The 72,089-nt window shown below is 42.0% G+C and overlaps 1 protein-coding gene across 1 annotated transcript; it reads right to left on the bottom strand.

Annotated features, from left to right (window-relative positions):
* Positions 1 to 33,421: 33,421 nt before the first annotated feature.
* Positions 33,422 to 43,907, bottom strand: LOC111959915 (inhibin beta B chain). Its single transcript, XM_023981764.2, has 2 exons — positions 42,812 to 43,907; positions 33,422 to 34,959 (listed from the first exon to the last, which is right to left on the bottom strand). Exons 1-2 carry the CDS (start codon positions 43,209 to 43,211, stop codon positions 34,124 to 34,126), a joined length of 1,236 nt encoding a protein of 411 aa, XP_023837532.1. The 5' UTR covers positions 43,212 to 43,907; the 3' UTR covers positions 33,422 to 34,123.
* Between the last annotated feature and the right edge of the window lie 28,182 nt (positions 43,908 to 72,089).

Raw genomic sequence — 72,089 nt, 5'->3', positions numbered from 1 at the left:
GAGTGCTTATTGTCCCGAAATTACACCCACCAGGAATGAAATGAGCATAGCGAAATGTAGCATGGATAATGTTCATAGAGGAACTGACAGCTGCTTAGCTTGAGACAATCGCTGCAGGATGGCTTTTGCTTGGCTCTTCTTCTCAGGGAAATCAACAGACGAACGAGTGAACAGACGCATGCACGCTCGCACACGCACATTTTGTTTGTTTGTACCCATATGCTTCATTCGATTTTGACTATATGGGGACTTGACTGGGGAGTGATGATAGTTGTGAAATTGGATTGACATGTTACTGGACTGACATGTTTTCTCTTAGACTCAATGTGTTTACACTCTTACAAAAAAAGATAAGTAGAACCATACAGGGTTCTTCGGTTTGTCCCCATAGGGGAACCCTTTTTGGTGCTGGATTGAACCCTTTGCAGAGATTTATATCTAGAACCCTCTATGAAGGGTTCTACCAATAACTATTTTATAATCTAAAGGTTCTTCCTAGAACTGTCTATGAATGGTTCTACCGAGAACCCTTTTGTCTTTGGTGGGTTCTAGAACCATCTATGAACTGTTCCATCAGCCTATTAGACTTTAACATTTTATTATTTATAACAATACATATGTCATAAGGCCTTTCTTTGAGGGCCTAGTTATGCCCTAACACAGTGGTGTTAGGAATCTCCTGATTTACAGGCCACATCAGGCCTGCAAGTCACATTATGCTGGCTTGCAATGTGATATGTTATTCCTATTTGAATCGAGCCAGAGTTAGGAGATTCAACAAATGGAATTGTTAATCACCCGCAACTTACATTCAGAATGACAGCCAGGGTTGGAAAGATTGATTACTAAGACTACCGCAACCATTTGAACTGGAACAACCATCTCAGTAACGAGCGCAAGAAATCCAACCGATTGGACTAGTTTAGAAAACGATGTTATTTATCTTTGTGTAGCATAAAATGTATTAACCAATCAATGCACATGCAAAATCACAGATATTCCAGTAAAACAAACAATTCTCAAAATCTCCCTGCATGATGGAAAATATTATACATGGTTCTAGTAGAACCCTTTTCCTTACAATGAACATATGTCTTCCAAAAATGGTTCTTCTGATCAATATGGTTCTTGGTAGAACCCTATCCATCCGTCAAGAACCCTTTTGGAATCAAATCAAATTGTATTTGTCACATACACGTGTTTTGCAATGTTATTGCGGGTGCAGCAAAATGCTTGTGTTTCTAGCTCCAACGGTGCAGTAATATCTAACAAGTAATATCTAACAATACACACAATCTAAAGTAAAGGAATGGAATTAAGAATATATAAATATTTGGACGAGCAATGTCAGAGTGGCATAGACTAAGATACAGTAGAATAGGATAGAATACAGCTTATACATATGAGATGAGTAAATCTACAATTTAAAAACATTAATGGCTAAATGATTAATTGAAAAGTCCAAACATGGATGTAACAATATACCATCTGAACAGGAACGAAATCTTTACATCAAATCAAATCAAATTGTATTGGTCACATACACATGGTAAGCAGATGTTAATGCGAGTGTAGCAAAATGCTTGTGCTTCTAGTTCCGACAGTGCAGTAATATCTAACAAGTAATCTAACAATTCCCCAACAAAGTCAGAAGTTTACATACACCTTAGCCAAGTACATTTAAACTCAGTTTTCCACAATTCCTGACATTTAATTCTAGTAAAAATTCCCTGTCTTAGGTCAGTTAGGATCACCACTTTATTTTAAGAATGTGAAATGTCAGAATAATAGCAGAGAGAATTATTTCTTTCAGCTTTTATTTCTTTCATCACATTCCCAGTGGGTCAGAAGTTTACACACACTCAATTAGTATTTGGTAGCATTGCCTTTAAATTGTTTAACTTAGGTCAAATGTTTCGGGTAGCCTTCCACAAGCTTCCCACAATAAGTTGGGTGAATTTTGGCACATTCCTCCTGACAGAGCTGGTGTAACTGAGTCAGGTTTGTAGGCCTCCTTGCTCGCACACGCTTTTTCCTTTCTGCCCACAAATTTACTATAGGATGGAGATCAGTGCTTTGTGATGGCCACTCCAATACCTTGACTTTGTTGTCCTTAAGCCATTACAACTTTTGAAAGTATGCTTGGGGTCATTGTCCATTTGGAAGACCCATTTGCGACCAAGTTTTAACTTCCTGACTGATGTCTTGAGATGTTGCTTACAATATATCCACATAATTTTCCCATCCTCATGATGCCATCTATTTTTTGAAGTGCACCAGTCCCTCCTGCAGCAAAGCACCCCCACAACATGATGCTGCCACCCCCATGCTTCACGGTTGGGATGGTGTTCTTCGGCTTGCAAGCCTCCCCCTTTTTCCTTCAAACATAATGATGGTCATTATGGCCAAACAGTTCTATTTTTGTTTCATCAGACCAGTGGACATTTCCCCAAAAAGTATTATATTTGTTCCCATGTGCAGTTGCAAACCGTAGTCTGGCTTTCTTTATGGCGGTTTTGGAGCAGTGGCTTCTTCCTTGCTGAGCGGCCTTTCAGGTTATGTCGATATAGGACTCGTTTTTCTGTGGATATAGATACTTTTGTACCTGTTTCCTCCAGTATCTTCACAAGGTCCTTTGCTGTTGTTCTGGGATTGATTTGCAATTTTCGCACCAAAGTATGTTCATCTCTAGGACACAGAATACGTCTCCTTCCTGAGCGGTATGACGGCTGTGTGGTCCCATGGTGTTTATACTTGCGTACTATTGTTTGTACAGATGAATGTTGTACCTTCAGGCATTTGAAAATTGCTCCCAAGGATGAACCAGACTTGTGGAGGTCTACAGTTTTCTTTCTGAGGCCTTGGCTGATTTATTTAAATTTTTCCCATGATGTCAAGCACAGAGGCACTGAGTTTGAAGGTCGGCCTTGAAATACATCCACAGGTACACCTCTAATTGACTCAAATGATGTCAATTAGCCTATCAGAAGCTTCTAAAGCCATGACATAATTTCCTGGAATTTTCCAGGCTGTTTAAAGGCACAGTCAACTTAGTGTATGTAAACTTCTGACCCACTGGAATTGTGATACATTGAATTATAAGTGAAATAATCTGTCTGTGAACAATTGTTTGGAAAAATGACTTGTGTCATGCACAAAGTAGATTTCCTAACCGACTTGCCAAAACCATAGATTGTAACAAGAAATTTGTGGAGTGGTTGAAAAACGAGTTTTAATGACTCCGACCTAAGTGTACGTAAACTTCCGACTTCAACTGTAGGTATTCCTATTGTCCAGATGGGATAGGGCAGTGTGCAGTGTGATGGCGATTGCATCGTCTGTGGACCTTTTGGGGCGGTATGCAACCTGAAGTGGGTCTAAGGTGGCCGGTAAGGTGAAGGTGATATGATCCTTGACTAGTCTCTCAAAGCACTTCATGATGACAGAAGTGAGTGCTACGGGGCGGTAGTCATTTAGTTCAGTTATCTTTGCCTTCACAAATTCCTCTAAGAAGGCTCAAACCACAAAGACTAATGGGGTCACGTATACAAAGAAAACAATAATCTGCTTTAACCCTAACCCTTGTCCTAACCCTTGCTTTTACCCTCACCCTAACCTTAACCCTTAACCCCACCTCCTAACCCTAACCCCTAACCCTCATTTTAACCCCTAAGGCAAAAAAAAAAAATTCAAGTGAGGACTTGCAAAATTTCATCACTTCTCTGAATTTTAGTTGGTTTACTATTCTTGAGGACTTCTGGTACTCACAAGTATAGTAAAACGTGTACACACACACACACACACCACAACACACCACACCACACCACACACCCACACACACACACACACACACACACACAACACACACACACACACACACACACACACAGAGCACAACCCACAAACACGCCTTGCTGTCAATGAGCCTTATTGTCAACATCCTAGGGGCCTGCTTTTTAAAATGTGTCAAGATCAAGCGGGTTGTCTTACAATACATGTTCTTCTCTTAATGCCGAGGAAACCATAAGCTTTTAATGTTGGGAAGCAATTACAGTAATTTAAGTACAAACCGTAGAAGTGGTTGAGTCTTTGAGGAGTTAACCACAAACAAAACAACAAAAATACATTACACATAGATGGAAATACCTGTTTAAACAACCGGCTCTTTGAAGTGAGATTTTGATGAGTCTCTGTGACCTGGTGTAGGCCTACGCAGATACACTGTGTAGGCCTACGCAGATACACTGTGTAGGCCTTCGTAGATACACTGTGTAGGCCTTCGTAGATACACTGTGTAGGCCTTCGTAAATACACTGTGTAGGCCTTCGTAGATACACTGTGTAGGCCTTTGTAGATACACTGTGTAGATCTACGTAATATGCACTGGGAAGTGAGGGCAGGTGACATTCTAATCAGCCTTCAGAACATAGGTCAGAGGCACAGAGATCCTGTATGTATGCATGAGATTCAGTGAGTGTCAAGTTTACTCACAAATACTTTGGTGCATGACAATATGACGGCCAAAATATAGTAATCAATCGTTTATAATTGGATAAAGTGATGAACCGGGCATAGGCTACTAGAGGATGCCAAGAAAAGCTATGATTTACTGACGAAATTCCCCTGAAACAGGAGGACAAATAGAGAAGAAGAACGTTTCCATCACAACAAGATGTGTCTCTTGTCTCACCAAGTTTCTCAGTCCATTAAGGTATTTGATCTTGATAGATTGTACTGCAAGCTGTCAACAAATGCAATAGTCATAACTTTTGCCATTACCATTATAACAACAACAACCTCAATAAAAAAATGTTTGACTGAAAAATAATTGGTTCTTTTCTACGTCAAGGCAAGGTCCTCCCTGCGGAAAAGCTGAGATATTTATTTAGTCTCAAATTAATTTATTTTCAACAGTTAACATTTCCTTTTCCATCAAATAATTTTCTTCAGGCTTTCCTCAATTGACATGACTGAGGAATTCAGGATTTGGCCTTTTAAACAGACCATGACAATATGACAGAGAGCCAACAGAGCAACTATCCCCTGCCTGTTGGTTGCCTTGTAGTGTGGAGGTTTTGGGCTTCTCTGCAAAGTGAACTCATGCCTACCGGTTGCCCTGACTTTGGGGTTGCTGTGCTGTGCTGTACAGACTCAGCTTTCCATGCCTGTTGGTTGCCTTTCAATGTGGGCTTCAGAGTGAACTCTCACTGTCGGTTGCCCTGGGCCTTAGTGTGGGGCTGCTGTGCTGTGCTTTGCTTCTGTGAAAGCCTGGTGGCCGTGCCATGCCGTGGCCGGGGTGACTCTGCCCTTTCCTCATTGTCCTCCGAGCTTGGTATTCCCCTCGCACCGCCACCCTGCTTTGGGCTCTGGAGGATGTGCTTTTAGGATTCCAGCTCGCCGCCTGTCTCTCTCAGTCTCTCAATCGCACTCTCTGTATCTCTCTCTCTCGCTTACCGCCTATCCTATACATTCCACCCCCGTCCTCTCCCAGTCCACCCCTTCTCCGACCCCCAACCCCTCCCTCCAACTTCATCTGTCCATCGGTCAGCTCTGAATGGAAGAAGCACTTATTCAGATAAATAATATAGGAGGGGGGGAGAGAACATTTCTAAAAACGAAACTGGCATTGGAATGAAATGAACCTACTTTTTTTCTTTGTTTGCTCTTCCTTGAGATTTAATCCACATTTGTCTCTCTTTTACTTGCTTGTTCTCTTTCTCTCTCTCTCTCCCGCTCTCTATTGCTCGCACTGTCTTGTTCTCTCTCTCTTATACTCTTGCTAATGCGCTCTCTCGCTCTTTACTTTGCTCTCTTGCTCTTTCTATCCTCTCTCCCTCTGTTCCTCTTGCTCTCTCTCTCTGTGCGTTGCTCTGCTGGCCAGCACCTTTTCACTCTGAGCCTGTGGAATTGTACCATGCATGTCAAGTGTACCCATTTGAATGAGCGTTTAGATGAGAGGTGCTTTTCAGGTTTCTGTCCCCCCCAAGGGTACAATAGAGCTGTTCTTCATTTCTAGATGCCTTACTTTAAGAAACCTTAGCCTGCCCATAAGCATCAACTCAGATCTCACTGGATGACTATACATTGGCATAGTAAGTATACATTGAATAGTAGGTTAACAATCTTCAGTCCTTTCTCTTTAGTGTGGATAGTTTTGCTACCTAGTTTTCTAGATTCTAGGGCTAGAAGTTTGACTGTTTCACCTAAGAGAACCGACACCGTAACATAATTAATTCCTTACCTCTTTGACCTTTCTGAACAAATGACACAACTGGTTAAGGAGGGATCATGTTATATTGTGCATGAATGGTGTTGGGGGGTGGGTTCTGGAAGTGAGACGATTAAATGTGTCTCCTCTAATCCGTCCTAGCTGGCGTTCTCGTTAGTGTGTGTGTTCTTGTTAGCGTGTGTGAATGTTTGTCTGTGTGTGTCTTAGTTCTTGTTAGGGGCATCGGAGGCAGCCCGGGCCGGATCAGACCCGGGGACAGCAGACATACAGCAGCTTGTGTTGACACACACCAGGCCCAACCTCAGCCCTCAGATCAGCCACAAATAAACAAACATTGGTCCGGGTTAGAGAGAGCTGAGAGATGCCTGATGGTGGACAAGACTCTTCCGCTACATTGCAGAATAAACCATTTTCAATACAAAAGGATCTTAGATTACATTTTTCTCTGTAAAGACAGGAGAATCCATGGAGCCTAGACAGACGATGTTTAGAAATCTTAAGCTTGTAAACTAGGATGAGTTCTGGAAGACCAGCTTATAGCGATTACACGTCAAGATAGAGGAGATATGGATAAGAGAAATAAACATGTGAATAAACATCCAGCACACCGTTACAACATGTTGTGTGTGACAGTCAAGTCCAATGTCTAATAAAGTGGAAGTACATTACACCTGATTTGTTAAACTCTCTGCACTGTAATTTCATGGACATCAGTGTCATCATGACCTATTGTGGTCATACTCACAGTCTCTGACATTCTTATCTGAAAGGTCTAAGCAGTCAGCTTTAGAGACTTACACCTTTAAACAAGCTGGGGGATCTGTGGTAAGCCTGCAAAGGCATTCACATTCCCACCATGGGTTAGGGTTTGTTGTAAGCCCTTTAATGATAATGCTGCTCAGTGTGTGTCCCAAATGGCACCCTCTTCCCTATATAGTGCACTACTTTGGCCGGAGCCCATAGGGCACTTTGGTAGGGAATGCCTTTTGGGACGTAGACATAGTCACTCATACAAGCAGATTAGGGATCTGCACAGGGGCCTTGACCTGGGAATGGCAGGGTTGTTCTGTAATGTGCCCGTTATAAACACGCAGTGGTATGTAGCCTAGTACACCTCCTCTCCTCCCCCCATCCCACCCCATGGCCTGCCCTCCGCCCCTGTCTGTATGTGTGTGTCTCCTCCGTCATACGCCTGCCACAGCCAGTCACCCAACAGGACAGGAATGCTGAATCTAATCTTCAGGAGCTCTTGGAGCATACCTCCCCACCGCCCCTCTCCCAGGCAGCAAGGCAGGCTGACTCCCTGACCTCAGCTCACTAATACACCCTGGGCTACACAAACACCAGGCAGGCTTCTATTCTGTACTTAGTCACTCTATTAGTATAATTACTTCCATACTAGAGAAAGTTATTTTTCTCTATATATGTTTATTGAGTGATATTTAATTTAATTCACAGGCTACTTACAAAATCTGGTGGACTTGTTGTTCAGCGGTGTCGTGGGACCCTCCTACCTTATCAGCAGAAGGCTGAGGCAGTATGTGGCCAGGCACCAGTTCCACATCAGGTTGGTCACATTTGATCTGGTCATAGGTCAAAATAATATCACTTGTCTGTCCTGTAGCTGAGGTCAGGGAGTCAGCCTGCCTGGTGTTTGTGTAGCCCAGGGTGTATTAGTGAGCTGAGGTCAGGGAGTCAGCCTGCCTGGTGTTTGTGTAGCCCAGGGTGTATTAATGAGCTGAGGTCAGGGAGTCAGCCTGTCTGGTGTTTGTGTAGCCCAGGGTGTATTAATGAGCTGAGGTCAGGGAGTCAGCCTGCCTGGTGTTTGTGTAGCCCAGGGTGTATTAGTGAGCTGAGGTCAGGGAGTCAGCCTGCCTGGTGTTTGGTGTAGCCCAGGGTGTATTAGTGAGATGAGGTCAGGGAGTCAGCCTGCCTGGTGTTTGTATATTAGTGACCTGAGGTCAGGGAGTCAGCCTGCCTGGTGTTTGTGTAGCCCAGGGTGTATTAGTGAGATGAGGTCAGGGAGTCAGCCTGCCTGGTGTTTGTATATTAGTGAGCTGAGGTCAGGGAGTCAGCCTGCCTGGTGTTTGTGTAGCCCAGGGTGTATTAGTGAGATGAGGTCAGGGAGTCAGCCTGCCTGGTGTTTGTGTAGCCCAGGGTGTATTAATGAGCTGAGGTCAGGACAGAATAGATTCAGGCCAGTGACGCTGACGCCATTACTGTGCAACCAGCTGTGTAACGTTGTGTTGCTGAATGCTTGCTGACGCGTATTTGTAGCATGTTAGCTAAAAAGACTGGTACTCAGGCTAGACAAGTTCCATCCTTTATTTATATTTTCCCAACAAAAATGCACAATAGACGTTTAGGAGTACAGGCATTTTGTCTTAACACTAGTAGTAGATGAAGCACCCAAATGCTAACTAGTTCTAACCTATCCCTTGATCATGACTCCCAGTTCCATTACAGTAAAGGCAAAATACTGCCAGGGCCTGAGTTGAGTTATCGAGAGTAAGTGCTAACCCAAACAACAGACCTGTTCTCATAAAAGTAGCTAGCTACCTTGCGGGTTAGTTATCAATATCTCTGTCCGAGTTTAAATAAATTGGCTAGCTAGCTAACGTTAGCTAGCAGGGATCTTCTTAGCTAGCCAGTTCGAGTTGAAATATACATGCCTTCGTTGGTGCAAGTAGAAACAACATGTTAACTCACCCTACTTGTAGAGAAATGCCAATACCACCCTCCTCTCTTTCATGTTGACGAAACGGTCTATGACTCTGACATAAAGTACACACTTTTATTTTTTGTTGTCCTAGGCTACCTAGCTAAAATGCTTGCTCATTAGCTTAACTTGCTTGAATGTGCAACGATGAGCCAGCTAGTTAACATTAGTCTTCCACATTTAGCTACATATTGAACTACATATTTAACTTCTCGGGCCAGGGGCACAATGTATGAATTTATAGTTGCGTCAAAATCGTCATTATAATCATTAGCCAGTATGGAGAATTAAGTAAAACCACAAGTCCATATCCCTATCTCCATCTATGGCTAATTTAGGAAAGCGCCAATGTTAGCTAGCTAGCTAACAACACAATGAGATGTAGCAATTAAATTTGTTAATTCAAGTTATTTCTGTCAATGACGTTTGGCTCTCGATGTGATTTGAATGGAGCGAAGCCAAATCCAAACTGGCTTCCCTTGACACTTTTTTTTGGTGCGCCAGGACCATTCACATCTGAGCTCACTAAGTTTAGTTCAAAGCTGATTGGCTATAATTTTATTCATTTTTTTATCAAGGGAGGCCAAATTCTCACTGGCTTCCTTTGCATTGACCAGACAGCATCAGCTAGATGGCCTACACATACAGAGACAGAGGGGCGCTGAGTGGCTCACTCGGACGCTTTCTCCATGAGATACATTCAGCCTCTTGCGAATTGAAAGGAAAATTAGGAAACACAGAGAGACGAAAGATGAATTACTATTATTATACTTTTTTTGTACATTTTTTGGCGAAGCCTCCGTTGGCATCCATATATACACGCCACTTCTTCATCTTCTTCTCTACTCCTTCTCCTCCCTCCTTTTTCACGAGTATGAAGTTGATCACCAGTCAGGGTACCAGTCGGACAGCTCATGTCCATACAGCCAATGCCAAAGGGGGCACACCTGGCTGTGCCCTGTCCTCTGTATGCTCTCCGCTCTGGGCTAGCCAGTGGTCACGTGGTTAGATGTTAAACGTACGTCTGTCTGTGGTTTAGCCAGCCAAGCCCTGCATGCAAGCATGAGATGTGACTGATACCTGTCTGTGTATATTTGAGTCATAGGGCTTTCAAATGCCTCTCTGCTTCAGTCTCCTTATCTGCCAGTGGTTTGAGCTCAGTAGTGGTTTTTGTGTGTGTGTGTGTGTGTGTCGTGTGTGTGTGTGTGTGTGTGTGTGTGTGTGTGTGGTGTGTGTGTGTGTGTGTGTGTGTGTGTGTGGTGCGTGCGTGGCCGTGCGTGCGTGCGGTGCGTGCGTGCGTGCGTGCGTGCGTGCGTGCGTGCGTGCGTGCGTGCGTGCGTGCGTGCGTGCGTGTGTGTGGTAAAACCACAGTGCAGCTGACAGACAGCAGAACATCTGACATGGCTTCAAATCCTTCTGCCCAGCACAGTCTGACACACACACACAGACTCACACACAGACCGACCTGCAGTCTGCTCCTGGGATTACTAGACAGAGCTGTCTGTCTAGCGATACTTTACAAGTCGAATCAGGCAACAATTTGCTATGTCTACTAACTCTCAATTATCAACCCTTGTGATTGATATCTAATAATATTGTCATTTGTAGGTCTACACAGACATTGTTTTATTGCCTGTCAGATAGTGTAGCCTAAGGTGTTGAGATTGGATGACGACTGTCGAATAACAACATAATAACAATAGGTTACAAGACAATATGGCAACCCATAGTGGGAATCAACTATCTGAACAATTCAAGACAATATGGCAACCCATATGGGAATCAACTAATCTGAACAATTCAAGACAATATGGCAACCCATAGTGGGAATCAACTAATCTGAACAATTCAAGACAATATGGCAACCCCATAGTGGCAATCAACTAATCTGAACAATTCAAGACAATATGGCAACCCCATAGTGGCAATCAACTAATCTGAACAATTCAACCCCATAGTGGGAATCAACTCATCTGAACAATTCAAGACAATATGGCAACCCCATAGTGGCAATCAACTAATCTGAACAATTCAAGACAATATGGCAACCCATAGTGGGAATCAACTAATCTGAACAATTCAACCCCAGTGGGAATCAACTAATCTGACAATTCAAGCACAATATGGCAACCCATAGTGGCAATCACTAATCTGAACAATTCAAGACAATATGGCAACTCCATAGTGGCAATCAACTATTGAACAATTCAAGACAATATGGCAACCCCATAGTGGGAATCAACTAATCTGAACAATTCAAGACAATATGGAACTCCATAGTGGGAATCAACTAATCTGAACAATTCAACCCCATAGTGGGAGTCAACTAATCTGAACAATTCAACGACAATATGGCAACCCCATAGTGGCAATCAACTAATCTGAACAATTCAAGACAATATGGAAACACTAGTGTGTCAATAAATTCATCACTACTGGAAATTAAATAGGTAAAAACTGCTAATTAAACATGTTGATGAAACATATTCCTTCCTGTTCCACTCCAAGATAAACTCAAATCACCCTGCTGTGACTGTCTGGAACTCCCCACTTACTCACCCCAACCACTATATGAACAAACGCATAATGATGTTGATTAATTATGTGTTGATTAATTACTGAAAGATTAACAATGGGCTACATTACAAAATTGAAATAATTAATCAATAAATCACTACTGCAATTTACGGTAAACATTTTGATGAAACCTGTAATTCTTCCAGAATAACCTAACCTACTTCTCTATTCATCCCGAACACCAGCCCGTTGTTATGTCTGGGACTCCCCAGTTACTCATCCATCCCAACCACTGTATTGCAGCAGGAACGATCCGCTGACTGATCCCTGCGGTGTTGAGAAAGCATCTGAAGCATCGCAATCTTTCCCTTTGAGAGCATTTATGACTCATCATGGATGATAATCCAGATCTAGCAGGTCCTAAAACACAAACACAATTCACATTAGGGAGCCGCCACCGTGGGTCTAGTAAACAGGGGCTGAACCTGATGAGGAGAGACAGGCACGTACTGCATCATCACTCCTGAGTGTTTATGCACTGACTTCTGGGCTAAACTGGTGAACCCTCCATGGCCCTCAGAAAGACCAGAGCTCGAATCTAATCTGGGCACTAGCCCGATACCAATAGATACCCTCGGCCCAGCCAGGGTCTGGCCACTCAGCCTGATACAGATGGATACTCCAGGGCCTTACAGGCAGCCTTACGTCAGCTGATACGCATGTGGTTAAGGGCCGGCAGGAAGTGAGTGAGTGTCTGAGATAATTGAGGCGTTACTTTGTGCAGCAGCAGCAAGCTTGATGAGGTAAGAGAAGAGGAATCTATAGATCATTAAAACCCCCACAGACTGTACAATGTTAGCAGTGTTATGCCATGATTTTGCCATCTCAGACAAAATGTCCACATTGTGGGCAAATTCTTAGGTCAGACATTTTATGCACCACTATGTGCGGTCGTAGTTCTGTCAGTGTCAGAAATATTTAGCCTTTATCGTGTAGTGTGGCTGGTTCAAAAAAAGATTTATGGTCAATCCTGCAAGTGGCCGTAGAGCATTTACGGTGATGATTGGCCTACACAAGTCAAGAGTATTCATAGTTCTTGCGCTTTGGGTCACGGAGCAGAGCTGAGTGTGTCATACACATCCACTACATTGGTCTTCACCACTTAAAACACACTACTGGTGTCACGACTTCCGCCGAAGTTGGTCCCTCTCCTTGTTCGGGCGGCGTTCGGCGGTCGTAGTCACCGAACTTCTAGCCATCACTGATCCCTTTTTCATTTTCCATTGGTTTTGTCTTGTCTTCCATCACACCTGGTTCCAATTCCATCAATTACATGTTGTGTATTTAACCCTCTGTTCCCCCTCATGTCCTTGTGCGTAATTGTTTCTTGTAGTGCTTATGCACGGTATGCTGGTATTTACCGGGTTTTGTTTGACCCATTTATTGTATTTTTCTGTTGACGGTGGTTTATGGATATTAAACGACACCGTTGTAAATCAGTTTTCGCTCTCCCGCGCCTGACTTCTCTGCCGGCAGTACGCACCTCACTACAACTGGTAGTGATTCAGAGCTAATCTCTACAGCCAGACAGCTATTTACAAGCAACTGAGCTCAGTCAAGATAGCATGCATTAAAAAGAAGCCACCGTGTCCCACCTGCATCCCCACTTCAACAGTTCATTATATTTTGCTTTACAAGCTTGTCCCGCAACTGCTTGATTTGGCCTCCACAAGCCTCCGGAGGCTCCGCAATTGCCCCACACATTCCATATGGAGCCTCTGCAAGCATAAATCACTATTTTACCAGTGACTGACCAATAGGAACATGGCCGAGTATACACACAATAACATGATTATTGTAAATAGTCTAATTAATATAATACACTGAACAAAAATATAAACAGAACATGTATAGTGTTAGTCCCATGTTTCGTGAGTTGAAATAAAATATCCCAGAAAATTTCAATACGCATAAAAAGGACACTAAAATGTGCAGTTTTGTCACACAACGCAACAGATGTCTCAAGTTTTGAGGGAACGTGCAAAGGGAAGCACAGCCGAGAGCAGCCCAGTGACACGAGCCTACCATACGAGCTAAATAACTTCTATGCTTGCTTCGAGGCAAGTAACACTGAAACTGCATGAGAACATAAGCTGTTCCGGACGACTGTGATCAAGCTCTCCGTAGCCGCTGTGAGTAAGACCTTTAAACAGCTCAACATTAACAAGGCCGCAGAGCCAGACGGATTACCAGGACGTGTACTCTGAGCATGCGCTGACCAACTGGCAAGTGTCTTCACTGACATTTTCAACCTCTCCCTGTCTGAGTGTGTAATACCAACATGTTTCAAGCAGACCACCATAGTCCCTGTGCCCAAGAACACTAAGGTAACCTGCCGAAATGACCACCGACCCGTAGCACTCACGTCTGTAGCCATGAAATGCTTTGAAAGGCTGGTCATGGCTCACATCAACACCATTATCCAAGAAACCCTAGACCCATTCCAATTTGCATACCACACCAACAGATCCACAGATGATGCAACCTCTATTGCACTCCACACTGCCCTTTCACACCTGGACAAAAGGAACACCTATGTGAGAATGCTATTCATTGCCTACAGCTCAGTGTTCAACACCATAGTGCCCTCATAGCTCATTACTAAGCTAAGGACTCTGGGACTAAACACATCCCTCTGCAACTGGATCCTGGACTTCCTGACAGGCCGCCCCCAGGTGGTGAGGGTAGGTAACAACACATCCGCCATGATGATCCTTAACACAGGGGCCCCTCATGGGTGCATGTTCAGTCCCCTCCTGTACTCCCTGTTCACTCATGACTGCACGGCCAGGCACGACTCCAACACCATCATTAAGTTTGGTGATGACAACAGTGGTAGGCCTGATCACCAACAATAATGAGACAACCTATAGGGAGGAGGTCAGAGACCTGACCATGTGGTGCCAGGACAACAACCTCTCCCTCAACCTGATCAAGACAAAGGAGATGATTGTGGACTACAGGAAAAGGAGGACCGAGCACGCCCCCATTCTCATGGACTGAGCTTTAGTGGAGCAGGTTGAGAGCTTCAAGTTCCTTGGCATCAACATCACCAACAAACTAATATGGTCCAAGCACAGCAAGACAGTTGTGAAGAGGACACGACAAAACCTATTCCCACTCAGGAGACTGAAAAGTTTTGGCATGGAACCTCAGATCCTCAAAAGGTTTTACAGCTGCACCATCAAGAGCATCCTGATTTGTTGCTGCCTGGTATGGCAACTGGTTACAAGGCACTACAGAGGGTAATGCGTACCGCCCAGTACATCACCGGGGCCAAGCTTTCTGCCATCCAGGACCTCTATACCAGGCAGTGTCAGAGGAAGGCCCTAAAAACTGTTATAGACTGTTCTCTCTGCTACTACACGGCAAGCGGTAACGGAGCGCCAAAGCTGGGTACCAAGAGGCTTCTAAACAGCTTCTAACCCCAAGCCTTAAGACTCCTGAACAGCTAATCAAATGGTTACCCAGACTATTTGCATTGCCCCCCCACGCCCCCACCTTCTACGTTGCTGCTACTCTCCGTTATTATCTATGTGTAGTCACTTTAGTAACTCTACCTACATGTACATATTACCTCAATTACCTCTACACCGATGCCCCCGCACATTGACTCAGTACTGAGTATAGCCCCGCTATTGTTATTTACTGCTGCTCTTTAATTATTTGTTATCTTATCGCTGACTTTTTTTTAGGTATTTTCTTATAACTGCATTGTTGGTTAAAGGCTTGTAAGTAAACATTTCACATACAATTCGATTTGATTTTGGTTTGAGATCCTGAGGCTCATTGACACACCATTCACCTGCCGCCATCAACTCATGTTTCAGATCTGTAATCGAAGATGGCGTAGCAGTGGGCGTGTGTTTGTCTTGTCCCGTCTTGTCCCATGTAAATAGTGGGTCTCATCTTTTTTTCGTATATATTTTTTATATTTTAATCTCACTTTCCACCTACAATCTAAATATACATTCCTGCAACCCTCCCCACCCAATGAGGTACAGATCTGCTATTTTTATACATTATAACTGGAACCTCCATCAGAAGCTAGCCAGCTAACTAGCTACTAGCTAGTAGTCATTATTAGCCACGGCTGGCATTCTTCACCTTTAGCTCGGTCACCAGCCAGCTTTAGCTCGGTCAATACCTGCCAGTCTGCACAGTGAGATATCGGACTGTTTTTCTCCACCACATCACCGGATGTTCTGGGCCATTATAGCGGATCATCGCAGCTAGCTAGCTGCAATTGAGTGGCTACCCCTGGCTAACGCCTCTGTCCCGAAGCAAGCACCAGTTAGCCTTGAGCTAGCCTCGAGCTAAGCCCATCTCCCGGCTAGCCGAATAGGTAGACCAGCTAATACGTGGGCTACAATACCTGTTTTGCCAATTGGCCTGGATCCTTTATTGCCGATACGGAGCCCCGCCAATCAATCATGACTGGTCTGCCGATGTAATCATCCGATGTGGTTTAAACAGGCTTTTCCGTTGCGTTGTCACCGAAGACCCATCTGCTAGCCCCAGCCCGCTAGCTTTCTGAACGCCGTGCCTCCCGCTCACCAACATAGTAGCGACTACCGAATGGCTCCCAGACTCACCTATTGCTGCTCATTGTACCCCACACACGGGGAGACCTCACCTGGCTTAGCTGGTGTCTCCAGAGATGCAAGCTCTATCATCGTCACTCAATGCCTAGGTTTACCCCCACCGTACTGTCATCCTACCATACCCTTGTCAGTACATTATGCCATGAATCTATTCTACCACGCCCAGAAATCTGCTCCTTTTATTCTCTGTTCCCAATTCACTAGACAACCAGTTCTTATAGCCTTTAGCCGTACCATTATCCTGCTCCTCCTCTGTTTCTCTGGTGATGTAGAGGTTAACCCTGGCCCTGTAGCCCCCAGCATCACACCTATACACAGGCGCTCTCATTTGTTGACTTCTGTAACCTCCCTAAATTTGTTATATTCACTGCTTTAGCACACTCTGCCAAACCTGATGTCCTAGTCGTGTGTGAATCCTGGCTTAAGAAGGCCACCAAAAATTCTGAAATTTCCATCCCCAACTACAAAATTGTCCATCAAGATAGAACTGCCAAAGGGGGCGGAGTTGCAATCTACTGCAGAGATAGCCTGCAAAGTTCTGTCATACTATCCAGGTCTGTGCCCAAACAGTTTGAGCTTCTACTTTTAAAAATCCACCTTTCCAGCAACAAGTGTTGCAACACTGTTGCCGCATGATATAAACCCCCCTCAGCCCCCAGATGTGCCCTGGACACCATATGTGAATTGATTGCCCCTCATCTATCTTCAGAGTTCGTACAGTTAGGTGACCTAAACTGGGATATGTTTAGTTTAGCACCCTGGCCGTCCTACAATCTAAGATATATGCCCACAATCTCACACAAATTATCAGGGAACCCTAAATCAGTAAACATGAGCACCCTCATAGATATCATCCTGACCAACTTGCCCTCTAAATACACCTCTGTTGTCTTCAACCAGGATCTCAGCGATCACTGCCTCATTGCCTGCATCTGTAATGGGTCTGCGGTCAAACGACCACCCCTCATCACTGTCAAACGCTCCCTAAAACACTTCAGCGAGCAGGCCTTTCTAACTGACCTGGCCCGGGCATCCTGGAAGGATATTGACCTCATCCCGTCAGTAGAGGATGCCTGGTTGTTCTTTAAAAGTGCCATCTTAAATAAGCATGCCCCATTCAAAAAATGTAAACAACTAAGAACAGTTATAGCCCTTGGTTAACTCCAGACTTGACTGCCCTTGACCAGCACAAAAACATCCTGTGGTGTCGTGGATTAGCATCGAATAGCCCCCGCGATACGCAACTTTTCAGGGAAGTCAGGAACCAATATACACAGTCAGTTAGGAAAGCTAAGACTTTAGCTTTAGCTTTTCCAAACAGAAATTTGCATCCTGTAGCACTAATTCAAACAAGTTTTGGGACACCGTAAAGTCCATGGAGAGTAAGAGCACCTCCTCCCAGCTGCCCACTGCACTAAGGCTAGGAAATACTGTCACCAACGATGAATCTACAATAATAGAGAATTTCAATATGCATTTTTCTACGGCTGGCCATGCTTTCCACCTGGCTACCCCTACCCCGGCCAATAGCTCTGCACCCCCCCGCAGCAACTTTCCCAAAACTCCCCCGCTTCTCCTTCACCCAGATCCAGATAGCTGATGTTCTGAAAGAGCTGCAAAATCTGGATCCCTACAAATCAGCTGGGATAGACAATTTGGACCCTCTCTTTCTAAAATTATCCGCCGTAATTGTTGCAATCCCTAATACTAGCCTGTTCAACCTCTCTTTCGTATCATCTGAGATCCCCAAAGATTGTAAAGCTGCCGCGGTCATCCCCCTCTTCAAAGGGGGAGACACTCTAGACCCAAACTGCTACAGACCTATATCCATCCTGCCCTGCCTTTCTAAAGTCTTCAAAAGCTATGCAATCTGGTTTCCGAACTGGCCATGGGTGCACCTCAGCCATGCTCAAGGTCCTGAACAATATCATAACCGCCGTAGATAAAAGACACTACTGTGCAGCCGTTTGTCGAACTGGCCAAGGCTTTCGACTCTGTCAATCACTGCATTCTTATTGGCAGACTCAATAGCCTTGGTTTCTCAAATGACTGCCTAGCCTGGTTCACCAACCACTTCTCAGATAGAGTTCAGTGTGTCAAATCGGAGGGCCTGTTTTCTGGATCTCTGGCAAACTCTATGGGGGTGCCACAGGGTTAAATTCTCGGGTCTACTCTTTTCTCTGTATACATCAATGATATCGCTCTTGCTGCTGGTGATTCTCTGATCCACCTCTACACAGACTACACCATTCTGTATACATCTGGCCCTTCCTTGGACACTGTGTTAACAAACTTCCAACGGAGCTTCAATGCCATACAACACTCCTTCCGTGGCCCCCAACTGCTCTTAAATGCAAGTAAAACTAAATGCATGCTCTTCAACCAATTGCTGCCCGCACCTGCCCGCCTGCCTAGAATCACTACTCTGGACGGTTCTGACTTAGAATATGTGGACAACTACAAATACACTAAGTATCTGGTTAGACTGTAAACTGGTTAGACTGTTAGACTGTAAACTCTCCTTCCAGACTCACATTAACATCTCCAATCCAAAATTAAATCCAGAATCGGCTTCCTATTTCGCAACAAAGCCTCCTTCACTCATGCTACCAAACATACCCTCGTAAAACTGACTATCCTACCGATCCTAGACTTCGGCGATGTCATTTACAAAATAGCCTCCAACACTCTACTCAGCAAATTGGATGCAGTCTATCACAGTGCCATCCGTTTTGTCACCAAAGCCCCATATACTACCCACCACTGCAACCTGTATGCTCTCGTTGGCTGGCCCTCGCTACATATTTGTTGCCAAACCCACTGGTTCCAGATCAACTATAAGTCTTTGCTAGGTGTAGCCCTGCCTTATCTCAGCTCACTGGTCTCCATAGCAACACCCACCCATAGCACACGCTTCAGCAGGTATATTTCACTGGCGATCCCCAAAGCCAACACCTCCTTTGGCCGCCTTGCAAAATTCACAAAATAATTGCAAAACTCACTGAAGCTGAAGACTTATATCTCCCTCACTAACTTCAAGCATCAGCTGTCAGATCAGCTTACCTATCACTACTGTACCTGTACACAGCCCATCTGTAAATAGCACACCCAACTACCTCATCCCCATATCATTAAAAAATATATATTTTGCACCCCAGTATCTCTACTTGCACATCATCATCTGCACATCCATCACTCCCGTGTTAATTCTAAATTGTAATTATTTCACCACTATGGCCTATCTATTGCCTTACCTCCCTAACCTTACTACATTTGCACACACTGTACATAGATTTTTCTATTGTGTTTTGACTGTACGTTTGTTTATCCCATGTTTAACTCTGTGTTGTTTTTGTCGCAGTGCTTTGCTTTATCTTGGCCAGGTCGCAGTTGTAAATGAGAATTTGTTCTCAACTGGCCTACCTGGTTAGCCCCATGTTGCAATTCCTGGAAGCTGAAAATGTCCCAGTTCTTCCATGGCCTGCATACTCACCAGACATGTCACCTTTTTAGCATGTTAAGGATGCTCTGGATTGATGTGTACTACCAAGTGTTCCAGTTCCTGCCAATATCCAGCAACTTCGCACAGCCTCTGAAGAGGAGTGGGACAACATTCCACAGGCCACAATCAACAGCCTGATCAACTCTATGCGAAGGAGATCGTGCTACATGAGGCAAATGGTGGTCACACCAGATACTGACTGGTTTTCTGATCCACGCCCCTACCTTTTTTTTAAGGTATCTGTAACCAACAGATGCATATCTGTATTCCCAGTGAGGTAAAATCCATTGATTAGGGCCTAATTAATTGATTTAAATGTACTGATTTCCTTAAATGAACTGTAACTCAGTAAAATCTTTGAAGTTGTTGCAGGTTTGCGTTTATATTTTCTTCCAGTATAGTTCGATTTAAACGTGTACATGCTTTGCAAGAACGATTTCCCTAATAATCTTGTTTACATGACACATCTGAAATCAGGCTACCTGATGGGATTTTGAGAAATGCACAAAATAGCCAATCAAAATAAATGTTATACTACAGCAACCATGTTATTTTGGGGAAGCTTATTTGATTCTGAATTCAGACATGTAAAGTTTGTATTTGAAAACAATTTCTGAAATGCATACTTTCAGAACTGACTTCACTCGCACATAAGCATAGAGGGAGTTTTGCGCATAAGCAGATGAAATACACCGCAGCAGTTGACATAGCCTACGTCGGTTGACGTAGCCTCGCAAGCCAATCGCAGAATGTGACGACGGAAATGAAGCATATCGTGCAATCTGGCCAGATTTTTATTTGGTAACATCGCACAGTGCGAGGTGATAATCGTAAAAGACTGAATCCAACATACAGTCTGCAAAGGACTTTACTTCAGTCTGGCTTATCTGGGTCTTGTCTAGGACCAACACACACACACACACACACACAGAAAACATGAAAACATCTCTTTGAAATGGGGTCCTTTGTTCCTGCTCGATTATTCTTTAAATAGTCAGTGATAACCACCTTCTTTTGGAAAACAATGTCACCTTTACATGTTGCAGTTTTACTGATACAGTCATACTGTGGTGGCTAATCTATCTTGAATCTCTCTCACACCCTCTTGGAGCCTATGCTTCTTTCTTCTTCCTTCTTTAACAATTACCTTTGGTCCTTTGGTTGCTGGCATGGAATCAAGGAATGTTCAGAATGCACCTGAGAATGTCAACAATCAAAGTATTTAGAAGACATAAAATCCCACACAATGGCTGCTTTTTACAAGAGATGCTTTTGTTGTGTGCTCTGCTCTTGCCCGGTGGTAGAGTGTGGGCATGTCTTCTCAGTTTCCGAGATAAAATAAAACATCTGATAAAAAAACTTTTGCAGAGGATTGGAAAACTGTAGATGGTATCGCAGCCCTTACATCGTCTAAGAAATCAGAGACCGTGTGTGGCATGGCACTCACTCTTCCCCTGGTCGCGATCAAATGATAACCACAACAAACTCTGGACTCCTGTCCACACCCAAAGGGAAACCACTCCAGTCAGCCTGCCAGACAGCCCCCCTCCCTGTATGCTTTGATTCCATGTCCTTTTCGGTAATGTCTCACAATGCCTAGTAAATTAATATGGAAAATCAAGCTGTATGTATACTCTCCCTGTGGAGCTATCTACCATCAGATACAGATCACAAGTAAACGTTCCTCCGTCATTATTCATCTTTCAGATACAGAGGATTTGTTTTTTCTCTCTCTCTTTCCTCCTAGCAGAAGGCAATCATATGTTTGAAGAGCACTGTTGGCTTTTACCTACTGTCGCCGGAGAAAGAGAGAGAGAGAACGAGAGAGAGAGACTTCTGTTCAAGCCAGAAAAACTCAAACCAACTCAAGGAGCTGCGGTTTGTACAGTATAATATTGGTATTTGAGTAATCATGGCACCCAGGATCAAATCTTCTGCTATTAACATCTGTTATGAGAGTCTAGCATATGAGGGCATAAGATTTATTTTATTATATTCTATCAGTCAATACCTCATTCATAACTGACTGCATGCCATAGGCCGTGCTGAAGGACCAATAGGACTTCACCATAAGGTCATCCATACACCAGGTATCAGCAGAACAACACCACAGCTCTCCTCTCCACATCAGATCAGTGCTGTGTTGTTGATACTGTCTGTTGGCTGGAATTATCTTGAGACATAGACATGTTTTGATAATCATGGTTGTATATTCCAATCATTCCCTGCCATAAAAAAGGACAAGTAGACAAGTAAACAACGAGTGAAGTGCAAAGGAATGGTGACTCCCCGTCTCTCTGTCTGACTCACTGAACCTATTTTGCTCTCACAGGGCTAATGATGAACCCTGACGCCCTGTTTAACACTATTATGCTCTCTCTCTCGCTCCTTCGCTAATACTATAATAATAATAATAACAACATATATGCTATTTAGCAGAAGCTTTTATCCAAAGCGACTTACAGTCATGTGTGCATACTTTTTACGTATCTCTCTGTCTGTCTGTCTCTTTCTCTCTCTTTCTCATTCTCCACTCAATGTGAGAAAATTGTCCGGCTCAGAATGTCCCTGCCTTTGTAGGTGTATGACTACAGAACCACATACAACATCCCAACTTTCTCTACCGTTTACATTTTTTATCTCACCAGACATTCCTACTTACTGGTAGGCCTAGCGTCCTTTTTTCCCTTCTTTTGATGGGTCAAGTTACGTTGTGTTTTGGAGATGGGTGAGGATGAAAGTTAGGTTGTGTTTAGGAGAGGGGTGATGAAAGTTGTGTTGTGTTTTGGAGATCAGTCAGGATGAGAGTTAGGTTGTGTTGTGTTTTGGAGAGCGGTGATGATGAAAGTTAGGTTGTGTTGTGTTTAGGAGAGGAGTGAGGATGAAAGTTAGGTTGTGTTGTGTTTTGGAGAGCGGTGAGGATGAAAGTTAGGTTGTGTTTTGGAGAGCGGTGAGGATGAAAGTTAGATTGTGTTTAGGAGAGGGGTGAAGGTGAAAGTTAGATTGTGTTTAGGAGAGGGGTGAAGGTGAAAGTTAGATTGTGTTTTGGAGATGGGTGAGGATGAAAGTTAGATTGTGTTTTGGAGAGGGGTGAGGATGAAAGTTAGNGAGTAAACACTCTCCATATTTTCAACCATAGTGGGGCTGCATCATGTTATGGGTATGCTTGTAATTGTTAAGGACTGGGGAGTTTTTCAATATGAAAAAAAAAAGGAACGGAGCTAAGCACAGGTAAAATCCTAAAGGAAAACCTGCTTCAGTCTGCTTTCCACCAGACACTGGAAGATTAATTCACCTTTCAGCAGGACAATAACCTAAAAGACAAGGACAAATCTACACTGGAGTTGGTTATCAAGAAGACTGTGAATGTTCCTGAGTGGCCAAGTTAAAGTTCTGACTCAAATCTGCTTGAAAATCTGTCAAGACTTGAACATTTGACAGAGCTAGATTATTATTTTTAAAGAATAATGAGCAAATATTGTACAATCAAGGTGTGCAAAGGGTAGGTCTTAGGGCCCTACCCAGAAAGACGTACAGTTGAAATCACTGCCAAAGATGATTCTAACATGTATTGACTCAGGGGTGTGAATACTTATGTAAATGAGGTATTTCGGTACATTTGCAAACATTTCGAAAAAATATGTTTTCACCTTGTCATTATGGGGTATGGTGTGTAGTAGATGGGTGAGATAAATGTTTTTATTTTGAAATCAGGCTATAACACAGCAAAATGTGGAATAAGTCAAGTGGTATGAATACTTTCTGAAGGCACACTTTGTGCAGATATGTGCACCACGTCATTGCTCTTTGTGTCTCCCTCTGCTGTGTCCACTGAGCCACTGGGCCCGTCATGCAACCTCATTGGATAACACCGGACAGGCCTCTTGCTTGCTGACACTCAAATGAGAGGGGTTGAAGCTGATTGGCTCAAACTCTAATTGCTAGGGGGCTGGTCCACGTGGAGGGCATGTCCACGTGGGGAGGTTTAAAAATTAATTTTAGTCGCCAAGGTACCGGAGCATGTCTTTAATATCTGTCATAAGAGACTAGCATATGAGGGCATAAGATTGATGTTATTCTATTCTCATATCATCAGCCAACACCTCATTCATTACTGACAGCATGCCATAGTCCCTGCTGAAGGACCAATAGGACTTTCCCATGAAGTCATCCATACACCAGGGGATATCAGTAGACCAACACTACCACAGCTCTTCTCTCCACATCACATCAGTGCTGTGTTGTTGATGATGTCTGTGGCTTGGAATTATCCTGGGACATGGACATGTTTTGATAATCACGGCTGTACATTCCGATCGTTCTCTGCCATAAAAAAAGGACGAGCTGAGAAGTAAACGATGAGAATGTAGTCTCTCTATCATACTCTCTGAAAATTGTCCAGCTCTTTAAATCAGAATGTCAGAATTCCCCTGCCTTTGTAGGTGTATGACTACAGAACCACATCTATCATCCCACCTCTCTCTACCACATTTTTATCTCACCTGACAATACTACTTACTGGTAGGCCTATATTATTTTTTTCCAGGACAAAGGATCCTTTTTGCTTTCTTTGATGGGAGTTTTGCTGCATCTTGGCTGGCCTGACTCAGTTCAACCCTGCATAGTTAGGTTGTGTTTTGGAGAGGGGTGAGGATGAAAAGCGCCACAAGGACAGAACAATGGAGCACCTGCACAATAATGAGCCCTCAGACTGAACACACATGCAGCTGGCTTGGCTGAGGAGTCACGCACACACGCAATAAAAATGAGCATACATTACTAAATACAAATCCTAACATAAAAACATGGTGGTAAAAAAATTGTTTGACAAAATATGAGAATTGGATGCTAGTTGGACATGATGAAGCTAAAGCACTTTTAACCATATGGACACACACACACACACACTTATGGCTGGCTCTCTTTAAAGTGGTCAGAGATTATCCTCCACCACAATTTACCTTACATCTGCCTGGATGGAATTCCCCCTCTCACAACCACCCACACCAACGCTTCATTCTTCCCCTTTGTCGTATACTGGTATCTTCACAAAGGGAGAAACTGTATTTGTCTTTAGGCAGCCGGGCCATTCATTGGCGCTAGAGAGAGAGACAGGGCCTGAGCATGTTCATTCACACGTGTTGTCCGTGTCACTATCACTACCCACGCAAGTCACCCGTGATGCAAATCAGCATTCGACGTCCATCCACGTCTGAGGACGTCGGGAGAGGATGTGGAAACTGGCCACGAGGGGGAACAGTGAGTGCTGTTAACGGCATGTAGGTTTCGGTTTTGCTAGGGTGTTGTTTAATGGGGATGGCTGGTCGGCATAAGCATCTGCCTTAAGTTTCTAAAGGTTGCATGTTTGAATAGAGCAAAGTAGTTTTTATATATTTTTTGAGCCTATTCCAAACCTTAACCCTTACATTAACCATTCGGAGTTAATGCCTAAACTAAACCTTAAACACTTAGAAATGTGATGTTTGGAACAACTTCGAAATTTGACGTTTGAGAAAATGAATGAACGTCTAATTCTGACGTTGAGGCTGTGAGAGCTTGTTGCACTACCAGCTATCAGCTTTCTATCACATGCACCACCTCACTTGAATGTCGTACAGAAACTATGTTCAGTTCAAGAGTGAACAAAAGACAGACTGTTTACTTCCTGCATCTACTTTTAACTGCCAGCGAATGAGCGAGTCACCAAGAAGGATTTTCACTTTTAAAGGTAAAAAAATCCCATCATCCAGAATACTGGGCTTTGAGCAGTTAAATTGACCCTGGCTGGTAAACAGGTCTCAGGCTAACAACAGCAAGATATCCAGACACGTGGATAACATAGATCATATTGAAGGAATGAGGGGTGCCAGAGGGGTGACGTGAAGATAGGGCCGAGGGGTGAGGGAGAGTTGAGCGGCTCCCGGGCTCCATGGGGGCTCAGAGTCACAGTGAGGGAATCAGTCCTACCTGTCTAACCCTAATTCCCTGTCTAACCCTAATTCCCTGTCTAACCCTAATTCCCTGTCTAACCCTAATTCCCTGTCTAACCCTAATTCCCTGTCTAACCCTAAGCCCCTGTCTATGTGGCATATTGGACTATCAGCTCTTTCACAGCCATGGCCAGTGCTGTGGTCGGGGGGCTCCTGTGGAGGGTGGAGGTGATCCCTGAGCTGGCTGGTGCTGAGCTAGGCTAGCCACTGAACGACACACAAACGAAGGCTTTGTGGCCCTGAGTGTACCTCAGTGGTCTGGGAGTCAGGAGGTCAAGATGGAGGAAGGAGGGGGTGAGAGGATGAAGGGGGAGGAGGTGAGGGTTTAGGAGCTAAGGGGGCTGAGGGGGGATGGGGTAGGTTTAGTGACAAGGCTCTAGTTGTTTTCCTACAGAGGGAAGAACCTTGACGTTATTGATTCACTGTGTCAACTCCCCCTTCAAGAAAATAACATTCCTGATGATACACTACATGACCAAAAGTATGTGGACACCTGCTCGTCGAACATCTCATTTCAAAATCATGGGCATTAATATGGAGTTGGTCCCCCCTTTGCTGCTATAACAGCCTCCACTCTTCTGGGAAGGCTTTCCACTATATGTTGGAACATTGCTGCGGGGACTTGCTTCCATTCAGCCACAAGAGCATTAGTGAGGTCGGGCACTGATGTTGGGCGATTAGGCCTGGCTTGCAGTCGGCATTCCAATTCATCCCAGAGGTGTTCAATGGGGTTGAGGTCAGGGCTCTGTGCAGGCCAGTCAAGTTCTTCCACACCGATCTCGAAAAACCATTTCTGTATGGACCTCGCTTTGTGCACGGGAGCATTGTCATGCTGAAACAGGAAAGGGCCTTCCCCAAACTGATGCCACAAAGTTGGAAGCACAGAATCGTCTAGAATCCTATTGTCTGCTGTAGCGTTAACATTTCCCTTCACTGGAACTAAGGGGCCCAAAACATGAAAAACAGCCCCAGACCATTATTCCTCCTCCAACAAACATTACAGTTGGCACTATGCATTGGGGAAGGTAGCGTTCTCCTGGCATCTGCCAAACCCAGATTCGTCCGTTGGACTGCCAGATCCTGAAGTGTGATTCATCACTACAGAGAACTCGTTTCAGCTGCTCCAGAGTCCAATGGCGGCAAGTTTTACACCACTCCAGCTGACTCTTGGCATTGTGATCTTAGGCTTGTGTGGGGCAGCTCGGCCATGGAAATCCATTTCATGAAGCTTTCATAAATTCGGTATTGAGTGTTGCAACCGAGGACAGACAATTTTTTATATGCTACGCGCTTCAGCATTCGGTGGTCCCATTCTGTGAGCTTATGTGGCCTACCACGTCGTGGCTGAGCCGTTGTTGCTCCTAGACATTTGCACTTCACAATAACAGCAGTTACAGTTGACCGGGGCAGCTCTAGCAGGGCAGAACTTTGACGAACTGAGCTGTTGGAAAGGTGGCATCCTCTGACTGTGCTACGTTGAAAGTCACTGAGCTCTTTAGTAAGGCCATTCCTATACCAATGTTTGGCTATGGAGATTGCATGGCTGTGTGCTCGATTTTATACAACTGTCTTCAACGGGTGTGGCTGAAATAGCCGAATCTACTAATTTGAAGGGGTGTCCACATACTTTTGTATATATAGTGTATCATGGTACTGCTGACCTGGCAAGGTGGTTCGTTCACTATCTACACCTGTAGGTCTCAAGAGGTCAGCCACTGTGGCGTGCTGACCTGGAGTGCAGCGTATATATTGTTTTTTGTTTCCTCCATTAACATGGTTGAAGAAGGGAGCGCAGGCAGCGCAGCCAGTAAGATGGATTTGATTAATGAACTTTCTGCTCATTAGCCGCTTGCAAATATGCTTTCAAGTCTCTTTTACTCCGCTCTAATCCCCCTGTGAGAGTGTGCTAGTGGCTTTTAGTGCAGGTCGCTCCAAAGGTCACAATGTCACCCTGAGTTGGAGGGTGAGGTAAACAAGGGAAGAATAAGCCTTGAGGTTGATCCTATGGCCCTGAAGCCCAAATCAAACAAATGTGCGTGAACGAGTGTGTTCACACTGGAATTGCACTGTAGTGAATGAGATTAAACAGACGGGCCGCTAGCGTCAAGAGCATCAACGGCGTCATGAGCTTCAAATTAGAAAGCAAGTCTATTTTCTCGCCTGTTTGCGAAGCAATGCTGGTAAATGAGTGGATAAATTGCCAGAATATAGACTCTTTGTGCATTGTTACGTCTGGATTTGTAACATGTATAGTTAAAAAGTATATATTTAGTGTTGATAAGTTTAGCTGCCAGTGACAATAATATATATTTGAAAACAATAACTTTACGCCTACCTTTGTTGATTTCAAACACAGGCATATAGCTTAGGCAGGCTACGGCTGAGAAACTCCATTCAAGAGAGAATACTTTTATGTAGAAAGAACGAGACTAGTTACATTTGTAATAAACTGCTAGGGTGTATTAGCTACAACTCTCCTCACATTTGTGAGCCAACATAACAGGAGGCAGGTACGGTGGCTCCCGTAGGACATATAAGGTGAGTCAAAAGGAACACACAACAATAATTCATATCGGCTACATAGTGAACACAATAAATACAACTGTTTGTTATGGATTCTCATGAGAATTAAGTTTGCATACGCTACGCAGTGTATGTGAATTGACACTCTCTACTCTTTCATACAAATTTTGACACCGGTGTGGTTTTGGCTTAAGACTGTTTATTTATGTCTGTGTTCTTAAGAAGAAAGGAACAGTTTATTTAAAGGGTATCTAAAGTACATATGTCCATCACACAGCTACACAGCTAACAAGCCCTAATATTACAGTAGGCCTAAGAAGAATCAGTTGTGAGAAGATCAGTGTTGCTCTATATAGTTATCCTGAGATCAAACACATTGGTGAACAGGCTGAGAATGGTTACTGTATTTTCACTGGAGATTATCTGTTGAATATTTGACAAAAAGCCAACACTGATAAAGTATGTTTCTAACAGGCAGGCAACTTGACCAACATAAAACTTGTATAACATAAAATGCTTTTACATGATTTCGTCAACAACAAAATGAATGCTCTGATCTCTACACAGCTGGGGAATGGTATGCCTCCTATTCCAGCCTATGCCAGGCAATGGATAGTCATTCATTTATTGGTGAATAATGTTGTCAAAGTCATTCTGAAGAATCATGTTTTTTTCACTCGACAATGAGCCTGTCAACAAGGCATCTGTCATGAGCACTGCAGGGTTGTGTTGTTGGAGTGAAAGTTGGCAGGGATAATATTTTGTTAGCTGATTGCTGAAGGTATGAGGTGTGTGTGTGTGTACTTGCGACTGCGTGTGTGTGTGTGTGTACTTGCGACTGCGTGTGTGTGTGTGTGTGTGTGTGTGTGTGTGTGTGTGTGTGTGTGTGTGTGTGTGTGTGTGTGTGTGTGTGTGTGTGTGTGTGTGTGTGTGTGTGCAGTACTACATGGCCCGGAGCGCTCCCCTGGTGTCATTAACATTCCTGTTGTGGCGGCTCCGCTAATATTGAGGTGCCTGACAAGACAGCTAACAGCTATAGCTCTTTCCCTGCAGCTTCCTGCTGTACAGAAACACATTCACTAAGTATACAATCAATCATGGCGTTCTGTGAGCTTGTGTGGCCTACCACTTCGCGGCTGAGCCGTTGTTGCTCCAAAACGTTTTCACTTCACAATAACATCACTTACAGTTGACCTGGGAAGCTCTAGCAGGGCATACATTTGATGAACTGACTTGTTGGAAAGGTGGCATCCTAGGACTGTGCCACGTTGAAAGTCACTGAGCTCTTCAGTAAGGCCCTTCTACTGCCAATGTTTGTCTGTGGAGATGGCATGGCTGTGTGCTCGATTATATACACCTATCAGCAACGGGTGTGACTGAAATAGCCAAATCCACTAATTCGAAAGGGTGTCCACACACTGTAGTGCCATGTAGTGTATCTTAATGTGGCCCAGGAGTGACAGATCTGTTACTCATCACATTCACATTGATTCTACTTTTATTTCTTCCTCTCCCTTCTTTTTCTTTCTCTATTTTCTTTTTCTCTCTTCCTCTCTTCCCCTCTCCCTCTCTCTCTCTCTCGCTCTTTCTTTCTGATTCATTCAGTTCAAGCAAAGTGTTAAATTGAACCGTCCCTCCCTCCCAGTCCCAAACATGTTATTCACGCTACAGGCCGGCGTCGGGTGTAGATATCTATCTCATCCACTTGGCACATCCACATGGACACATTTCAACCAATTATCTCAAGCAATGTTTTTGTGAACGCGTGGTTTGTGTTTGTGTATGTGTTGCTTGTGTTGCAAGAAGATTGTTGCATTGCAGAAACACTTGACGGGTTAGTAGGTGTGCAGGCCGCCCATTCTGTTTGCACATGGTATTTAGAGATAAAGGATCTTCATTTGATCACCCTGCTGCAATGCAAGACATTTAAAACTTGTAGTGTATCTACAAGTTTAAAAAGGCTTCTAAAGTTTGTAATTTCCACTTTGAAATTTCAGACTTGATTTTCCCTGACAAATGTTTTTTCAACCACTCCAAAAATGTCCATTAATTATAATCCACATAATAATTCACATTTACTGTTGCTGCAGGATTATTTTCCTGCTGTAGCTAACTGGCTCGAATTAAGATCCTACAAATGTACACATAGCTACAACTGTCATTCTGGCAACCTTAGCCCGTGGCTCTGATAAACAGCAACAGTCAAATAAGACTCTTTCAGGGGAACCCGTTGGCTGTAATGTAATAAGGCCATGTGGCTACACGCTGCTGGAGGATCTCTCAAATCTGTACTGTTCCCAAATGAAACCTAGCTAGGTACAACTAGTACTGTTCTGACAGACAGTTACATGCTTACCAGTTAGCTTTTTCACCACTTCAGCAAATGATGAGGAATAGTACAGCTAGTAAGCAAGGGGCACAGTCCTGACACTGACAGTGAGATGTTTTACATATATGGAGCAGTATAGATGCAGATTGCTATTGAAGTTCCTTTGTTTTCTTTCCACATCTAGAAGCTGCTGAATGTTGAGTGCCTGAAAGGACTCACTAAAAGGATTTCGACCACAACACTGGAGAATACAATAATAATGCAGAGTAAGAATTTATTTTAAAATTACAAAATATTTTAAGAAAACACATTTTATTTTACATAAACTGTACAGATGACATTTACATGACTAAATTATTCTGAAACAGGAACTAAAAATATATTTTTATTAAATAGAAAAACTGAAAAAATAGAATTAAAGATGAAAAATTAAGTGTTCCACATGTTTATTGTACAAAATAGACAGAGAAAGGAAATAATAAAACTAAGAAATGGAATCATCATAGTGTACCCTGATACGTAGATTAGGCCTCTTATGATCAAGCTAAAATAATCTTGGCCTCTTTGGTTCCATTATTACACAGCAAATTCCCCAGAGTTAAATTAACACTGAAAGTGTGGACCCGTATAGACACTGAACAGTGTTGAATTAACACACTGCTTAGTGTAATAATTTGCATATTTCCCAGAGTGCTTTGCATTTCGAGTGAATTGTGGAGTTACCACCCATGACTGAATTTGTTAGTGACAGAGACAAGATTGTTGCATTCATCCACTTACAGCCCTATGGTCTTAACCAAGTGAAATCCTAAATTAAAATACCATTATTAAAATGTAATTATTTAAAAAATACAATATGTATTTCATGAGTCCTTATTTTGAGGACATAAACAAAAGAATACTGGATTGTTTGCATGAACCAACTGCTGGGTTGCAGGCATTGGGTCACAGTTATTTTCTAAAAAAAATTAAGACATAGTTTGGTTTGTTGACGCTTGTTTATTGAGATATGACCCAGCAGGTCAGATCACAAGACAAGGAGGCTTGGCTTTTTAGGGGTGTGACTTTCAGCAAGTTATTTTTGCCACCCATGAGAGTAAATGTAATTCCAGTTAATCTGTTCTGTTGAATTGTTATTGCATGTTATGGTTGAACACTAACACTTTGGTAGCTTTAATGAAGCGTACAGAAATGTGTGAGTTCCTTAACAGCCTATGCAAATGTGATCTTCCCAGTAGGATAGTTAACACTTTCTTGCTATATGTATATCATAATGTTAATATTTTTGTATTAAAATATGTAATGTACAATAATATTTATAGAATTGTTACATTACAGTGTACAAACTTACATTATCAACAGGAATTACATTTAATCTCACATGACCAAAAATAACTTTCTAAAAGCCATGCCCTTAATAAGTCCTGCCTCCTGAAAATAACCGATAGATTACATTCAAAAAGACAGAGCTGTTTGGTCAACACAGCATGAAGGTGAATAAAAACTAAATTCATGGTTAAATTAACCCATGTTGGGTAATCCAAACAACCCAACATTTTTGCCTTATTCATGCAACCTGTCACATTATGCTGGCTTGTATAATGCTGTGTAATTCCGATTGAACTCTAGCCAGAGTGGGGATATCCAACGTTCTGCATTTTTTATCATATGCAACTACCAGAGTTGGGAAGACTGAAATATGAGACTACCTAAAGGATCTAAACTGGAACAACCATTTCAGTAACAGGTGCAACAAATCCAAGTAACATATTGAATTAGTTAAGAAAATGTATCTCATTTATATTTGAGAAGCATAGGATTAATCAATCAATTAATGTACATGCAAAAACATAGATATTGAAACAAACAATTATTCAAATGAACCCGCAATAGACCATGCTGGGAAATATAATAATGATGAGCGAGGTTTTGGTTAAACTCCGGTTATTAACACCAACACTGGGTGTTATTTTAAACCAATAAGTGTTATAGAGTTAATTGTTATGTTTAGAGTGTAGTCCCTGAAAATACGGCCTTATGAAATACTTATTGTATTGTGTTAAATAATACCATTTTAATAAAATATTCTCTCAGGATCTCACATGCTGAAGTCCAGAAGACTGAAAATGGATGAATGCAACAACCATGTCTCTGTCACTAACAAAGACAGTCAGGAGTGGTAATTCTATAATTCACTCAAAGGCAAGGTATTCTGGGAAATTAGGCTTTACACCTATCAGTGTGTTAATTTAACACTGTTCCAGTGCCGATACGGGCCAACACATTCAGTGTTAATTTAACACTCTCAGTGTGGATTTAACACTGGAGAATTTGCTGTGTAGGTAAATTACTTTATTAAACAAAAAATGTAAATTTACTTCTATAAAAATAACTTTTCAATGGCAGTTTGTTTATTAACTAATCTCGCAACTTTTCAGTGCAAATGTCATAACAATCATTCGCTTTGAAAAAACGGAAGCGAAAGATCACATTTCAAGTATTTGATAGGAGATGCATTAGCATAGGAGGAGGAGAAAGTTCAGTTCAGTCTGGTATGTTCAGTTGTATGGGTGGGCATGGGTGGGTTACTATACATTGCATAGATCATGTGGCACTTATTTATGACAGGACACTCAGTACCACTTTGAAGGCATTTCAATATGCAAGTGCTATTAGGAGTGGGAGTGTGCATTTAAAGAGTTTAGTCTGCAAGTGCTGCACTGCACCATCATGCCCTGTTGGGCCCTAACAAAAAACTCATCACCACTTCGAGGTCCACTTTATCGGAACAAGTAGGGGCAGTGGGGACTCTCCGTTCTCAGGATTAAGTGTATGTAGTGCAGTTTGCACAAAGGTCCATCTTCACCTTTGAACTCAGTGAGCGATTGCTTGCAGCATGGTCACAGACAGACAGACAGACAGACAGACAGACAGACAGACAGAACAGACAGACAGACAGACAGACAGACAGACAGACAGACAGACAGACAGACAGACAGACAGACAGACAGACAGACAGACAGACAGACACTTACACAAGCAGGAGGAAAGAACGTGGTCCAATGTCAACAACAATATGTCAATGTTGTGTCGTTACCTCACTTGGACATGAGTGTAGTCCTGGAAAAGCTTTATTCAATAATAAGCGCTTGCTGACACAGTTTATGTTATAATTCCACAGGATCAGACAGTCACAGTGTCTTTATGACTTTCTTTATGGAAGTGCTGGTGTTTCTGAATTATATAAGCTGATGAATTGTCATTGTCAGTGCTTTTGTTTTGTCAATGTCCTGGTGTGCTGTTTCCTTAAGCGCTTTTCTTTCCATCTTCAGAAGAGTTGAAGGACCATTATTTTTCCTCTAGAAATGGCAAACTAGAAAAATGTTATCATTTGGTGATCAACCATTTCCTTCTCTTCCCAAAACTCTGGAACCGTTCTGAAGTTCTTAATATGGAATGGACAGAACCTGGCCTCACTCAGCCAGATAAATACAACAAACCATAAATACATCTTGTTTGTGTGTACCTGTTGGTGTGCTTCCATATAACTATATATTTATATGTGTGTCATACAAAAAGGTGTTTTTGTACAAGACATTTTGACTATCGTCGTTTGATTTAACTTTCAAAGTTTAAAAAGTCACAGACACTCAGGCACAGCCACACTCTTCCACTATCATATTGGGCACGTCTCGTTTTACTATGTTGTACTCATCGTCGAAGTACAGCATAGACATGGTACTGAGCTTGGTGGGGATACAACAGGAGTTGACCGAGCCGGGGCTCATGCCCCTCATCCGGTACTGGTTGACCACCGCCGTGTGGAACGATGACGCCGACCCCGGTACCCCCGCCATGTACGCCGGGCAGCTTCCCTCGCAGTAGTTACCGTAATAACCCGCGGGTGCGATGATCCAGTCGTTCCAGCCAATGAGGCGAAAGTCTATGTAGAACTGTCGTCTGCAGCACAGGCCTCCACTGCTCCCGTCACACTCCAGCCCCCTCTTCCTGATGCGGTGGTTCCCTTCCACCTGCCGTGCCCGGACCACCAGAAAGGGCCTGTGTGAGGGTTCTGCTGGGTCAACTAAGATAGGAACCACGTTGAATGCCTCACAGCCCTCACAACGCACCTCCAGGTCCTGCCGCCGGCCGCCCTTACCAAACAGGGCCCTCACTGCCTCTGACAGGGGGAAGGTGTGCCAGCCGCTGCGCTTTAGGTCCACACGCTTCTCCACTAGGGTCCACCGACCTCCTCCGCCTGCCCCTGCCCCTGTTCCTCCCCTGGCTCCACCTGCAGCTCCAGTCCCTGCCTCATGGTAGTGGATTTTAACTGTGACTCTCCGTCGAGGCCCTTTCTCGGAGCCGGTGGGCAGCAGCCTGAAGTAGAGCCACAGGTTGGCCTGAGACACATGCAGGTTCTGGTTCCCTTCACTGGAGATGAGGAAGTGGAGGCTGGACTTAGAGGCTTGAGAAGAAGCCAGCTCATCTGATCGAGAAGAGAGAGAAACGTGGGTTTAGTGATATATACCGTACAGTCAAGGGTCAAGAGAATAAACTGACCATTTTAAAGGGCAAGTTAGAAAAGCTGACAAGATTCACAAAGTAAAACAGGACAGGAGGATGAAATCCACACAGTTTTCCAACTTGTGTCTCTGTGATTAAAGTTATGTCACACTACATATGAGTGTCATTTGTAAGAGGGAAGAAAAGTGGACAAACATTCACAGGGAGCCCCAAGCAGGGAGCCAGAAAGAGAGTACTTCAGTCACTTCTGTCCATCCTCTCCTCCATCACCACTCTCTTTCTCATACATCACATGCCGTTAGCCTAGTTCCTTATAGTCTGTTCCTCCTGACAGCCCAGTTCTGGGAGCAGGCCCAGTTGGCCTCAGGTCTGATTGTGAACACTATGAGAGTGGAGGAGGGGGGTGGACAAGGCCCGGGCACCAGGGGGTTAATTGAGTTTGCTGTTTGTGTGTGTGCGTGCGTGCGTGCGTGCGTGTGTGTATGTGTGTGTGTGAGGCACTGCTGTGAAACCCCCTGAGCTCCCCGGAGCCTCTGAGACTGACAGCATAAAGACTCCATTGAGGTATTAGGAGACAGCCTCGCTACTGCCTGGCATTGAGCGCGTGGCCCAACTAACCAATAGCATGATGAGGCAAAAATAAAATACATTTGCATGACATTGGCCACTTTCTAAAATGACACAATGAAGAGATTCCAAATGTCTACGGCATAATGGAGTTTGGAGTCGGCTGTATCTTTTTTGAAGCCTAATTATGTCTTCCAAATGACTGTGAAAACCGAGAGGGTTCTGTCTGGGGGTTAGCCAGGATCGGCTTCAGCTGAGCACATGTTGAAGCGGCCAAATGTCTTTGTTTACACACTGATTAGCGTGAGTTGGTGTCAACAGCTGACCACCAAAGATGGTCCTTTTAAAGCAATCCTACGTTTACAACGTACTCCAGTAACAGTGATTTTACATTCATTTCACCCAGACCTGTTCAGACTAGTTCTGCCTCCCGCTACAGTATGTCAGCTGGGAGCCAAAGTAACACACACACACACACAAACAAACACATCCCTGTGGCAACAACAAAAGCACAAGGTGCATTCATTTCAGCAACATCGACATCGAACCCTCAGGGTGCAGTATCAAGAACGTAAGAAGAACTGTATGTATGGAAATGCATCAGAAGTGTAGATATAAAGGTATTGACTCAATAACAGTTTTCCCCTGTTTTAACTGCTGTCATGGCCCGAGGTAAGGAGTATCTAACCTCGCCTCATTTACTACCATGCCTTGCTGCTTGCCTCAACAGCTCCCAGTGATCAACAGGGGAGCTTCTAGGCCAGGGCGTTTCTCTATCTGTACCCTGAGTGACAGTGTATGTGAGGCAATGAAGTGCTGGGTGGGGAGAGATGGCAGTCTGAATCTCTGACTACAAAGATACTCCAGTCTAAAGCATGGTCATATGATCTTGTAAAAAAAAAATGTGGTGGAGTGTATCTGTAGCTTTATATCCCACCTGGGAAAAAAATAACATTTTTAATGACCCACAAGTTAGAGTATCTGAGACTGCCCACTGGCCACAGACGTAAATTCAACATCTATTCCACGTTGGTTCAATTTCATTGAAAAGCTGTGGAAACAACATTGATTCAACCAGTGTGTGCCCAGTGGGTGGCCACATTAAAATGGATGCTGAAGTGGATTGAGAATCATCCTAGAAAACACTTCAACTATTTAGCTTTTCATTCATTTTCTAAAATACCACAAAAACACATAGCCAGGTGCTTTAACCCTGGTGTGCACTGACTGCAGGCTGTGGGAAGGTGAGGGGGGAAGCGAGGTGAGGAAGGAGGTTAGGGAGGAGACCAGTTAAACCAGGAGGTGTGCTGCCTGACTCGGAGTGTGCCTGGGGTCAATGTGCTCCTGGGCCAGGCATGGTTAGGGCAGGGCAGGTGAAGGGAGGGTGACATCTGGGTGGGCCTCTCTCTCTCTGGTGGAGCTAGCGCTGCTGGAGCTACAGCTGCCTCAGCGTGTCCCCACCTGCGCTATCAACACCAACAAGGCAGGCCGACAGGCAGACAGGTCGGTAAGCAGGCGGGAAATCAGGCAGACGGGTATGTAAACAGGCGGGAAATCAGGCAGACAGGTAGGTAAGCATGTGGGCAATCAGGCAGACAAAAAAATCAGGGAGGCAGGGAGGCAGATGCGCCGGCAGTCAGTGTGTGTATGTGTGTTTGTGTGTGCATGTGCGCAACATAGGCAGGGTGTATGTAGCAGGGTGCTATGCTGATTACTCAAAGTCTGTGTCAACAGAGACCGCACATCGCGGAGCACCGCTGCTTTGACAGGAGCCTCGCCTCGCAGTGACACACACACACGGCTCTGACAGGCATCCCTTAGGCTGCTGGAGCACAGCGCTCAGCTCAGCACTCCAGGAATTCCACACAGGGAAATAGGAGAGGGGGAAAGAGCACAGCAGGTCAGGGTGAGCTCCATTTGGCCAGCAGTTAGTAAGCTGCTTTGGTGGTAGTGGTGGAGAAATGACACACAGGGAGGGGGTTGGAGGGGGGGGTGCATAGATTGAGTGTGATGTGGAAAATGCCTGGAGCGGCTCCAGACAGGGCATGATTGATGTTTCTTCATGAAAGACTGTGTCCCAGAGTAAACCCAGAAGCCAGCCCTATAGCCCTGCAGGGTTGCATCCCAAATGGCACCCTATTCACTCTATAGTGCACACATTTTTACCAGGGCCCATATAGCTCTGGTCAAAAGTAGTGCACTATATAGGGAATAGGGTGCCATTTGGGATACAACCCGGGGACTGGGCCAGAGTTAATGACATCCAATAATGAAGTCTTAATTCCGTTACTTGGACCGGAGTCACAGGGAGTTCAACCGGTCCAAGCGGCTATACCAACGACAATCGAGATGCTCACATCTCCCCCTGCCCTCCGCTTCGCTCCCGTGGTTACGGGACACCGAATACCGCCGCCAAAGCGAGGGCCCGCGGGACCGTGTCATAAGAGACGGGAGGTTGGCACTGTTCCTTACCTGGAACGTTGGCAGTGAGCTCAGTCTCAGCCTCTGCTCCGCTATGCAGTCTAAGACTGATTGGTGACTGAGAGCAATAGCTGCCTCCTAGCTCCTAGCTTGCTGAAAACAATACCGTTAAAACTATGTGAATTAGACAGGACAGCGTCCCACTCACCTCACAAAATACTTTGGCCTGATACTTCGCAGTCATCCAGTAATGTCCAGCACAAACTCCTCTCAGCCCCTATCAGTCATCCAGTAATGTCCAGCACAAACTCCCCTCAGCCCCTATCAGTCTTCCAGTAATGTCCAGCACAAACTCCCCTCAGCCCCTATCAGTCATCCAGTAATGTCCAGCACAAACTTCCCCCGGCCCCTAGCAGCACACCTTGATCTTTGACTGTGACATCACCCGGCCTGTGCCTGGGCCAGGTCTAGCTGCCTCTCTCCAGGTCGCTCTAGGGGCCTTGTCCCTCTCTCCATGCCCTGGCTGGCAGCCTGGACTCTGGGCTCTGGGGGTGAGTGCCAGCTGGCCTGAAGGCAGAGGGGGTCTACAGAACAGGGAGCAAAGCCAGTTCCATGGCACAATGCTGCACAAAGGCTCAAAGGTGTCGTGAATAATGGCAAAAGCAAAGAGGCCTGGTTGGTGAACCATTATATGACAAAAACATTCTTTAGAAAACTGTGATATGGGCACACCATGCACCCTCCTCCTCCACCTCTCCATCACCCGAACCCACAACCGGGGGTGCTCTCCTAAAAATTGCCTTGCGTTTAACATGGACTCAGAGGTAAATGTAACATAGTAAAATGTAATTCTGGCACACTCCAATTAGTATGTTACGTTTCATATGGGATGTATTAATTTGCAATTCGTACAATTTGTTACAAATTGCAATTCCTACAATATTTTACGAATTTGCAAAATGTATGATATGTCACAAATTCCAATTTGTTGTGGCTAACGTTAGCTAGGTCACTAACACTAATGTTAGTTGGGTGGCTAATATTAGCTAAAGGGGTTATGGGTAAGGGGTTTTAAGGTTAAGGTTGGGGTTAAGTTTAAGTTTAAGGTTAGTGTTGGGGTTAAGTTAAAGGGTTAAGATTAGGGTTAGGGGAAGGGTTGGCTAACATGCTAAGTAGTTGCAAAAACACGCAACCTTTGGGTTGCTATACGTCCGCATAACCTGTCCCATAGGGCGGCGCACAATTGGCCCAGCGTTGTTAGGGTTTGGCCGGGGTAGGTCGTCATTGTAAATACGAATTTGTTCTCAACTGACTTGCTTAGTTAAATAAAGGTTAAATAAAATAAAAACATTCCTATTCGAAGGCAACAGCTAGGAATCCATCCAAGCTGATTGTACTGTTTGTGCTGCAGCTTCGTACTGCGGGACTGGGATCTATGCTTCCTCTGCTAAAAAAACGTTTAAAAAAAAAAAAACAGTTAAATAGGACGTTCTCACCTCACTAACCTGCCAATTATTGATTTCAGTTATCTAACTGATGATAGATTAGAGCTCACAGAGTGTGTGTGTGTACAGGGCCGGATTAATAAAGGGGCTTACAGGGGCTGAGGCCGAGGCCCGTAGTGTGCCCAAGAGGGAAACAAAATAAAGAATTAAAAACTAAATAGACAGTTTACTGTATATTATATATGTAGTATATATATTTATTATATAAAAAAAAAAAATGCAAACACCAACCACAGGATGACTCAGGAGCCCGCTCTCAATAAGTCATCAGATGGGGGAGGAGAGGAAATGGAGGGCCCACATGATAACTGGGGGGCCCTGCCTTGGTTGTGTAACGTAGAGTTTTCTGCAAATTATAAATATTTTACATGGGGCAGGGAGTAATTTTTGCAGTTTTAACGCTAATTACCTGCGATTCTACACATTCTGCCATGACTTATGGCATGTTAATGATATCTGAGTGAAAGTGACAAACAAAATGAATTGGGGCCCCCTGGGGGTCAGGGTCCCTGGGAACGTGCCCTGCGTGCCTGGTCGGTATTCGGCCATGATTACTACAAGTTTAGATAGCTGGCTAGATTAACTTACCAATCAAAAAATTGGTAACTGACATGGCTAATTGAGTTACTGTCAGTGTCTGACATAACAGGAGAAAAACTGTTGATGCACAACCATCTATGATTTGCTCATCTGGCCTTGTGTGTGAGTCCACTGTAAACCCCAATGTGCTGTTATTACTCAAATGTTTTGAGGAAACCCATTGCACTTAATATATCTGAGTACAGAAAAACGTGCTGATTGTCTACACTGTAACGGAAAACTGTAATTTATCCGGTAATTTGGGGTATTATCAACAGAAAAATACTCTGAAACATTTTACTGCAGTATACTGCAAATTATGGTGCATTTTGGGAAATGTTATGGGCAGGGAAATATTTCCAATGGTACTGTAATTCCACCCCAAAGAAGGTCACCCGTGATACAAGTCAGTATTAGAAGTTCATCCATGTCTGAGGATGTCAACTGGCCACTAGGGGTAACAGTGTGTGCTGTTACCTTCAAGTAGGTTTCAGTTTTGTTTGGGTAATATGGAAAGGGATGGAGGATGGGCGTAAGCCTCTAATGCAAAAGGTTGCATGTTCAGTGACAGAAAGTTGTTTTGTAGATTTTTGTTTTATATCCCAAACCTTAACCCTTACCTTAACCATTCAGAGTTAATGTCTAACCTTAACCATTCAGAGTTAATGTCTAACCTTAACCCTTACCTTAACCATTCAGAGTTAATGTCTAACCTTAACCCTTACCTTAACCATTCGGAGTTAATGTCTAACCTTAACCCTTACCTTAACCATTCAGAGTTAATGTCTAACCTTAACCCTTAACCCTTAAAGTAACGATTCTTTTGGACAAAGTACACATTGCCCAAGATACTGATGGAAGCTCGTCCAAAAGTAAGAGCTATTTATGATTTTATTCCGTATTTATGTGGAAAAATGTAAACGCATTTGTCGGCCATTGTTGCGGCACTAGTCTGGCTGTAACGCACACTGTATGTCTAGTAACGTTAATTTTAAAAATCTAACTCAGCGGTTGCATTAATAACTAATGCATCTTTCATTAGCTGTCCAACCTGTATTTTTTTAGTCAATCTAATCGATAAATAATCGTAAACTTAGGTGCCTTTCCAAGATGGCGCCGGCCAGAATGCATGCCATGTTTTGACAGATTACATTGCATAACCACGATTTGTGATGCTAAATATGCACATTTTCGAACAAACTCTATATGCATTGTGTAATATGATGTTACAGGACTGTCATCTGAAGAATTCTGAGAAGGTTAGTGAAAAAATTTATATATTTTGGTGGTGATAACGTTATCGCTCTTTTTGCCTTGAATCAATGCTGGGGTGATGTTAGCTCATGTGGTATGCTAATATAACGATATATTGTGTTTTCGCTGTAAAACACTTAGAAAATCTGAAATATTTTCTGGATTCACAAGATCTGTGTCTTTCAATTGCTGTAGGCTGTGTATTTTTAAGAAATGTTTTATGATGAGTAATTAGGTAATACACGTTGCTCTCTGTAGTTATTCTAGTCGCTTTGGTGAGTTTTGTGATAGTGGCTGCAATGGTAAACTATGATTTATACCTGAAAAATGCAAATTTTTCTAAAAAAACATATGCTATACCATAAATATGTTATCAGACTGTCATCTTATGAAGTTGTTTCTTGGTTAGTGGCTATATATATCTTTATTTAGTCGAATTAGTGATAGCTACTGATGGAGTAAAAAACTGGTGGAGTAAAAAAAAAGTGGTGTCTTTTGCTAACGTGGTTAGCTAATAGATTTACATATTGTGTCTTCCCTGTAAAACATTTTAAAAATCAGAAATGATGGCTGGATTCACAAGAAGTGTATCTTTCATCTGGTGTCTTGGACTTGTGATTTAATGATATTTAGATGCTAGTATTTACTTGTGACGCTATGCTAGGCTATGCTAGTCAGCTTTTTTACTGTGGGGGGTGCTCCCGGATCCGGGATGAGTACCAAGTAAAAGTTAACCATTCAGAGTTAATGTCTAACCTTAACCCTTACCTTAACCATTCAGAGTTAATGCTTAAACTTAATCTTACATTTGAGAAACGTGAATGAACGTCTAATTCTGACGTGAGAATGTGAGAGCTTGTTGCAGAATACAGTACCATACCATATCTTTGGAGTGCCAAAAACTTTTTGACCTCTAGTGGATGCATGGTATTGTTGTTTCTGGCTTATTAAGATATTATTAAGATATTATGAGGTGTGCATTGTAAGAGGCTATATTTGTTGCACCTGTGAGTCAGAATGCTGTTCCAATTTAACTCCTATGTGGTTATAGTGCCCAATGAATTTAAAATGTATGAAAACAGATTCGAGTGGCATCTGGCATCTAAACCTTAAATAGTTGAGCATTTTGACATGTCCTTTTGGTCTGTTTTGTCCTGTAGTTGCTGCCAGTTTGGAAGCCTTTGTTAAGACCTCTAGAAGCGCAAGTGATATAAAATACCAACTATTAATTAATATTTTGTAATGTTGAAACAATTTACCTAGCAAAAAAAACCTTGTAATTACAGTAAAATCATGTCAAATACAAACCCCTCCACTCAATTAATGTAATTCATTCCGATAATGGTAGCATTTACTTTTTACAGTTTAATATAGAGAATTTTACAGTAATGTACTGTGTGTCACTGAATGAATCATAACTCAGAAATAAAGGGAGATAAAAGGAGTGATCAAATTAGTGATATGAATCATACGATTATCGATAATTACCTGATTCTGCAAAACTGATTATCTCCGACGTCTCCCCATGCACCTCGTTACTGTAGGAAGCTTGTCCATCAAGGTTGGGGATCTCAACCCTCCCGTCTTCCCGTACCTTACCGGCGTGAAGCCTCCTCAGCGCTGTTACCATTGCAGCCTTGGGAATAGGATGAGTGATGTTGGGTCTTTCTCTCATTTGTAATCTGTTCAAGATGTGCCTCTTAACTGCTTCCAAAAGGTCTATGTCCACCCGTTCTGACGCCTCCGGCAACCCACACGATGCGCACGACTCCTGGGTGACGGTTTGAGTCTCTGCCCCCGTTATGCGCGCCCGCGTTGTCCCCAAGGTACCGCAGATTGAAAGTATGCAAGCCATTAAACAAGCCAGTGTGAGATTATATCTTCTCATTTTCTATTTTTGAGACTGGAATTCCAAAGCACGCTGGAAAGGAATTGTGGTTCGTGAATACAGAGATTAAAGTTAGAGGGTTAGGCTACTTCACAAGTATCACGGTAATGATCCTACTATGCGCCACCGGGAATACACATGGAACGATGATTGATGCACAAGTTATGGTAATCCAAAACAGTCCATGTAGTTTTTGCATTCCAAAAGATCTTGCTGTCAAGAGCTAATGATTATTGCAGATATTATGTTATTTGCTTAATCTCCAGCCCTGTTAGGCTTGGGTCCTTTTTGTCCAAAGCTCACTATCAGTCCAGTTCTCATCTAAAGCACAATTCCAGAGGTTTTGGTCTTGACCGGCGAACTTGAAATGATCACTAAATGAATGGCTCTACCGCGTTTTCAAACGTATCAAAACGAATTATTACAGTCCATATCCTTTGCAAACCACTCATAGTTATCAAACGTATCTCACCGGTACGCTGGCTTTGTATTCGAAACGTCTGATGTGAAGTTCCAAATATGAGGTTACCACTGCTCTTTACATTCAATTCACTCATATAAGCGCAACTTTAGGAATCCAATTAAATTGCAATCCATTTCATACCAACTGATCCCTTGATCACTGTCTTCTCTGTCTATTGGTGAGTTGGCTATGGGACGTATCTGCGCCCAGTAAGAGATGCTGTTATCTTTACAGTTTTCTCCTTTGCAATCACGACACGGAGCCACCTAACACCGAAAGTTTTTATACAGGAGTTGAAACCACGTGGGGAGTTCCACCAACAGCGCGCAAGGGATAGTGCTGCTGGGAGAAAAGCGCAGCGCAGGATGGAGAGAATACTGGTGACACCTTTTAACCCCGAATATCAATTTGTCTGTTATAATTTTACACTAAATTACCTCATAAACAATATATTTTATTATAGGCCTGAAACAGATTGTCATTTTAATAAATATGGAGCTATATCTGCAAGATTCCTCATACCCTAAAATGTGAAGGATTTTATCGATATTTTGAGATTATGGTGTAAACACACCAACACACAACACACAACACACACACACACACACACACACACACACACACACACACACACACACACACTGTAGTTTTCGGGGTTGATTGAACATGGTACTTTTTTATTCTATTCCAATGTGTTTAACCATCACATTTTTGTAAGGTATTCACAAGTTCCGACACTCAGTGAACGACTCGGTTTTGTCGATAACTTGGAATTGAAAGACAAATTCCTGGAAACTCGTGCCATCGGTGCGTTTTTACGCACAAGAAAAAAGAAAAGAAACAGCGCCATCCTTTGTTGAAACAACTTCACTACACTATTGGCCCATTAATCTGAAAACTCTGTTAATTATTTCTGAGTAAAGTGCCAATGCATGCAACAGTTTGTCAAAAAACACCAACAGCTTCCGATACCTTGATTTAGGTTAGTAGGACAAGTGAAATGGCGCATTAGCCAACGGTCAAGCGTGGTCGTGGATTAGGCTACAGTACTTAGTTTCCCTGGCACAAGCTTTGTTAGTCACATAAGGACACCAGAGAGAGAGAGAGAGAAAGAGAGAGTTAATAGTAATTTATATATACTGAACAAAAATATACAGTGCATCCAGAAAGTATTCAGACCCCTTGACTTTTTTCACATTTTGTTATGTTACAGACTTATTCTAAAATTGATTAAATTGTTTATTTCTCTCATCAATCTACACACAATACCCCATAATGACAAAGCAAAAACAGGTTTTTATAAATTTTAGCAAATTTATAAAACATAAAAAAACTGAAATATCATATTTACATAAGTAAATGCTCAGTACTTTGTTAATCTAATTTACAGTATATTACCGTAATTACCCATGCAAGTTTTCATTTTTATATTTAGATGTTGGTCATTTAGCGGTGCTCTTGTCCTTAGCAACTTACAATCAGTGCATCCAACTTGAACGATTCATTGACGAGAGATACTTACGAACTCAAAGAAACATGTCGCTGGTTTTGGAGGATTCAAGCATTGTTAAGGACAACCAACCCAATCAACAAAACAGCTTTGCGCTTAGGAACAGGGCACCATTGAAGGGAGTGATTTCTGGGGTAGCGTTAAGTGTGGAGGTGGAGGTGGAGCAATTGAAGTTGAAGATTTCTGGTGTTTGTGATGCCCGCCGCTTTGTGCAACGCAGACCCAGTGGAGAGCGTGGTGAAACACAGACCCAGTGGAGAGCGTGGTGAAACACAGACCCAGTGGAGAGCGTGGTGAAACACAGACCCAGTGGAGAGCGTGGTGAAACACAGACCCAGTGGAGAGCGTGGTGAAACACAGAACCCAGTGGAGAGCGTGGTGAAACACAGACCCAGTGGAGAGCGTGGTGAAACACAGACCCAGTGGAGAGCGTGGTGAAACACAGACCCAGTGGAGAGCGTGGTGAAACACAGACCCAGTGGAGAGCGTGTGAAACAAGACCCAGTGGAGAGCGTGGTGAAACACAGACCAGTGGAGAGCGTGGTGAAACACAGACCCAGTGGAGAGCGTGGTGAAACACAGACCCAGTGGAGAGCGTGGTGAAACAGAGACCCAGTGGAGAGCGTGGTGAAAACAGAGACCCAGTGGAGAGCGTGGTGAAACACAGACCCAGTGGAGAGCGTGGTAAACAGAGACCCAGTGGAGAGCGTGGTGAAACACAGACCCAGTGGAGAGCGTGGTGAAACACAGACCCAGTGGAGAGGGTGGTGAAACAAGACCCAGTGGAGAGCGTGGTGAAACAGAGCCCAGTGGAGAGCGTGGTGAAACACAGACCCAGTGGAGAGCGTGGTGAAACACAGACCCAGTGGAGAGCGTGGTGAAACACAGACCCAGTGGAGAGCGTGGTGAAAACACAGACCCAGTGGAGAGCGTGGTGAAACACAGACCCAGTGGAGAGCGTGGCTGGAAACACAGACCCAGTGGAGAGCGTGGTGAAACACAGACCCAGTGGAGAGCGTGGTGAAACACAGACCCAGTGGAGAGCGTGGTGAAACAGAGTTGGCGCAGTCTGTTCTTTTGAGCTTTTATTTAGTATTTTCCTGCCAAAGTAATGTTATTATATATGAGTTATGCTGTTAGAGCTTTTGTGTCCGAATCCATTGCGGTGTTCTAGGTGACACGTTTATGGCCGTGTTGCAGCAGAGTGTAGGAGGGAGATTCCAAAATGTGGGACGTGTGCAGAAGGACATGGGACAGAGGAATAGTTCAGTGGATAAATGGTGTATGTCAACTGTAGGGTGCTCATGTATCTTTGGATCAGAGGTGTCCAGTGCGAGAGAGGCAGGTTGAGGTGGCCAGGGTCAGAGTAGTGCAGAAGGTGTCATATGTTGAGGCAGTGAAGAAGGTAGAGGAGGGTGGATGAAGGGTGAGGGATTCTGAGAGGATCCATGTGAATAGTAGATATGTGCCAGAACAGAGGAATAGGCCAATGAGTGATATACAGAGTGGGCAAAACATTAAGAACAACTTCTCTTTCCATGATATAGACTGAACCGGATTGTGAGACATGGATTGTGTATGTGTACCATTCAGAGTGAGAATGGGCAAGACAAAATATTGAAGTGCCTTTTTCTTTTTTTTCTTTTTCTTTATTTAACTAGGCAAGTCAGTTAAGAACACATTCTTATTTTCAATGACGGCCTAGGAACAGTGGGTTAACTGCCTTGTTCAGGGGCAGAATGACAGATTTGTACCTTGTCAGCTCGGGGATTTGATAATGCAACCTTTCGGTTACTAGTCCAACGCTCTAACCACTAGGCTACGCTGCCGCAATGGTCTATTTGTATATACATTGTAGGGATATTGCAGCTCTGATTGGTTAAGCTGCACCGGGGTCTATAGAGTAGGGGCTGAGTCATGCCTGTCAATGCAATAGAATCCTACTCCTGTTGTAAGAACCGACGCTGGAGATGAGAAGCAGGTTCAGGGAGTTGAACATTTAATGAACAGACAAGTGACAGAATAGACAAGTGACAGAACAAGACCAGCGTCCGTACAGGGGGGACAAAGCGACAATAATGTTGAAGCGGGGAACAACCTCGGGAACAGACAGATATAGGGGAGGTAATGAAAGCAGGGGATTGAGTCCAGGTGAGTCCAATGAATCGCTGATGCGCGTGACGAGGGAAACAGGTGCGCGTAATGATGGTGGCAGGAGTGTGTAGTGCTGTGCAGCCTGGCGCCCTCGAGCGCCAGGGAGGGAGAGCGGGAGCAGTCATGACAACTGTGCATTCTGCCTACAAGAAAATCTCTTGCATAGTTAGTTTTGTTTCGGTATGTTACATTGAAAGTGGCCAATATTGGCAATTCCCACAGTAGAAGGAAACGTTGATAGTGTTAACTAAAGGGGAAAACTAGAATGTTGAATGAAGTTCAATCTCAATCTCAGCTTCTCTGCGTGGGCTGATATTTCTTCTGCTGCTGCAGTCCCAGGGGAGCTGCACAGCTTAAAGGGAACATTGCCCCCAAGTACTTCTCTGCAGCTGCCACCACAACATTTATTTCCTGTGACTCACGTTCCATCTCTGCGGAACAGTTGATAACCATTGCTATGAAGCCAACCTTACTGAAACATACATTGAGTGTACAAAACATCAAGGACACCTTCCTAATATTAAGTTGCACCCTCCTTTGACCTCAGAATAGTCTCAATTCGCTGGGGCAAGGACTCTACAAGATGCCGAACGCATTCCACAGGGATGCTGGCCCATATTGACTGTAATGCTTCCAACAGCTGTGTCAAGTTGGCTGGATGTCCTTTGGGTGGTGGATCATTCTTTATACACACAGGAAACTGTTGAGGGTGAAAAATTCAGCACTGTTGCAGTTGTTGACACAAACCAGTGCGCCTGGTACCTACTACCATACCCCTTTCAACGTTACAGCTTTATTCTAAAATGGATTAAATGAAACCATTTCCTCATCAATCTACACACAATACCCCATAATGACAAAGTGAAAAACAGGCTTTTAGAAATGTTTACAAATTCATTACAAATAAAAACTGAAATACCTTATTTACATAAGTATTCAGACCCTTTGCTATGAGACTTGAAATTGAGCTCAGGTGCATCTTGTTTCCATGTATCATCCTTGAGATGTTGCTATAACTTGATTGGATCCACCTGTGGTAAATTCAATTGATTGGGCATGATTTGTAAAAGCACACACCTGTCTATTAAGATCCCACAGTTGACAGTGAATGTCAGAGCAAAAACCAAGCCGTGAGGTTGAAGAAATTGTCACTCCTCAGTAAAAGGCACTTGACAGCCCGCTTGCCGTTTTCCAAAAGGAACCGAAAGGACTCTCAGACCATGAGAAACAAGATTCTCTGGTCTGATGAAACCAAAGATTGAACTTTGCTCTGAATGCTAAGTGTCACGTCTGGATGAAACCTGGCACCATCCCTACGGTGAAGCATGGTGGTGGCAGCATCATGCTATGGGGATGTTTTTCAGGGGCACGGACTGGGAGACTAGTCAGGATCAAGGGAAAGATGAACGGAGCAAAGTACAGAGAGATCTTTGATGAAAACTTGCTCTGGACCTCAGTTTGAGGCAAAGGTTCACCTTCCAACAAGACAACGGCCCTTGGCACACAGTCAAGGCAACGCACAACGGACAAGTCTCTGAATGTCCATGAGTGGCCCAGTCAGAGCCCGGACTTGAACCCTATCGAACATCTCTGTAGATACCTGAAAAAAGATGTTCACCAATGCTCCACATCCAACCTGACAGAGCTTGAGAGGATCTGCAGAGAAGAATGGGAGGAACTCCTTAAATACAGGTGTGCCAAGCTTGTACCGTCATACCCAAGAAGACTCGAGGTAGTAATCGCTGCCAAATGTCTTTCAACAACCTACTGAGTAAATGTTCTGAAAACTTATGTAAATGTAATATCCGTTTTTTTAAATGTTTTATAAATTTGCAAACATTTCTAAAAAACAGTTTTTGCTTTGTCAGTATGGGGTGTTGTGTGTAGATTGATGATAAAATACAATTATCAATTTTAGAATAAGGCTTTAACGTAATAAAATGTGGATAAAGTCAAGGGGTCTGAATTCTTTAAGAATGCACTGTACATTATGATCAAGTAGCCACAGTTGTCTACTTGGCCACTGTTATAACTGTAATTTAAAGTGAGTACAGCCTCAGTGTTCACAATAAGCGAATGCAAGAAGTTGCACAGAATTGCCCAGAGTTGCACAGAAGTTTGAGCTCAGCAGACCTGGAATTTGCTCAGTGCATTGCTTGGGGGTATGAGATTTGACTTCAGAAGAGTTACAGCATGTGTTAAGTGGTGGTGTCACATCCTCTCAGTCTGTTGGCCTGGGGTAGGATCAGATAGGGTTTAAGTAATGGAATAAGGTGATGGACCGCAGAGTGAAGGAAAAGCAGCCAACAAGTGCTCAACCTATGTGGGAACTCCTTCAAGACTATTGGAAAAGCATTCCAGGTGAAGCTAGTTGAGAGAATGCTAAGAGTGCGCAAAGCTGTCAGCAAGGCAAAGGGTGGCTACTTTGAAGAATCTCAAATATTGAATATATTTTAATTTGTGTAACACTTTCTTGGTTACTACGTGATTCCATATGTGTTATTTCAGTGTTTTGATGTCTTCACTATTATTCTACAATGTAGAAAATAGTAAAAATAAAGAAAAACCCTGGAATGAGGTGTGTCCAAATAATATGACTGGTACTGTATATATCCAGCTCAAGTCGGAAGTTTACATACACTTAGGTTGGAGTCATTAAAACTAGTTTTTCAACCACTCCACAAATGTCTTGTTAACAAACTATAGTTTTGGCAAGTCAATTAGGACATCTACTTTGTGCATGACACAAGTCATTTTTCCAAAAATTGTTTACAGACAGATTATTTCACTTATAATTCACTGTATCACAATTCCAGTGGGTCAAACGTTTACATACACTAAGTTGACTGTGCCTTTAAACAGCTTGGAAAATTCACGAAAATGATGTCATGGCTTTAGAAGCTTCTGATAGGGTAATTAACATCATTTAAGTCAATTGGAGGTGTACCTGTGGATGTATTTCAAGGCCTAACTTCAAACTCAGTACCTCTTTGCTTGACATCATGGGAAAATCAAAAGAAATCAGCCAAGACCTCAGAAAAAAATGGTAGACCTCCACAAGTCTGGTTCATCCATGGGAGCAAATTTCCAAACGCTTGAAGGTACCACGTTCATCTGTACAAACAATAGTACGCAAGTATAAACACCATGGGACCACGCAGCCATCATACCGCTCAGGAAGGAGACGCGTTCTGTCTCCTAGAGATGAACGTACTTTGTTGCGAAAAGTGCAAATCAATCCCAGAACAACAACAAAGGACCTTGTGAAGATGCTGGAGGAAACGGGTACAAAAGTATCTATATCCACAGTAAAACGAGTCCTATATCGACATAACCTGAAAGGCCGCTCAGCAAGGAAGAAGCCACTGCTCCAAAACCGCCATAAAAAAGCAAGGCTACGGTTTGCAAGTGCACATGGGGACAAAGATCGTACTTTTTGGGGAAAGGTCCTCTGTTCTGATTAAACAAAAATAGAACTGTTTGGCCATAATGACCATCATTATGTCTGGAGAAAAAAGGGGGAGGTTTGCAAGCCAACGAACACCATTCCCAACCGTGAAGCGTTCGGGTGACAGCATCATGTTGTGGGGGTGCTTTGCTGCAGGAGGGACTGGTGCACTTCACAAAATAGATGGCATCATGAGGTAGGAAAGTTTTGTGGATATATTGAAGCGACATCAGTCAGGAAGTTAAAGCTTGGTCGCAAATGGGTCTTCCAAATGGACAATGACCCCAAGCATACTTCAGGAAGTTGTGGCAATATGGCTTAAGGACAACAAAGTCAAGGTATTGGAGTGGCCATCACAAAGCCCTGACCTCAATCCTATAGAACATTTGTGGGCAGAACTGATAAAGCGTGAGCGAGCAAGGAGGCCTACAAACCTGACTCAGTTACACCAGCTCTGTCATGGAGGAATGGGCCAAAATTCACCCAATTAATTGTGGGAAGCTTGTGGAAGGCTACCTGAAACGTTTGACCCAAGTTAAACAATTTCAAGGCAATGCTACCAAATACTAATTGAGTGTATGTAAACTTCTGACCCACTGGGAATGTGATGAAAGAAATAAAAGCTTAAATAAATAATTCTCTCTACTTTTATTCTGACATTTCACTATTCTTAAAATAAAGTTGTGATCCTAACTGACCTAAGGCAGGGAATTTCTACTAGGATTAAATGTCAGGAATTGTGAAAACTGAGTTTAAATGTATTTGGCTAAGGTGTATATAGACTTCTGACTTTAACTGTATATTTTTACGGTTCCCCTTTCACATTTCGTATCATAAAGTGTAATCGATCTATAGTATAGTTCAGTTGGGGGCGGTAATACAACATATTAGAGGCCAACCGCAGTTAAACCTCACAAAGAAGAAGTTTAATTACAACAAGAAATCTTAATGATATATCTCTGACTATCTCTGGATAGTGTCAATACAATGCTGAGATATTCACGATGATGCCAGGGCAATGAAACACAGTACAGTACAGTAAATGCTACTATTAAACTGTAAGAAAATGATTTCTACTGTATTTTACTGTAATTACAAGGGATTATACCAAGCAGGTTAGCTGTGGGCATTTGCATATTACAGCATATTAATGAATACTAGGTGTTTTATATCACTTTCACTTCTAGAGGCCTAAACAAAGGCTTCCCAACTGGATGTGATTACTGTGCAAAACAGATCAAATGGACATGGGTAAATATTCAACCATTAAAAGGTCCCGAACAATCATTCTGATTCTCTTGTAAAATAGTATTTGGAGCGAATAAAATATCACCCATAATATTTTGGGGGGATAGAAATGGTCAACAATTTTTGAAAAGAGGCTAAGTGAGCAGGGAGCCTATAATCATGAGCTCACCTTGACTGACAGTGTTTCAGTAAAAACAATTATTAAAAAACAATTGGAAATAAGCAAAGCCACAAACATTGAAAATCTATCTATACACATCTCCCCTTTGGCATGTCTTTTATTGACGCAGTTCAGAGCAGCACTGACAGATGTGTTGACACGACAACTGCATCTGTGTTTTGAACAACCCTTCCCCCCTTTTGTTCCATGCTGGCTGAAGACCTAGCTAGCCATTAACTAGCTAATACCAGACACAGATGAAAGGGGAAACATATAAGTATGTTTGCCATAGATGAAGTGTAAACTTTTAATTACACTTGCCGACACCCTACAGTCAAATTTTGGCACCAATAGAGTAGCTATCTAGCTACGTATATAAACTACGGCCCCTCTGCAAACACACCTTACACAAATACCATTGGTGTATTAAAATAAGAGTTAGTGTGATGTTACGCTATCCCCTTAAAAACCCCACCTTCAGAATCCAAGTGTTTGACATGGGGGACGGGATCAGTAACTTTATCTGGTTTCATCCAAATGTTATCCAATTTCAAGAAAAACATGATTTTGACTGTTCATGATCTTTTGTGAACTTCTTCTTCGTCGGTGAAGTTTAACGGCGGTCGTCATACTATATTTATGGTGCCACCATCTGTACAGGGGGAAAAACGAAACTCCTTAAGGTAAAAAAGGAAATGCCATACAAAAAAATGACTTAACAGAACCTATATCACATTCCCTCATTTCTTCAATAGCTCCCTCCCCACGCTCTGGGGCCTGAGAGGGCATCACTGCTCGTGACAGAGCCTCATGTAGTCCCTTCCTTGAGAATTTTTTGCCCCAGGAACCGCTCTGCCGCATCCACAATAATGTCCATCTTCATAGACTTTCCCTCCACTTTAGCATGACATTGATCACCATTACTATAAAAATCACAAAGTCCACCTTCTTTACACGTAACCTCCCTGGATCCTGCTGGTGGGAAGCAAACTCTGCAGCCTGCATTGAAGGCCTTCCCAACACCATGGAGTCCTCAAGAGTACATTTCGTTCCCTCCACCCTTTTGACAGCTTTTGCAAATGAAATGCTCTGGATGGCCCTTCTGCTTCTTCTTCTTTGGTATTATGGCGGTCCGCAAACAAATGTTATAGGTGCATGCCGTCACTTACTGTATTGGCTGTGTATCAGCCTACTCTTTTGCCTGGACGACCCTGACTTTGGCAACCTCTGTTAGGGATCTACTACCACACATCACTTAAAGCTGTAATGTAACTTTTTGGTCAACCTGACCAAATTTACATAGAATGTGAGTTATAGATCTGTCATTCGCAATGAAAGCAAGTCTAAGAAGTGGCAGATCTGTTTTATGTGTGCTATTTCTATACTTCCCATTCTTAAGTTAAATTTTTGTGTAATTTACTTTCGGTTTTCCACACCAGCTTCAAACAGCTGAAAATACAATATATTTCACAGTGTTTTAGACGGTGCAATGATACTCTACAGTATACTTCCTTGTTTTGTCATATAAACTGAAATTTAATTTTTCCAACCAGAAAATAGTGAAGCGATTTCTGCAAAGTGAATCTTTAAATTGGTACACAACTTTCACTAACAGGTGAAACAAATATAGCCACTTACCAGGCATGCCTTACGATATGTTAATAAGCCAGCTATTCTTTCTCCTCCCACAATATTTCTCCACAATGCACCATAATTTACTAATTTACAGTCTGCTGCAGTAAATATATAGCAAAACAGAAATACAATAATTTATTTTTGAATTATATTGAAAATAAAATCAGTAATTGCTAATAGTGAATATTTAATTATATATTACACTAGCAGCGCCACGGTTGTGGGTTTGATTCCCACGGAGAACCAGTACGAAAAAAGTATAACAAATATTTTTTAAAGTCAGACAGTTCCCAATGCTCTAAGCATCGTTCCCACTTAGACCATTACAATAGTCCCCCAGTTCAGTCATTAGCTTCTCTGAGCTACTTAAGGTCTCCAGCTCTATAGTGCCCTCTAGCTCTGAGGAGGAAGGGAAGCATTTGTTTTTGAATGGCCGTAGATTGCTGTCCAGGCTGTTTCTGATGGTGATGCTGGGGGTCAGGGTGGTGCTGGTCACGACAGGCTGGTAGCTGGGGCCTAGGCCAGCACAGCAGTGGTAGATCCTCTGGGGTGGAGGGTTGGAGCTGGGTAGCACGGCTAGCTTCACCCAGGTCCGGGTGGTGAAGCTGTACTTGTGGAGAAAAAGCATCTGCTAAATGGCATACATTATATTATTATATAATATATTTAGTGTAACTTGCTTCAGCAAGCACACTCTAGATCTTTCTCTTAATTCTGACGGATTTACTGAACAAAAATATAAACATAGCATGTAAAGTGTTTCATGTTTCATGAGCTGAAATAAAAGATCCCAGAAATTTTTCATACGTACAAAAAGCTTATTTCTCTCATATTTTGTGCACAAATTTGTTTACATCCCTGTTAGTGAGCATTTATCTTTTGCCAAGATAATCCATCCACCTGACAGGTATGGCATATCAGGAAGCTGATTAAAACAGGCCACTCTAAAATGTGTAGTTTTGTCACACAACACAATGCCACAGATGTTTCAAGTTTTGAGAGACCGTGCAATTGGCATGCAGACTGCAGGAATGTCCACCAGAGCGGTTGCCAGAGAATTTAATGTTTATTTCTCTACCATAAGCCACCTCCAACGTCATTTTAGAGAATTTGGCAGTACTTCGAACTGGCCTCACAACCGCTGAACATGTGTAACCATGCCAGCCCAGGACCTCCACATCTGGCTTCTGCACCTGCGGGATCGTCTGAGACCAGCCACCCGGACAGCTGATGAAACTGTGATTTTCTGTACACACTGTCAGAAACCGTCTCAGGGAAGCTCATCTGCATGCTTGTCGTCCTCAATAGGGTCTTGACCTGGCTACAATTCGGCGTCGTAACCGACTTCAGTGGGCAAATGCTCACCTGCGATTGCCAATGGCATGCTGTAGAAGTGTGCTCTACATAGATGAATCCCGGTATCAACTGTACTGGCTAGATGGGTGAGAGGTTTGCTGATGTCAACGTTGTAAACAGACTGCCCCATGTTGGCGGTGAACTTATGGTATGGGCAGGAATAAACTGAGTGGCCTACCAGCTTAGAGAGGCCTGACCTGTATAACACATCCACAGGACGGACAGAGAGGAAGGAAGGAAAAACAAACAATGGCGTTGTTTACATGGACGATACATTGGAAATAATATAAGACAAGTACTGGAAACAATAGAACAAATTGAAAAATCTGGGAAACCAGGCCTGCTATTCATAGCTGACTTTGAAAGGCCTTTGATAAAGTACGACTGGAGTTTATATATAAATGCCTGGAACATTTCAATTTTGGAGAATCTAATATAAAATGGGTTAAAGTCATGTATAGTAACCCTAGGTGTAAAATAGTAAATAATGGCTACTTCTCTTAATAAAACAAGGTTGTCCACTATCGGCATATCTATTTATTATGGCCATTGAAATGTTAGCTATTAAAATCAGATCCAACAATAATATCAATGGGTTAGAAATCCAGGGCTTAAAAACAGGTATCATTGTACGATGATGATTCATGTTTTCTATTAAATCCACAATTTCTATCCCTCCAAAGCCTCATAGAGAATCTAGATACTTTTTCTAACCTCTCTGGATTACAACCAAATTATGATATTACGTATTGAATCACAAAAAATACAACTTTTACATTACTGTGTAGTTTACTAATAAAATGGTCTGATGATGTGGACATACTCGGTATACATATCCCGAAATAAATAAATGATCTCACTCCAATACATTTTAATAGAAAGTTAGCAAACATAGATAAGAGCAAACAGTTATTAAAATTATATGAGAAAAAACGATTTCATTTTATTTGGAACGGCAAGCTAGACAAAATTCAACGGGCATGTTTATATACTGAAAATTAATTCGGGGGCAGAAATTATTAAATATTTAAGCATTAGACCTCTCATAAAAGCTTCAGTCATACAAAAGTTATAATTAAATCTGAACTGATTCCCTAGCAAATTAATAAGAATCTCACCCCCATGTTCAAGAATGGCCTTTTCCCTTTATTTAGATTACAACCTTGCACTTTCAGTTATTTGAAAAGGAAATCTCCCAAATATCGCTATTTTTAAAACCAGCCATAGAAAGTTGGTTGTAATTTAAATTTAATCCACCAGAAAAAAACAGAACAAATAATACAACAAATATTGTGGTTAAACTCAAATATACTAGATAAAAATAAAATAAAGGAATAATCTTTGTAAATTATATCATAAATAGGACTGGTGGAGTTATGTCACACATGCAGCTAACAAAAATATATGGACATTTCTGCTCTACCCAAAATTACAACCAACTATTGCAGCATTACCGCAAAAATGGAAGAGGAATGTGGAAGGGGGGAAAGTAAGGAACTTGTTTGTCGGCCCTGCATTAAAGACCATAATTGGTTAAAGAAAATTGTGATTAAGAAAAAAGCATACTAGTTTAATTTAAGAACCAAAAAATTGACAGCTGTGCAATATAGATTGTAAAATAGTTGGGAAGAGATTTTCAACGTACTGATTACATGGCACATGGTTTATGAACTGATACACAAAATGATGCCGGATTCAAAACATATAATTTTTCATTTTACATGATTATACAAAATTCTTGCAACCAATAGAATGTTATATATATGTGGGATACAACCTTCCCAGCTCTGCAGATTTTGCTGCGAAGAGACAGAATCATTAGATCATTTGTTTTAGTACTCTCCATATGTAGCTTGTTTTTGGTTACAGGTCCAGGAATGGCTGAATAATTGGAACATTTACCTGGAGCTAACTCTGCAGATAGCACTACTGGGTGATCTGAAAAGTCATCAATCAATCAATAATATAATAGCACTTTTATCAAAAATGTTTGTTCTTAATTTACAATCTGAAATGTTGAGAATAGAAAGGTTCAGAACTTTTGTGAAACATCACAGCAGAGTTGAAAAATATATGGCAAATAGAAATCCAATATGGATGGTGTTAAGTGATATATGGGAGGGGTTGAATGGAGCTGAAGGTTGGGAATAATAACAACTAATAACAACAACATAACTAATGTATAACATACTGTGTCTATAAAACGTATATAGGTTCAGAACTTCTGTGAAAGAAATAGATAGGAGACGTTGAGGTTAGAGGAGTAAAAACAAACAAAACATAACTATTGTAAAATATTCTGTTCCCGTAAAATGTATATAGTATGTATGAGCTGGAAGTAGAAGCCTAAGCGTTGTTGTTCACTAGTTTACTCCAATGAGGGGTGGTAGGGTTACAAAGTAATAAAAAATAAAAAAGTGAATATACTGTATGTGTATTTTTTTAACCTTTTTAACTAGGCAAGTCCATTAAGAACAAATTCTTATTTTCAATGACAGCCTAGGAACAGTGGATTAACTGCCGTGTTCAGGGGCAGAACAACAGATTTTTACCTTATCGGCTCGGGAATTTGATCTTGCAACTTTCCGGTTACTAGTCCAACGCTCTAACCACTAGGCTACCTGCCGCTAGGCTACCTGTATGTACAGTACCAGTCAAAAGTTCGGACACCTACTCATTCAAGGGTTTTTCTTAATTTTTACTACTTTCTACATTGTAGAATAATAGTGAAGACATCAAAACTATGAAATAACACAGATGGAATCATGTATTAACCAAAGTGTTAAACAAATCAAAATATATTTTATATTTGAGATTCTTCAAAGTAGCCACCCTTTACACACTCTTGGCATTCTCTCAACTAGCTTCATGAGGTATGTATTTCAATTAACAGGTGTGCATTGTTAAAAGTTAATTTGTGGAATTTCTTTCCTTAATGCGTTTGAGCCAATCAGTTGTGTTGTGACAAGGTGGGGTGGTATACAGAAGACAGCCCTATTTGGTAAAAGATCAAGTCCATATTATGGAAAGAACATCTGAAATAAGCAAAGAGAAACGTCAGTCCATCATTATTTTAAGACATGAAGGTCAGTCAATCCGGAAAATTTTAAGAACTTTCTTCAAGTGCAGTCGCAAAAACCATCCAGCGCTATGAGGAAACTGGCTCTCATGAGGACTGCCACAGGAAAGGAAGACACAGAGTTATCTCTGCTGCAGAGGATAAGTTAATTAGAGTTACCAGCCTCAGAAATCGGCAATTATCTGCAGCCCAAATAAATGCTTCACAGAGTTCAAGTAACAGACACATCTCAACATCAGCTGTTCAGAGGAAATTGTGTGAATCAGGCCTTCATGGTTGAATTGCTGCAAAGAAACCACTACTTAAGGACACCAATAATAATAAGAGACTTGCTTGGGCCAAGAAACACGAGCAATGGATATTGGACCGGTGGAACCCTTTCCTTTGGTCTGATGTGTCCAAATTTGACATTTTTGGTTCCAACCGCTGTGTCTTTGTGAGACGCAGAGTAGGTGAACGGATGGTCCCCGCATGTGTAGTTCCCACCGTGAAGCATGGAGGAGGATGTGTGATGGTTTGTTGGTGCTTTGCTGGTGACACTATCAGTGATTTATTTAGAATTCAAGGCACACTTAACCAGCATGGCAACCACAGCATTCTGCAGCGATACGCCATCCCACCTGGTTTGCGCTTAGTGGGACTATCATTTCTTTTTCAACAGGACAATGACCCAACACACATTCAGGCTGTGTAAGGGCTATTTGACCAATAAGGAGACTGAAGGAGTGCAGCATCAGATGACCTGGCCTCCACAATCACCCGACCTCAACCCAAATGATGAGATGATTCCATGTGTTCTTTCATAGTTTTGATGTCTTCACTATTATCCTACAATGTAGAACATAACAACAAAAAAAGAAAAACCCTTGAATGAGTACTTGTGCCCAAACTTTTGACTCGTGCTGTATATATATTAAAAAATATATATATACATATATATATGGGGGATTGGAAGAATGCAGACAATTACATTGATGGAAGCTACAATCTATCTGCAATATTGAAGCTGATCTACCCCCAACCCCCCCCAAAAAACAATGCCATTGTTAAACAACCAACACAGTTCGTCTATTGTTTTTCTTTTTTCTTTGTGTGGCAAAGATCACATAACTTCGATTGTTGATTTACCTCATGTGCTGTGTGTACTCAAACCGCCATTTTTTTTATTCAAGAGTAACAATTGATAGTGAATGATGACAGAGGGTTGTGAGAGGTTAACTCTACAGATTAAGCAAATAAAACCAATGAAGAGAAGGTACATTTTATGATGGTTTAGAAGCATCTTGACTGTGAAAGTGTATGTCTTCTATAAGGCTATTGAGGTAGTTCAGTTCCTTTTCTTTTTTGTGACCAAACCATTCCTATATTGATTTAGCTTGCCCCGTACAATGGGATAGTCTCAGAAGTGTCCTCCATAAGGGTATTGAAAGTTGTTAGTGACGGAACCCTTGAAAACCCATTTTTATAGTTCTGCAGTACCCAGAGAAACTCAAGAAGCAGGAAGAGAGAAATAGAGAGAAAGATAAAGAGAGAGAGAGAAAGAAGGGTACTAACATGGCTTTGAGACAGCTCCAGGAGTGACATGTGGAGTTCCACCTCCACAGGTCCCTCTGCTCCCTCAGACCCCCAAACAGGTACATGCAGTCCAGGTGGGTCATGGCATAGTGGCTGTGTCTGGGTCCAGGACCCACCTCCATCTGGATGCAGTCCAGCAGGGTCCACAACATGGTGTCTGACACACATACATGGAAAGACGCAGGCACACACGCACGCACGCAGGCATGCACACAGGCACACACACACCAGCATTGTTAGGGGAAGTGTTGGTCAATGCAAAACATATTCCAGTCATGACATCAGCATTGTTTTTGAAGTGATAGTCACGAAAATCAAAGGATATACCCATGAAAAACTTTGGTCCCGCTTTATTTGAAGTAAAGCTCATAAAGGCTTCATAAAGCATTCATATAGGCTTTAAAACCTCTACATAAATGGGTCACAAATCATATATAACTGTATTTCATGCTCTATAAAGGATTAATACATGTGAAAAAATGTTTTGATGGTTATGTCGCACAGTTATGCCACATTATGAATCTTTCTACAGCATGAAACAAGATTACAGATGATTTCTGACCCATGTATATAGTGCTTATAAAGCCTTAATTAATACTTTGAAGCCTTCATAAGATGCACTTCAAATAAAGTGGGACCAAAACTTCTAACTCACCAAAATCTAACTTCCAAAAACTCCTGTGATGAGCCTATCATGTCAATGTATCCCCCATAGATGTACATGGCAGAGCCAAACACCACGTCACTGTGGCCCTTCCTGTTGACTGGCACCTGGTTCTGGGAACATTTCTAACAAATGGACGGCCATGAGGGGTTGTCATCAATTACAGTATCAAGACATGGAAACCCTAACTAAACAGATTCCACTATTGATCATGCTATGGGCCAATTTATAGAGCTGCCATATGCTTTTGTTGCATTTAGTTAAACAATTGATTTAGTTTTTCATTAATTTCAGTTATACTTGATACACTTGATATATGAGGGTGTACTTAAGCAATATTGCCCGAGGAGGTGTGGTATATGGCCAATATACCACGGCTAAGGGCTGCACAACGCAACGCAGAGTACCTGGACACAGCCCTTAGCCGTGATATATTGTCCGTATATCACAAACCCCCGAGGTGCCTTATTGCTATTATAAACTGCTTACCAACATAATTAGAGCAGTAAAAATAAATGTTTTGTCATACCCGTGGTATACGGTCTGATATTCCACCGCTGTCAGCCAATCAGCACTCAGGGCTCGAACCACCAAGTTTATAAAAATGTATATGTACTGTTCTTTTAATAATGCTTACAGTGGTGCCTTTTTATGAATGGGAGCTAGTTGTGCAAAAGAGAGGAAGCATTGTTGAGAGAGGAAGCATGATTATGTGTTTACATGTTAACACTCTCAATTTCCCTGGTATGTGGAGCATTCCATTACAGTACATGCCTGAGGGGAGTTCCTTTTCCCCTGCCAGTACACACACTGCTCTTTCACTGCAAGAGATACGAGAAAGGACACAAACTGTGCAGGACTCACAGAGAAACAGAGGCTGAATGGCAGCCATTCTTTGATGTCACTCCCTATAAGAACTGTGCACTTTTTTATGTCGTCAGGTTGGATTTTAAATGTCAGATGCAAGTTTGAACATGTGTTATTAACCCCCTGGGGCCCGGGCCTTGTCCACCCCCCTCCTCCACTCTCATAGTGTTCACAATCAGACCTGAGGCCACCTCTCTCTTGTGAGGAGTAGAAGACTTTTGGATTGTTGTTGGATCATTATGGTTGTGTCATACAGTAGTTATTGAGTAGCATTTTTCCCACAGTGGAATTTAGCAATGTCAAACACCCAGAAGGGATTCTCCATTTAGTGTAGGCAGAATCAATCATTCCACCGAAGACATTCAGAAAACCCTGTAAAGATCATATAATATTATTTGCAATCAACATCAAGCTACATGAAGACTACCATGTACCGCAATGCTAAGCAGTCACAGATACAATGACATTGAATGTACCTCCGAGAGCAACTTCAGCTCCTCACCAACAACCATCCAGATGACATGGATAAAACCCTACCTGATGGGCCACCATTGAGTGTTCCTGAAGCTCCTCAGGCGCTACCTCACAGCTACAGTCCAACTCTGTCCACTCATTCTGCACTACAGACACACACACAGCGGTTAGGTCCATACTTACAGTCCTAATGCATAATAACATCACTGTATAACATTCTTATAATAACATGATTGATTCACAGTCTGCATGGCTGACATAAACAGATTGTAGCAGACCATTTCAAGACTAACAGAGCTATGCTCCCTCCAGATCTGAGATAACTATAGTTTTAACTATGCTTGTGGAAAGGAACTATTCGTTCCGGGGAAACAAATTGTTACTTTGGAGGTGACTACCACTATTTGAATAAAGATCCCCAAAAAGTACAACTTTTATATCTGAACATTCTGTAAATGTCCATTCTCCTGAATATCCATTGCCCCAGGTGTACATAATCAAGTCAAACCAAGTAAACCAATCATATTTTCTACAGATAAGTATAAATAAGTTTATTTCCCAAAGTCCTATGTAACAACTATGTTGCTATTGTAATAATCAAAGTTACTACTTATGTGTAAGAACTTTATGTCAAGTGTTACTGCATTACCTTGTGTCTCACTGATTATGAAAATATATGTGTTACTTCATTTTGAAGCTGCGAAAGTGGTCTACTCTAATGTTGAGATGACTCCATGTCCCTAGTATTTAATTCTAGCTATAGGCTATATTAAGATTAATATCTCAGAGCCCTCCAAACCATGTGATTATGATCATATATTGAGACTAATTCAACTAAAATGTCTCTATTTTCAAATAACTTGCATATATATTGAAATATCTTCAAATATTATTTGTTTTTCTGAAAGATATTCAAAATACTTTAAAATATTTTTATTTTTTCTGAGACTGGTATTTGACTGTCAATGAAAATTGTTGCAATTTATTTAAAACTCTATATAAACTTTATTCGACTACCTTGAGTATTTGAAAAGTTGCTATTTTCAAATAAACAGCAACATACAAGTATTTTCTGCCCAGGTCTGACTCCCTCTGCTCAGAGGCCAACGATGCTCCCTCCACTCCAGTCCAAAACTGCTTCGATCAACTCTTCAATCAACTCTCAATTTCCTCATAAATTTACATATTTTACATTTTATTTTTGTCTGTATAGTGTATAATGTAATTCAGCTTTCAGCTGTGGATGTGTACAAGCTCAAATTAACCTTACTACTGTACACAATACATACATACATACATACATACACATACGATGCCACCTTTGTCAAATTTCTGCCATGCTAGAGCTGCCACGATAAACTGTAAGTGCTGTTATTGTGAAGTGGAGACATATGAGCAACAAAGGCTCAGCCGCAAAGTGGTAGGCCACACAAGCTCACAGAATGAGACCGCTGAGTGCTAACGAGCGCAACGCATAAAAATTGTCTGTCATCGGTTGCACCACTCACTATCGAGTTCCAAACTGCCTCTGGAAGCAACGTCAGCACAATAACTGTTTGTCGGGAACTTCATGAAATGGGTTTGTGTGTAGCCACACACAAGCCTAAGATCACCATGCACAATGCCAAGCGTCGGCTGGAGTGGTGTAAAATTCACCGCCATTGGACTCTGGAGCAGTGGAAATGCGTTCTCTGGAGTGATGAATCACGCTTCACCATCTGGCAGTCTGATGGAATAAAATCTGTGTTTGGTGGATGTCAGGAGAAAGCTACCTGCCCCAATGCATAGTGCCAACGGTAAAGTTTGGTGGAGGAGGAATAATGGTCTGGTACTGTTTTTCATGGTTCGGGCTAGACCCCTTAGTTCCAGTGAAGGGAAATCTTAACGCTGCAACATACAATGACATTCTAGACAATTCTGTGCTTCCAACTTTGAGAACGGAATTTGAGAGAAATAAGTATTTTGTGCGTATGGGACATTTCTGGGATCTTTTATTTCAGCTCATGAAAAATGGAACCAACACTTTACATGTTGCGTTTATACTTTTATTCAGTATATACACTACCGTTAAAACGTTTGGGGTCACTTAGATATAACCTTGTTTTTGAAAGAAAAGCACATTTTTTGTCCATTAAAATAACATAAAATTGATCAGAAATACAGTGTAAACATTGTTAATGTTGTAAATGACTGCACTGGAGCCTCCCACTCCTCTTTCTATTCTGGTTAGAGACAGTTTGCGCTGTTCTGTGAACACAGTAGTACAGAGCATTGTACGAGATCTTCAGTTTCTTGGCAATTTCTCGCATGGAATAGCCTTCATTTCTCAGAACAAGAATAGACTGTCTAGTTTCAGAAGAAAGTGCTGTTTCTAAAAATGTTTGAGCCTGTAATCGAACCCACTAGTCTAAAGGCCAATTTTATTGCATCTTTAATCAGAAAACAGTTTTCAGCTGTGCTAACATAATAGCAAAAGGGTTTTCTAATTATCAATTAGCCTTTTAAAATGATAAACTTGGATTAGCTAACACAACGTGCCATTGGAACACAGGATTGATGGTTGCTGAAAATGGGAATAGAAATTCCATTTTAAAAAATCAACCATTTCCAGCTACAATGGTCATTTACAACATCAAAATGTCTACACTGTATTTCTGATAAATGTTATGTTATTTTAATAGACACATTTTTTTTGCTTTTCTTTCAAAAACAAGGTTTTGAATGGTAGTGTATATATACAGTACCAGTCGAAAGTTTGGACACACCTACTCATTCAAGGGTTTTTATTTATTTGTACTATTTTCTACATTGAAACAACACATATGGAATCATGTAGTAACCAAAAAAGTGTTAAACAAATTAAAATATATTTTAAATTTGAGATTATTCAAAGTAACCACCCTTTGCCTTGATGACAGCTTTGCACAATCTTGGCATTCTATCAACCAGCTTCATGAGGTAGTCACCTGGAATGATTTTCCAACAGTCATGAAGGAGTTCCCACATACAGTTGAAGTCGGAAGTTTACATACACTTAGGTTGGAGTCATTAAAACTCATTTTTCAACCACCACAAATTTCTTGTTAACAAACTATAGTTTTGGCAAGGCGGTTAGGACATCTACTTTGTGCATGACACAAGTCATTTTTCCCAAAATTGGTTACAGACAGATTATTTCACTGTATCACAATTCCAGTGGGTCAGAAGTTTACATACACTAAGTTGACTGTGCCTTTAAACAGCTTGGAAAATTCCCGAAAATGATGTCATGGCTTTAGAAGCTTCTGATAGGCTAATTTACATAATTTGAGTCAATTAGAGGTGTACCTGTGGATGTATTTCAAGGCCTACCTTCAAACTCAGTGCCTCTTTGTTGACATCATGGGAAAATCTAAAGAAATCAGCCAAGACCTCAGAAAAATAATTGTAGACCTCCACAAGTCTGGTTCATCCTTGGGAGCAATTTCCAAACACCTTAAGGTACCACGTTCATCTGTACAAACAATAGTACGCAAGTATAAACACCATGGGACCATGCAGCCGTCATACCGCTCAGGAAGGAGATTTGCCAGTTCTTGCTGCGAGATGTTACCCCACTCTTCCACCAAGGCACCTGCAAGTTCCCAGACATTTCTGGGGGAAATGGCCATAGCCCTGACCCTCTGATCCAACAGGTCCCAGACGTGCTCAATGGGATTAAGATCCGGGCTCTTCACTGGCCATGGCAGAACACTGACATTCCTGTCTTGCAGGAAATCACGCACAGAACGAGCAGTATGGCTGGTGGCATTGTCATGCTGGAGGGTCATGTCAGGATGAGCCTGCAGGAAGGGTACCACATGAGTGAGGAGGATGTCTTCCCTGTAACACGCAGCGTTGAGATTGCCTGCAATGGCAACAAGCTCAGTCCGATGATGCTGTGACACACCGCCCCAGACCATGACGGACCCTCCACCTCCAAATCGACCCCGCTCCAGAGTACAGGCCTCGGTGTAACGCTCATTCCTTCGACGATAAACGCGAATCCGACCATCACCCCTGGTGAGACAAAACCGTGACTTGTCAGTGAAGAGCACTTTTTGCCAGTCCTGTCTGGTCCAGCAACGGTGGGTTTGTGCCCATAGGCGACGTTGTTGCCGATGATGTCTGGTGAGGACCTGCCTTACAACAGTTCTACAAGTCCTCAGTCCAGCCTCTCTCAGCCTATTGCGGACAGTCTGAGCACTGATGGAGGGATTGTGCATTCTTGGTGTAACATGGGCAGTTGTTGTTGCCATCCTGTACCTGTCCCGCAGGTGTGATGTTCGGATGTACCGATCCTGTGCAGGTGTTGTTACACGTGGTCTGCCACTGCGAGGATGATCAGCTGTCCATCCTGTCTCCCTGTCTTAGACGTCTCACAGTACAGATATTGCAATTTATTGCCCCGGCCACATCTGCAGTCCTCATGCCTCCTTGCAGCATGTCTAAGGCACTTTCACGGAGATGAGCAGGGACCCTGGGCATCTTTCTTTTGGTGTTTTTCAGAGTCCGTAGAAAGGCCTCTTTAGTGTCCTAAGTTTTTATAACTGTGACCTTAATTGCCTACCACCTGTAAGCTGTTAGTGTCTTAATGACGGTTCCACATGTGCATGTTCATTCATTGTTTATGGTTCATTAAACTAGTGTGGGAAACAGTGTTTAAACCCTTTACAATGAAGATCTGTGAAGTTATTTGGATTTTTACGAATTATCTTTGAAAGACAGGGTCCTGAAAAAGGGACATTTCTTTTTTTTCTGAGTTTATACATACATACATACATACATATATATATACACACATAAATCTGAAGCAGCCTATACTCATACTTAAGATTAATAAAAAGTATAGTGAATCTGACACTTGCTAATCTCAGAAGGAACCCAGAAGAAAATATAGCTGGTCAACATGCCCGCAAGACTAACAGTCTGTCACCAGAGACTAGTTACTTACCAACACTATACCTCCAGAAGTCCCTAAGCGAGTGGCACGCTCTCCCTCCCAGAACGAACACATTGCCCCCGTAGGAGCAGCAGGCGTACTGTCGTGGTAATTTCCTGTATTACTACGTGATGAGAGAGCAAACCACACACAAAAGTCAGAGTTATATTATAAAGTCCATCTTTAATTATATGAGCTTCACCATAGCCCTTTTGACTCTCAGATCAATTCAGTGTCTATAAATGAATTCTCTGAGAGTCCTTACAAAACAATTCTTAGTATCTTTTATAGCCAAGATACACCCCTCTCAACTCACATAACGAACCACAGATCTTAGGAACATTACAAATAACCTTTTACTTGAAAGGAGTATCCCATAGCTAGATAGCATTAGCTATAAATTATCGTTCAGTTTGATCTCCTAAGACGAGGTTCTAATCTCATGCTTGGTACTTCTTAGTACGAAAACATTACCTCATCCAATGGCATATATCAATTGTCAATTCTAGATCCTCCCATCTCAAATACACCCCTTCCTGGACAAGCTCAGAAAGGGGAGTGATTCTCTAGGTCATATACCAGGTCAAGATTCATACAACATCAGAGGGGTAATACAATGATTCCAGACAGTGCCATCCTCCTCCCCCCAATGGGGAAAGAAGGGAGTGACCAGCGTACAGACATAGTGGAGCCCATCTCCCTTTCTGATATTCTGCAAGAAAATAAAACATCCTATTTATCTATGTTACCTAACTAATTCTGATTCAACTACGACATTCCCCTCTCAAGGGACTCTGTCCCTTCTGGAGAATCAGAACAGTAACTTTACTAACAGTAGTTGCAGAGTATATGAATTATTTTTTTTAATCAATATTTAAAAGAAAATAAAGAATCAAATCCTTTCAATGTCAAGTACCTTAGCTTATATGTAAGCTTTCTTCCTTCTGAAACTAAGTTTACAACCTTTATTCTACAAGACAGACTTGCACAGGTTTAATCACACAGAATAATTAATTGTTGAGAAAAATAAAAATAAAAAACAGAACATAGAAATGCTCCTTAAGTTACATGAGAACCAGTATCTAAACACAGGCCTCATCACAACATATAAGTCCTTATGCTCAGAATAGGTCAGGGAAATCATTCATATTCCAAATCATAATTAAAAACCCAACCAAAATTTAGAATGACAGTGATTCAAATTGGTCTTATCACTCAAAGTAAAAAACTCAATTTAACACATCAATATTGGCAGAATTTACATTCATATTTACATTCAGTATAATTATCCCATAATTCTACAATTAACTTTTTAATCATGATTATAATACAGATCAGTATCTCAATGCATTCCTTATCTAAATTACTATAATTGTACGTGGTGTAGACCTCTACAATCAACCTGATACCCCAAAAGTCTAAAACAACTTATTGGCACAGTTGACCAACCCGCTCCTTCAGCCACTGATTCTTCTGGCGTCCTTTTCGTTCTTCTTCAGATAACTTTACAGTTCAAAGTGGATGGCCCATGATATTGTCCCAATTTCAATGTCTCACCTTTACCACTTATTATGTCTTGTCCATTCGTCATCCAATATACCAGCAACATAAGAAAAGTTTAGAACAGATCTCTCTCCATGCTCAATCCACGTGGACTCCTCTCACACTCCTGAGAGAAACATGAAAGAAAAGCAGTTGATAGCTTAGATCGGATACTGTACACCGATTTCTGGCTTGGTTCCTTTCTCCTGGTAGAAGTGGTCCAGACAGGGCCTTATTCAACGCCTTTGTCACTCTTCTTCAGCCAGTTAGAGGGGGTTTTGAGGTACACACACTGTTCGGTCCAATTATCTCTTCCATGCATTAAGATACCGTCTGATGTCACTTTTCATGATAACCTCGAAAGAACAGATCAGAACAACAGTTTAGTTCATTAACTACATGATAAATTATTACTTTTAACAATTATTCTTAATACACATTCTAAACATATTTCAAAGAGAATATCCACACATTCTATTGAAACTATTCTTTCAAATTGGCTTATACTCCCCATCACACTGTCAACTCCATCGTAGAGCCAATGATCAGGAAGTTAGACCTATATCCCCTCGGGAATAGAACAGAACAAACACAAAAATACAATACACTCCTTCACATATCACTCAAGGTGTATAAACTTCAATCCAAAACCTCAAAGAACTGAATCCTCCCCCACTTTTAACACATATCTCTCAGTATGAGAGTAATGTATAAAACAAAACTACTACTGGTGCAAAAGATAAAACAAAATTTCAAATAACATAATCAAATTAAATCACTAAACTGAAAAACTCCAAAGAAAATTGATTTAACCCATATGGTCATAGGAAAATAGAATTAAAACAGCCTTAGTTAATATGGCTAAGAACTATATTTTTCAAATATACAAATTACCTTGAAATCAGTATTACAAATGACAATAAATTCATTATCCAACTGGCTTTTCAATGAGGGTGATCAAGCCACTATGGAAAGTCATGTTAGAGGTCAAGAGTCGTACCATCCTTTTACTCAATTTATATTATACAAATTAAAGAAAAACACTCAAACATTTTTTACATGTTGTATCCCAGATTCCCAGAACATTCCCTCAAAAGAATTCACGTGTTTAATTAAAACTCAGAAAATAAAAACTAATGTGCGTGTGTGCCCCTTTAAGATACCTTAGCACTAACACAAATTTTAACACAAATCAAACATAGTATTTTAAAACACCAACAACTAGTCATAACAAATGTTTTGTGTGTGTGTGTGTGTGTATTTGCAAACCTAAAGGTAACACACAAAAACTTAAGTTAACTATAAACAAAACCTAATAATAAATTCCATTGTACTTCCTCCAATCATTAATCATACATTTTAATCTACACCAATGTATATGTATGCTTAAGTGAACATGCTACCCTTAGATACAATTATCCTGATATCATTACTATCTAAATGCAATAATTTTTCCTCTGTCCCAAATGTAGTACATTTCTCAGCGTAAGAAATCAGTGATATTTAATCCCAGGCATTTAATAAAAATGTAGACGTGTTCTCCCATGTCTCCTTTAACTTACATACTTTAGATAACTTCCATCAGTCCCGGAAGAAAGAATCCTACTCAAACACATCAGATAATACAATGTTTAATTAAGTAAACTCAACACCTAAAATAAACAATAAACAGTAAACAAATAAACAAACCCATAACCCCTTTAAATCAGCAATCTAATCATTTCAACCTGTTGATATGTTTAGTAAAAACCATCCCGATTTTCAACAAATCTAAAATCTTTCAAAAGTTGGCGCTGTCTCATCAGCGTAAAAATCATAACTAACTTTTTTCCACTCATATCCACAAGGTTTGCATTCCCCAAAGGTCAATGCTGTTCAGCTTCTACATTAATGATCTTCCTTCTGTCTTTAAAGGGTCTGAAGTCCCAAAGTATGCAGATAATACAGTGATAAATTCATGCAAATAACAAACTACTATGATGGTTCAGATGACAAAATTGCTCAGACTAATGTTTGCATCTCAATAAAAAAATATTTTAAAAAACACAGTCTGCATGTTCCTCACAAAGAAAACAACTTATGCCCCTGATGAGACAGATGTGTATGTATCAGGGGAAAAGCTCAAATAACCAAATTCAACCTAGCTAATTTTCCAAAACATATGAAATTGTTTTGACTATAGAGGTAACCAAACTATAATAAAACCTTATGGCAACAGATCCACAAGATCCGCCATGAGAAATGTATAGTTCCCTAAGGAAAAGTACCTTTAGTCAATCTGCTTTCAGTGTGAGAGCTTCCCATGTCTGGAATATCCTGCCATTAGACTCACAACTGTGATTAATGATGCATTGTTCCTGAAAAAATAACTGCTCAAACTGCAATCAACTTTAATGACCTGACATTATTCCACGTAATGGAAACAGATTTCAATGTTAGAATACATGAACTGTTCCAGCTCAAATTCACTGGTATTAACTAAACAATCAAACCAAGAATCAATAACCATCATAGTACATTATCACAATGTTTCCTTACTCACATCTGAATAACTTTCAGCTTAACATATCCTAGTTTTCTTTCTTTCTGGTGGGCAAAAATATAACCCCTCTCCAACAACGTTTTTGTCTTATCTCTTATCGTAAGATTAAAACCAAACCTTACAACTTTCTCTTCTCTTCCCACTTATGAAATGTCCAAGACTTTAAAAATAACACGTACTGCTAAATTTATAACATATGTCAGTCAATCCATAAGAATGAAAAACATTTCGGTGGGCACCACTCTATCGCCATTATCTCTCCGCTATTATTTAGAATTTCTTTAATTTAGGTAACTGTCTCCTCTATGATACAGTAATTTAAATACGACTCAATACATTATTCCAGCAGATCATTTAGGCAACAGACACGTCTTGCATTGAAATTCGCTTCGCTATTATTTTGAATGAATTAGTCTATCAATTTAACCTAAACAATTAAAAAGTTAAATTTATCCCTTCTTTCAATTTGAACCAAACAAGCTATTAAAACGTTCAGTTTATATCTTATACAAACACTAGCGACCATATCTTTCCAGGCAAAACATACAATTATTTGAATTACAATCAAAAACTCAGATTTTAGTTAGTGCCTTTGCCGGGAACCGAACTCGGGTCTCAAGCTTAGAAGGCACTATTTAACCACTGAACCACCAATGCTATTTGAATGACTAAGACTCTCCGCAAGTAAACCCACTTTACAATTGTCTGTATTTGTAAAAACAAAGCACTTCCTAGAAAAATAGCCCTAATTTAAAGGTCCAATCGTTATTCCAGCTATGATTCTGTCACGTTCCTGACCTTATTTCCTTTATTTTGTCTTTGTTTAGTATGGTCAGGGCGTGAGTTGGGGTGGGCATTCTATGTTATGTGTTTCTATGTTGGGTTCYWTGTATTAGCCTGATATGGTTCTCAATTAGGGGCAGGTGTTTTACGTTTCCTCTGATTGAGAACCATATTAAGGTAGGCTGTTCTCACTGTTTGTTTGTGGGTGATTGTTCCTGTGTCAGTGCCACACGGGACTGGTTTCGTTCGTTTCGTTTATTTCATTTGTGTGTTCCTTCCTGTTCGTTCATGTTATATGTTCACAAGTTCAGGTCTGTTCACGTCGTTTATTGTTTTGTAGTTTGTTTAAGAGTTTTTCCGTCTTCGTCTTTCTTAAATAAACAAATATGTATTCAACCCACGCTGCGTTTTGGTCCGA

This window comes from Salvelinus sp. IW2-2015, linkage group LG36, assembly GCF_002910315.2.
Source record: "Salvelinus sp. IW2-2015 linkage group LG36, ASM291031v2, whole genome shotgun sequence".
In the NCBI taxonomy this organism is placed as follows: domain Eukaryota; kingdom Metazoa; phylum Chordata; class Actinopteri; order Salmoniformes; family Salmonidae; genus Salvelinus; species Salvelinus sp. IW2-2015.
Note: the sequence above shows the minus strand (reverse complement) of the source record. Positions and strands in the feature narration are given on the sequence as shown.

Coding starts and splice junctions, on each gene's coding strand:
- LOC111959915 (XM_023981764.2), bottom strand. CDS start 43,211: ATGAGAAGATATAATCTCACACTGGCTTGTTTAATGGCTTGCATACTT. Junction 34,960..42,811: donor AATCAGTTTTGCAGAATCAG/GTAATTATCGAT, acceptor CTTCTCGATCAG/ATGAGCTGGCTTCTTCTCAA.